A 70,708-nucleotide genomic window follows, 5' to 3' on the forward strand; every position below is an offset into this window, starting at 1 on the left:
CAGTCTTTGCCATGATGTCTGCTATTGTATTTGCATCTCTCAAGATCAACCGAAGATCAACACGCCATTTCCAAGACATGATATCTCGGATTTTTAATACCAAAGGATCAATAAACCCAGAGCAATCTTGTAAATTATTGACAATAGTAAAAGCCTCTACACAGTCTGTCTCACATATAATGTCTCTTTGTCCCGAGTCCCATGTTAAAAGAAAGCTTCTCCAAATAGCAAACAACTCTCCTTGCTTAATAATAAGGAATATGATATTATAATTAATATCATTAATAAATAGAGTTGATAAGAATATGGTAAGTGGAATGATAAGAGAGTGGGCTAAAAAATAAAACTGTTATTAAATAATGTAAATGAAGTATATTATAGAAAATTTTGGCTAATTATAGCTGAAACTTTTTGATTACCAAATTTTTTTCTATTTAAAAATATGAGATAAAATATATTGTTAGATTACTAAATTAAAAGAATTAAATTAAAAAAATTGAATTGATAACTAATTAATGACAAAAAATAATAAATTTCTAACATTTTCATAAAAATATTTACGAGTTTTGAAGATTAGTTACAATCTCATAATCCATCAATAAATGTGGATATAAATTGACAAGGACATGTTCCTAATTTAAGCCTCCAAAGTCCAAATAGTAGTGAACTTAATTATTGATAATGTTATGCGGCTCAGTAACTCTTAAGAGTGTTAAAGAGGGGTAAGAGAGAGCAGTAGAGAAAATATTTGTGTGTCTATTCAAATTATCTAGAGTAATACAATATAGAATAGTATTTATAGGTGTTAAAAGAATCGAAATAATAAAGACGTAATATCCTATAATAAATATTCAAATATACTAAATAATGATAATTGATCTAATTGATCCTAGTTATACTCTAACAAAGAACAACTCTAATATTAGAGTCTATTTTAATTTTATTTTAAATTTCATATATATCATATTAATATTTGTAAGATTATATGTAAAAAATAATAGCAATTTGAGATTAAATATAAGATTTATCATTTTAATACTTAGTCTTAATTCAATTTAAATTTTATATTATTTTTATTAATTTTATCAAGACAATTATACAAATAACAAAAAAATTTATTAGTATTTCATCAAAATAATACTGTCATTCTAAAATGAGATCAACTTTAATACAAATTTTGACTTTAAATTAGTTCACTTATCATAAATATCAAAATGATCACTTTAAAAACATTCAATTAAAATTTGTTCTTACAACCCTTTTTTTTTTCGAACCCGCAACCTCTTAATTGAGTATGGGGAGACTATGTCATTTGAACTATAATTTATTGGCAGTTCTTACAACCCTTAAGAATGTTCTCTTTTAAGTTTATATATTCTCGTTTAACTAAAGTTAGAATTTGTAGAGTAAAAACAAAACAATTCAATAGCAATTATACAAAATTTTGTCAAAAGAGCAACAAATTCAATTATCAATAAGTGATTTTATCATATATAAAAAAAAATTAACTCTTATATTTTAAAGATACATTTTAAGAATATACTAATAATTTTTTTTTTAATTTTTATATATTTAATATATTAAAAATATAAAAACAAATAAATAAATAATTTTTAGTAGGACAAATTATTAAAATTGTCTAAAAGTCTATATATACCACTAATAAAAATAACTTTAAAAAGAGAAAAGTATATAAGAAAATTAAATAATACTTTTTTAAAATATAAAAGAATAAATATATTTATTATGAAATTATAAAAAAAGCTTTGAATCTCAACTTTCTATTTAATACTTGAATTGCTAAGAATTATAGATGATAGTCTTGAAGTCACTTTGTCCTTTAAAAAATTCTCCTTAAATTTGAGTAATAAAATATCTTAAAGAATTTATAAGTGTTAACTTTGAGTAAATTGAGATGATAGATAAAATTGAATAAATTAAAATTTTAAAAATTAAATTAAAATATAAATATAATTTTAAGAATTTATTTGAATATTAATTTGAAGACAATCAAATGATATAGTCTCCAGTGGCGGAACTTGAAACAAAATTTTGGGGGGCTAAATAGAAAATAATTGTCAAAATATTTTTTTATATGGATCTCGTTTAAGATAAGTTCGTCTAATCTCATCTCTCTGGTTTGGGTGATACTGCCAAATTTAAAGCCCTTTTTTAAGATCTCGTTCCAAAAAGTTAAAGTTAAAGTCATCAGATATAACTTTTTGAACTTTTGAAGGTTATATCTCACTTTCTTCGTAATTCATTAAAGTAGAAGAACTATCTACATGTGTTGATATTGTAAAAGTTATATGTTCTCCTTCTTAAATATTAGCCTTCCTCTTAAAAAATGTATCAATTCTTTGATTTTTCATTATTATTTTATATAAAAATTTGAATATATATCCTGTAAAATATATAAAGAAAAAGTTAGAAGGACAAATATTAAAATTTATAATATTTATTGAATTTTTTTATCAATTTATACAAATACAATAATATTAATACTTATTGAATATTTTATTATTTTTTATTATATAAAAAATTAAATTAAATAAATAAAAGATATCTAATTTTTTATATTTAAACCTAAAGATAGAGAGAATGTTGTTTATTGAACTTATTAGATACTTTAAGTCATAAATTATTTAAGTCAATTGAACTATTTTTTATCTTTTGAAAAAGTACTACTAATTTTTTTATAAAAAATTTGGGGGGCCATGGCCACCCCTTGTCTGAACTAAGTTCCACGACTGATAGTCTCCCTATACTCATTTAAGAAATTGCGAGTTCGAATTTTCTATCTGATAAAAAAAATAGAAAAAAGTACACGGTGGATTTAAGAAAGCAATAGTATTTGTACCACACTAAATTGAAGGTATACAACGAGCGATGGAGGTTTTTCTTCCACTATTACCCCTAAAATGTTCAATAATGGCAACTTTACCCCTTTCTAAATTCTTTTTGTTATCTAATATCTATTATCTCTCTCTATCCCACCAGGCACCAGGCCACTACTTTCCTTTTCATCTTCCATTCCATGTGCCTCGTTTACAGAAGCAATAAATGTCATCCAACCTTATATACCTAATCACAATTTTCATTTTTTTTAGCGCAATTGATTTTTCTATAGATGTTATGTTTTAGATACACATAGAACTAGAAAAAAAATGACAATAACAAAGCAATAAAGGACACATATCCTAATGAGTGAAGTGTGTTAGTTGCATCGTTTTCCATTGATATGTGTTGCACCCCGTGCTTATTAGAAGCTACAACAAATGTTAAAAAATCTGAGAGAAACCGCAAATTCTAGCTAGCAACCACCAACAAGGAAAGAAGATGAAAAAATTGCAATCATTTGTTATGCTATTCTTCTATAAAAGTAAGAAAAACTTAATGCTACAAAAATATTCATAATCGTTAATTTTTCTTTTAGTTTGTAAATTCTACAAATTATTATAAATAAAAAGATAAGTGGTTATGCATATTTTTGCATTCATACAAACAAAATTATTCGTATTCACTATGGATCACCTTGGGGCTTCTATCATGCATGACCCAACAAGCATTTATGTATGAGAAAGACTGAAAAGAGTGTCCCCCTTTGCCAGAAATTGCTAATAGCAACTTCAGAATTGGAAATAATAAATGTGCTTTATTTCACCAGAGACGGCATTGGTCATGATTATTTGTAATTGTATACACAACCACATTTGATGATGCAATTCATAATTGAAAACCATTTTAAATAGATTTTTGTGAGTTCATTAGTTAAACCTACAAACTCTTGTATATTTAGAGTAGGAAATTGGCTACTTTTGACAACCTGCACCTACAAGGCTACAATCTGTTGTATATTTAGTCTGATATGGTCTGACTTATTATAAAAAACTTAATGTTAATAGGCTAGATCTAGAATTATTAATTAGTTTTATTGACTCATCAGATTTGTCTCAATCTATTAAAATATAAATAATTTTTTTATCGTTATTAAGGTTATTAAATACTTTAAATTTATTATATTTTATTATAAATACTTTTGTATATTTTAAATGCTTTAAAAATCTAAAATTTTTTGTAAACATTAAATTTGGCATATAAAAATAAGAGTAAAGTTTCGTTTTTGTCTCCAACGTTTGAGATAAATCCTATTTGTGTCCCTAACGTTTAAATCGTCCTATTTATATCCCTAATGTTTGTAAAAGTGATTCAATGTTATCTTGCCGTCAATTACACATTATGAGCGCTTTAGTTTGAATTTTAAAAATCTTTTCTTGAAGTTAGAATACAAATGTCTGGGATAGAATTGATGATCTACTCCGAAAAATAGCTCATCAAATGTTGAAACTAATTTCTACAATATTTACATAATTCACTTTTCTAGGGACATAATTGAATCTAAACACAAATAGTGGATATAATATTAAAATCGACCACATCCAAGTGAGACCTAATTGAGAATGAATACATCCAAGTGAGAATAATTGAAAAATATAATCTGATTTGTTAGTATAATTGATAGTAGGATAACATTGAATCACTTTTATAAACGTTAAGGATACAAATAAGACGATTTAAACGTTAGAGACACAAATAAGACTTACCCCAAACGTTGGGGATAAAAACGATATTTACTCTAAAAATAATATCAAAATTTTTAACAAATTTTAAGTGTGGTTTAATACTCATTCCTAATTATAATTTTTTTTAATATTGGAGTCTAATTATTGTAACCCACGAAAATGACCAAAAAATGGTGTTTAACATCGTTGTGGGAATATCTGACGGACGCCATAAAACATCACCGCTATTTTTTTTTTCTCAATTAAAAAAATAATAATTATGCAAAACATCACTGCCGTTTTATATATAAACATTAAAAAAATTCTTTTAATACCAAACATCGATTACATTTTGTTTTTATTTACATAAAAATTATTATTTATCCACAAAATGTCATTTACGTTTTGTGTCAGAACCATAGCAGAATAAAAACACAATAACCCTAAAGGGTCGCACTAGTATACAGAGCAAATTTCGTACAGATATACAGATTTGTTTTACTGTATTTCACGTAATGACACGTGTTGGTCTCATGTTGCAGTTTGCAGGTGGCTGAGAAAGGCTGGTGGGAGCTGATGGGAGGTGAGACGGAACCGGCTTGGTGGGGTGAACTTGAACGGGGTTACAAAAGTTACGCGTTCCGTTGGTTTGGGCTCTCGTCAACGTACCCTAAAAAATAATGTCGGGTATCCTTTCTTAAATTAATTTACTTGTCGCAATTTATTGGAAAAAAGGTTCTTATAAATACAATTCGGGAATGGAAAAAATTAAATTGGCCAACATAAACTGCCACATTGGTAAACTAATTGCTATAGGCTCCGGTTGAGCTCAACATTTTTTATTTCGAAAAATAATTAATTAGTTTATATTCATAAAATCGTTATATATTATATGTATTTATTCACAAATAATATTAATAAACATCATAATTATATTAATAAATATAATATAATTGACACAAATATTTCTTATGTTTTTATTTATACGTGTTTACTTATAGTGACATTTATAATTATAAATAACAAAAAATAAAACTAATTTAAATATAACCGAGTAGAAAATTCAAGTAATATTTAAAAAAAATTAATGCACGTTTTTATCAAGAGATTACTAATTAGCATTTAAATTTGAATTAGGGTGTAACAGAATTTATTTTCTTAAATTTGAATTAATATCAAAATTAGGAATAATTAAATAAATTAACTCGATCAAAAAATTAATAAACAGTGATAATCCAATTTTTCAAATTTAATTAACCACTTAATTTTGAAACTAAATCTCAATTTTTAATATATAAGTAAAATTATAAAAGAACTAATAATGAATATGAATCAGAAATCAATTAAAAAGATTAATTTCTTTTAACTAAATACAATCAACATTAGTCAATTTTTTTAAAAATATGTTATTTTTCTTAAATTTGAAACCGTCAGATCTGTAAAAAATTGAAAATTTTTATAATTACAATATAATTAATGTTGTATTCTTTAAAGTCAGACTTTTATAAATTTTTCAGTTAATATATAAATAAAATTTTTTACTCGCAACTAATATTTGAAGTGGAAAATAAATTGTTACGATGGGTAACCAGAGATTATTGGGTTGGATTAGTCTGGCTGGCCCAATCGTTGGGATAAGGGAGTATCCAAGCGGATTGATGATCCAAGACCCCGGGGTGGTACCTGCAAAGACACTCCGATGCTAAAGTCAGCAAATGGAGCAAAACAAGTCTAGAGAGTATTAGGCTTAGTGATACCTAAGAAGTGTCGGTATATTTATAGTGGTGAACCCATAACCACCGTTGGAGTAATTCCGTTATTCATGGGGAATAACCGTCCCTTTATCTTAGGGAGGTTGAGATATGGCTCCAGGAAGTGGGTAGAGAGATTTTAGGGGCAGTTACTCATTTGAATGAGTGTTTATCTGCTAGCTAATCTTCGTCCCGACTTCTTTAGAGCAAGTTGTGGTAGGAGCCGACTTCATGGGGTGAAGGTCGGTATAGAGCGAGGCTTAATCCTTTGTATTGGGCCTTTCACTTGGACCTGGGCCTTATCATTGGGTCAGGGTATGAACATAAATATTTATATTTTAGAAAACTTAAAACCGATTTACTAATTAATTAATTGATTATCGTAAAAAGAACATTATCATTATTAAAAAAGTTATAGATGGACATAATTTTTATTTTTTATTATCGCAATAAACATTAAAAAAATTTTAATGTAAAGTTTAGGGCAAAATTGACATACGAATAATATAATTATATATACTCTTATTTTTTAAGAGTTTTTTTTATAGTCGAAAAATATGATAGACTTTAAATTGTTTGATTTATATTTTATATTAAATAAATAAAAAATAATATATTGACTATTGTTCATGTTCGGCCACAAAACTCAAAACAAGGCTCAAGAACCAGACAAAGCCTATATATAAATATCAAATCCATTTTGTCGGTGTGTCCGACCTTGTGGAGGCCGACTTAGAGTGCATAATCTTAACTGCACATATAAATATATTTCTGTATTTAAATATAAGATCTCAATAATTTTTAGAAAAAAGAAGATAACTAACCACCAGATTAGGAGGAAAAGTTACAAGAGTTATCACTAGGTCACTCGTCCAATTATTTAACTCTCATTTTTATTTTAGGGATTTTTCAATTCTAATTTATATAAAAGTCTGCTTAAAATCCTTTTTTATTTAAGCATCTAAGTCCCTTGTAGATACCATCCCATGCACACCTCCTCACGAAAAATTCGAACGACTTCATAAAAGATTACCATGTGTTCATATCACGTAACAAAAAAAAAAGATAATCCTAAAGATCTATTTTTGTCTGAATCGAGTTTTTTTTTTGAAATTTATAGCTAATATTCATTCAATTTATTAATATGTTTCCAACAAAAGCCTATCCAAATAAATAGTCTTGCTAATTTTTAAATTTAAATTCGTTATTTATTACTTCTTCTATTTAAATTTTATTTTTGTATACTAATTGTTTATACTCTGCCCAAACGCTAAGACCCAGGTCTAAATGAGAGGCCAAATTCAAATATTGACCCTCACTCGACACCGACCTTCTCTCAAGAAGTCGGTTCTAACCACAACTTGCTCTAAGGAGCCATATCTCAACTTCCTTAAGATAAAGGGACGGTTATCCTCCTTAAAAGATGGAATGCTTCAACGGTGGTTATTGGTTCACCACTATAAATACACTGACATCCCTCAGGTATCTCTAGGTTCCAATACTCTTTAAAACTTGCTTAGACCCTTGTTGACATAGGTATCGAAGTGTCTTTGCAGGTACTACCCCCATTTTTTCACGCATACAACTCGGACGGAAGCTCCCAGACGTGAACCAGGTCAGAGGCTTCCTCCATCTGACGATTGAGGCAGCCCAACGAATCCAGTACATTAATCTCCGATTACCTATGATGACACTAATGATATTAGTAGACGCTCAAATTGTGTTTCAAATTTCAAAATTATTAGTCTTTGAGCTTCAAAATTTATTACTCTTTGATCTTCAAAATTTATTTTCTTCAGTGTTTTCATTATTTTTTTTATGCTCACATGTAATTGTGTTTCAAATTTCAAATAGTAATAATAACCAATCGAATTAAACAGTTAAAATATTAATTCATGATATTTTATTAAATAAATTAGTTTTAAATAATATAAAAAGACCAATTAATTTTTTCTTTTCTCAAATAGAGTTAAACAGTTAAAAGACATTTTATTATAGACTAATCACTAATATATCTAATATTCTAAAAGAACAAAAGCTAATTTATTATGTAATTCAAAGGTCACTCCATTTATATTTTTTAAGGTTTTAGAAAACTAAAAACTTTTGTTATTTTTATAGTGGATTAATTAGACAAATAATAATAATAACATTGCTTATCTGTGCCAATTATTGGTTCAATTTATCTCATTTAAAACTTTTTTATTTCTTTTTATTCCAATGAATTTTTTTGAAAATACAATTCCCAATATCTTAATGATTTTCTTTTTATAAAGAATAGAATTATGTGAACAATAAATATTTTTAATTAAATTTAAAAAATAGGGTAAAGTATATTTTTATCCTCCAAATTTCAACGTCAGCTCATCAACTCGTCCTACAATAGTTTTTTCGGTGGGATTTCGGTCACCATCGGAGTTCTAAAGAAGCTCGAGCATCTCTGGCTTGACTCCAACAACTTCCATAAGACCTTACCTTCAACACTTGCAAACTGAAAGATACAACGCCCCATGAGAAGAGAAGGTTGTTGATTCCCAACATGATTTCAACAAAGATGATAAAGGTAGAATCTTTTTGTTGAAATCTTTGAGAACATGCTTGAAGATAAGGATAAAATTGATACAAATCGAAAACATTAAAAATAAAATTGAAACAAATTAAAATTTAAGGGTATTTTTAAAATTTTTAGTAAACGTCAAAGACAAAAAATATACTTTACCCTAAAAAATATTTGCATTGCATTTTTTTTTAAAAACTGGATTTCTTTTTACATAAAAACATAATCTTTATTTTTCAAAAAATCATCACTTTTCACTATAATTTTTTTTTGTTTGGTTAAAACCTTCTTCAATATAGTATTACTCCTTAGAATTTTTCCCTCCTAACATCTTTTGCCCTAAACGGGCCCACTTTTATTTTATTCCTTTCTCAACAAACAACTATTATCACAAACAAAAAAAATGATGCCGAACTTCTTCAAACTCAAATCCAAAAGGCCCAAAATACGATAACAATGTATCCAATAGCATTCCCGTAACACTGGCCAAAAAAAATTAAAAATACCCAATCCCGTAACGGATTTTCGGAGCTCAGGTGCTACACGGCTCAGCAGCTATGAGCCATCTCCTTTGCCTCTTCTGTGAGACTTCTGCTATTCACCGACAGCAATTATGAATATGAATGACACATACACTACGTGTCAATCTACCGTTGTATTTAAGGGGATCTTTTTATCTGTATACCAATTAACATCTGTATCTTATAACTGGCCAACCCTAAAATATCAATGCATATTACCAAATTATTTATAATATAGAAAAAAATAGCCCCTAGTTGTATATTGAACACATTGGTACAATCCCATATTCCCATAGATAGAATAATGCCTTCTTTGTTTATAATATATATAATAATTATTACAACTCAACACCAAAAGGGTGGAGTAATAATAATAAGCAAACCAAGCTTAGAAAACATCACAGGCTCTTTTCAATTATTATTCATCTGAGCAAATCTAAACCTTTATTCTTTCAACCACTTGATGAACTTGTTTAAATTCTCACAAGACCTTCCTCCATCTTTTATGGCGTTCAGCAGCTTCTCTTTTAACACATGAGCATTTGATCTTATGTTCTCATCGCTAAGCACTTTATCCACTTTCACTTTTATCTCTTCACGTGAGATCAGTCCATTTTCATCTAAATCAAATCCTAATCCAACCTTCAACTCATCACAAATATATGTTTTGTTAAAGAATTGGTCACCAAAACATGGCCAACACAAGAAGGGGACTCCATTGGACAAACCTTCTATAGTCGAATTCCAACCGCAATGGCTAACAAAACAAGCTATGGCAGGGTGACTTAACACTTTTTGCTGAGGAGCCCATTCAACTATCTTACCTTGATTCCCTTTAAATTCATGGGGGTTGCAATTGGAATCTTGACGCACAACCCAAAGAAATGGTCTATTAGTGAGTTCAAGTCCAAGAACGAGTTCTGTGAATTGTTTTTTATCAAAATGAGTGAGACTTCCGAAAGCAAGATATATGACAGAAGCATGAGGTTGTTGATCAAGCCAATTTATACAAGACAGATCTTCTTCCCAGAATTGTCCCAAAGATCTTTCAGTTACACCTTGATCGTCATCATGGCTTCTCAATAATGGACCAATTGGCAATAACTTTGGTACATAGGACAATGCTTGTGGTTCAAGATCGGGTGTGGAGTTACAAAGCCACCACTCTGTCAATTCCAGAGTTTGCATGCCATGAACAATATTGTTGAACACCAAATTCCCAAACACAGAGTCAAACCCTTTTGCCCACCATATGGATCCTGTGTCCATGTGTGGAAAACTTGGTGATAATTGAAACGTTTCTTGTGTGACTGGTAACCCTGCAGTTTCAAAACATTAATTGTTGATTATGATCACGATGTGACGTGCATTGCCTCAATGAATGCAGCAGAATTTACAAAAACAATTGTAATAACAATATACACTCACGTTGTAATTACAAAGAATTTTACAAAATTATCCACTCCAATTTATGCTTTTAACTATCAACATGATCATGAAAGATACAACAACAAATAAGTCTTAGAAATATTTTAAGAATTTATGAGTGTATGCACAATTTTACACATACATCCAATCATATATAATATCATGTTAGAAGAAAAATAATTACTTTTTACATAAATCATGTTAATGATCATTAAAAAAAAAATCGATGTAACTAGAAAATTGTGTAAAGTATTTTATATTCATAGTACATCAAATTTAATAATTAAAAAAAAATATATTTGACTAAATATTTAAAGATGTACACAAAAATTAAAAAAATTAGATAATTAGACATTTTTTATTTCTTAAAAAGTTTTTGTCGCTCAAAAGAAGAAAATATCTCCTTGGTATAGCATATTCATTTTTAGAGATTGACTATCATTATATAATTGACAACCTCTTAAGGATGAAGTCAAATTTACAAGAACTTACTTATTAAACAATCTTATTTTCATCTTTTCTATTCTATCTTTTTGTAATTGAAAAAAATTGATTTATTCTTGAGCAAAGAATCATAGAAAGAACCAAAAGTGATACAAGAAAGATAATTTTGGAAAAATTCATAATATTCATTATCTTTATAAAATTTTCGGTTATTTGAATTAGGATTAGTTTCCTTTTTTTTAAATTGGGTTAGCATTTAGAAGTTGCTAAACTTAGTTTGAGTTTAGAAGTATTTTAGAGGTGTGAGCTCGGACAGAGTTCATACAGTCTCTCTTTTTTAAATTGGATAAGCATTTATTTCTTTTTCAATATTCATTTCCTATCTATTAATATGATTTAAAATTGTCTCAAACTCAAAAAATTAAAGGTGATTTTTATCCTTAGCCACTGCAATCTCATAAATCGATGGAATTAACATGTTAGAAGCAGTGGTAAAACTTCTAATAAGTTAACAAAAACATTCCTTATCTTAGAAGTTAAAAATAAAAACTAAACAAACCCCAAAAACGTGCAAACAAGTTTGGTTAGTGAAATTTGAAATGTGATATCCTTACCACTAGAGTCTATGATCCCATCCTCAATAAGCTTTGGTATGCTACACTGCAAGGCTAACATTGCTGCTGATGATGGATAGAACACAACTCCTTTGATTCCAATCTTGCTTGCAATTTTCAACGCCCCTGCCATAGCTGAATCAGCAACTATGCAACTTACTGTGATACCATCTTTCAATCTAAGATCTTCAATTAGCTTCTCAAGCATAGCAGGCATGTTCTTCATTAAAGAATCAGATACTTCCCTCAAATTATTTCTGTCTGCATCAGGTCCTAATCCATCCGGGATTGACACCAACTTTATCCGAGATTGTCGGTTAACGCCGCCTTCTTGATTCCCCAGGGAACTCAGCACTTTCTTATGGATGAATTCAGCGTTGACAAAGATGATATTACAACCATTTTCAGCCAATCTTCGAGACAAGATCATCATTGGATTGACATGTCCTTGAGCAGGGAATGGTAAAATTAGCATAGTTGGAACACTCATGTTGTCCTGTGATTATGTGTTACAGTTTCTGATGCTTTTCCAAGTACATATATCTGGTAACCGCGTTGGCGCATGTTTATCTACCTACTAAGTTAGTATAAGTATATATTGAAATAAAAATATTTACAAGTTTGAATGTTAGTTACAATCTCGGGATCAATGAATGCCGATATAAAATTATAAATTGACAAGGAGACTTTTCAGTAATAAAGTATTATATCTGTTCTGTTCGTTGGCTATACTTTGGCTCAGGTAAAATTATAAATTGGAATTTAGTTAAAACTAAATACACAATATATCAGGAGTATGTGGAGAGAGTACATGTTTTGCTCTCCAAACAGACTTATCCCATAAAATCAAGTAACTACGTGCCAACTCAAATGGGCATAGAAATCTCTCCACAAATTTCTCTAAAGAAGCTCACTAAAAAGCAGTTATCACATAATTAGGCCCACTAAGTAACCGCCTGTAGCAAAGTAATTCTATAAATATATCCACTCCTGACATGATGGAGGTACGTTATTCACTTTGAATATTATCTCTATTACTCACACTCTTACTAACTAGAGCGTTGGAGTCCCTTTGCAGGTGCCCAACGCCGCCGTCCTTACAAGGAGACGATGTTCCTTTCTCTCACTCCCAAGAAAAGCAAGTTCAAGCACTAACAGCTATACCTCGGAGACCCATTTTCACACAGGAACATTTGGCGCCCATCGTGGGGCCGAAATTAAATAACCCCACGACAACCTTTTATTGTCAAAGAAAACGACGTTCCGCCCTCGTCACTCTAAGGGAAGCCAGTCTACTTATCACCAGAACGTGCTATACCTCGGAGTCAACTTTTCATACAGGAACATTTGGCGCCCACCATGGGACCGAGTTTACTTAACCCCACTATTTCTTTGCTTTGTATATTTTTTATCTCCTCTTTTTTTTTGCAGGACACAAATAATGGCGGACGAACAAAGCCACGCTCCCTCCGACATCAACCAAACAATCGGAGATGTTAGCAATCAATGAGGCCCTCAGAGCCGAGAACCAAAGGATGGCCGAGTTCCTGCGACAGATGGAGCACGATTGCACAAAGGGGGAACACAAAAGCGCCGAACAAAAAGAGGACAATGATGAGCATACTTCAGAAACCAAGCAAACCATCCCCAAAACAACAAAGACAATCGTCAAAAGAACCAACCCCTTCACAAAACAAGTTATGAACTTCAAAATGCCCGAAAACCTCACCCTACCTTCAACTTTAAAGCCCTACCAAGGAATAGGAGACCCGAATGTCCATGTCACTAAATTCTACACCATGATGTTCATGAATAAAGAGTCCGACCCCATCTTATGCCGAACCTTTCCAACTTTCTTGGACGGAGCCGCACTCATCTGGTTCTCTAACTTACCCGAAGGTTCTATCTCAAATTTTGACGAGTTAGCCGACCAGTTCGTCAACCACTTCGTCGGCTCAAAAATCTATGTCCACAACTTAGATTATCTGAGTACCATTAAACAAGGACCAAATGAAAGCCTAAAGGACTACATGACCAGGTTTGCAGAAGCAACCAATGAGATACCTAACCTGAATCCTGAAGTTCATCTCCACGCCCTGAAAAGTGGCCTCCGACCAGAAAAATTCCAAGAATCCATTGTGATAGCAAAGCCCAAGATCCTGGCCAAATTCCGAGAAAAAGCAACAACTCAAATCGAAGTGGAGGAGTTCCGAGCACTGCGGAGAGCAGAAAAGTCCACCCCGAACAAGGAAGAGGACAGACGAAGCAGACACCCGACCAGTAAGGCAGACCAGAGACCGTTCAGACTAACCCTTAAGTTAGACACGTACACTCCCTTTAACACAAAAAGGGAGGACATCGTGAAAGATATACTGCATTCCAAGCTCATCAAACCACCGAACAGAGCCGGTACTTACCAAGACCAGAGGCACGTGGGCAGATCCAAATATTGCGCTTTCCACCAAAAGTACGGCCATACCACGGACGACTGTGTAATAGCAAAGGACGTCCTCGAAAAACTGGCGCGCCAGGGACTGCTAGACAAATATATAGACACCCGCGGACGAAGAAAAAACGTCGAAGACCTCGGCCACCAACAAAAAACAATTGACAACTCCCGAGACAAGGGAAGAAAGGTAGACAATGATAACAATCCACCCCGCAGAATAATAAAGTGCATTTCTGGTGGTTTTACAGGTGGAGGGTGCACAAACTCGGCCAGAAAAAGGACATACCGAGCTATGATGACTATGACGGAATCAAATACAACTCCGCAAGCCAACAAGGACAAACCAGGAATATCGTTTAGTCCCGAGGACTATAAGGCCACTGATCGAAACCTAGACGACCCCGTGGTCATCACGGCACAAGTCGGAGAACCTCTGATAAAAAAGATCCTTATGGACCCAGGGAGCAGCGCCAACGTATTGTTCTACTCAACGTTCCAAAAGATGAACCTGAGCGACAAAGTCCTACAACTATCACCCGGAGAATTGGTAGGTTTCTCAGGTGAGCGAGTCTCTATCCGAGGTTATATTTGGTTATAGACTACTTTTGGGGATTACCCCAACAGCAAAACACTAGAAATACAATACCTTGTAGTCGATTGCAAAAGCCCTTATAACATTATTCTGGGCAGACCATCGTTGAATGCATTCAACGCTGTTGTTTCCACTGTACATTTGTGCGTCAAGTTTCTCTCGTAGGATAACAAAGTGGTGACAATCCACGGAGACCAAAAAGAAGCCAGGCAGTGCTATAACGCCAGCCTAAAGAGCGAACAACCAAAGCATCATGACCAACAGTATGTCCAGACAATGTATAACTCGGAACAACTACCTCCTCTAGCAGACCTAGATCCGAGGACAAACCACAAGGAACGACCAATGCCAATCGATAACCTCACTAAGGTGCATTTGACGAACAATGAAGACAAATACACATACCTCGGAAACGCCCTAAAAGATGCAGAACGAGAGATAATAGTGGAACTCTTAAGGCAAAACGTCGATCTATTCGCCTGGACACCCGCATATATATCAGGAATAGACCCAAACATCATCTGCCACAAATTGGCAATCAACCCGTCAATCCGCCCTATAACTCAAAAGAAAAGACACCTCGGCACCGAAAAAAGGCTAGCCTCTTTGGAAGAAACCCAGAAATTGCTAACAGCTGGATTCATCAAGGAACTCCGATACACCACATGGTTGGCCAACGTGGTGATGGTAAAGAAGAACAACGGCAAATGGAGGATGTGTGTAGACTATACAGACCTTAACAATGCTTGCCTAAAGGACACGTATCCCCTCCCGTGCATCGACAAACTCGTTGATAACTCCTCTGGTTTCCAATGCCTAAGCTTCATGGACGCCTACTTTGGTTACAATCAAATCCTAATGAATGAGGCTGATCAAGACAAGACGGCCTTTATCACTGATAATGGTAATTTCTGTTATAAGGTTATGCCATTTTGACTAAAAAATGCAGGTGCCACCTACCAACTCCTCATGGACAAAATCTTCTCAAAACAAATCGGACGAAACATAGAAGTCTATGTTGACGATATGGTAGCAAAATCAACGCAAACAGCAAACCATGCCGAGGACCTAACAGAGATATTCCACCGAAGTTCACAAAGTTGGAATTATATTCGAGTTTTTAACCAAATTTAACAATCTTTTATAATATTTTTTAATAAATTTTTACAAACTTATCATTTATTCTATCCTTTTATTGATAGTGAATTTTTTTTATGTTCATTTTAAATTCACGTATTACTCGTGAATGAGTATTCACTTTATTCCTTATTTCACATTGCTTTGCTCTAATCAGAATATTTATTATTATGCCGAATTCCTCTTTCTTCTTCTTATGTTACTGACTATAAAAATTTTAAGAACTTACTATGGTAATGACACTTTCTTATTGATTTTTAGCAAATCAGCATAATACATAACTACTTATTCCTATTGACAAGTTAACAAGCTACATTTGTTCTTATTCTTTCTCAATTGTTTTCATGTATTATTGAAAACTTCTCTATTTGTTGTTTATATTATTATTATTAGCAATTATTGCTTGTTCTTCAACTAATTACTCAATGTTCATGCTGTCTTATTCATGTTTTTTCAATTATTCGGAATGACGGTGCTTAATTTTAACTTTAGCCAATAATTTCAGAATATGTATTTAACAAAATTTCTTCTTAATGTATTGATGATTGGAACAGGACATGTTTAATGTGTCTTCAATTTTTCACCTTCTCCACCAACTCAGATCGAGTTATAACTTATGAACCTTACTTATAAGTCGCCGTTGACATTTCTACTTCGGTGAAATTATCTATATGTATAATCTAATTTGCTCATATAAATTCTTTATGTCAACTTTCAATACATCATAGCTTCCTACGAGGTATCTACTACTCTATATATTCGAATTGCTTCACATTATACGTGTATCTTATCATTTCATATATCAAAATCAATCAATCAATCCATCGAAAAACAAAATTAGCTATTAATCAATCAGAAAAAAAATGACTTTTTACCAATCAAAAAACAAACTCAATTAGATCTCAATTTATTTTTCTATTTTACAATAATTTATGCATGTTTACTTTCAATCCATTTTATTTATGTTACAAATCTTTATTATTCACTCAATATTCAATAATTAATTGTTTGGGCAAGAAATTCGTCAATAAATTGGTGTGGGTTGGAAAAATTCTCAAGACAATTGATCATTGCATCCTCGGATCATACAATCGATTCGGTCAACGAATACATATTTTCGAACTTTTCAGTTCGCATCAATCAAATACTATATGCCATCCATGAAAAATTGTTCTCAAGCAGAAAAGTATCCCCACACAATTATATTGATCGAACAACTCTTACCATTCAATTGGTTTTGAATAAATATCGACTAACTGACTAAGTTTGAGGGCTACCACTCATTGAATAGCCGTAACTATCTCACATTCTAATTTTTTTATTCATCTTATTTATTTGTTTATCTATTTCATCTGTTCGATCGTTCACAATCTTTCAATATCACTTTTTTACTACCAATTTTTTTCATTTTTTTTCTCTTTTCAATCTAACAAGTTGAGCTTGGGGGCTGCCATAATTACAATTCCGATTTATAGGTCGAAAGCTGTTTAATTGAAAATTTTCACAGGTCAAGCTTGGGGGCTATGTTCCGTCCGTTGGCTATACTTCGGCTCAGGTAAAACTATAAATCGGAATTTAGTTAAAACTAAATACACACGTGCTATATCAGGAGTACGTGGAGAGTACGTATTTTGCTCTCCTAACGGACTTATCCCATAAAATCAAGTAACTACGTGCCAACCCAAATGAGCACAGTAATCTCTCCGCAAATCTCTCTAAAGAAGCTCACTAAAGAGCAGTTATCACATAATTAGGCCCGTAGCAAAGCAATTCTATAAATATATCCACTCCTGACATTATTGAGGTACGTTATTTATTCTGAATATCATCTCTATTACTCACACTCTTACTAACTTGAGCGTTGGAATCCCTTTTGCAGGTGGCCAACGCCGCCGTCCTTACAACGATATTCCTTCCTCTCACTTCCAAGGAAAGCAAGTTCAAACACTAACATAACAGGCTATACCTCGGAAACCCAGGAACAATATCAAATAAAAAATTTTATTTTCGATCTCTACTAATAGTTGAAAAGAAAATTTCTATAAAATAGGTTTTTCAAAAATTTTACAGAAGACTTGCAATCTTTTGAAGAAAATAAAAGTATTAGTCTATTCCTTTAAGTTTATAGATAAATTATAGTGTTAGATTTATAGGTAGTAAAATCTGATAGATCTACTTAATTGATTGAAAAGGAAAAAATTGTTCGGCCAAAACACAAAACCCCACCTACGGGCTTTGATGAGGTAAGACAAGATCGCCTATCTAATCATTGTCACAAAAGCATTTTTATTATTGCTTCTTGAGGATATTTGGTAGTGCTTACAATCCTTATTTGACACCATATAATACTTCAAAACTTGATTACAAATCCTATAAGTGTCTATCTTTAGGCTATGCTCATAACTTAAAGGAATATAGATGCGCATATGAGACTTTAGTTCAAGTGGCAAATCATGTGTCTGTTGATATACGCTGCATCTAGATTCGAAATTTGGTGAAAATTAAGTAGTGGATAGAAACTCTTTAAGTGTTGGGTGTGTGAGTGTGTAGTGTGAGTGAATTTGTGATGTAATGCTTAGGATTAAATAAAATAATTTGCAACTAATATTATTCAAATATAACTTTTGAACAAAGGTTACATTTCAGTACTAATTAAATTGTATGTAACCTGTAAAAAGGTTAATACAAATGATTCAAATGCACATAATCCATGAAAGGTTGAAACAAATTATTAGGATGCACAATTTGTTCTTACTTTTTCAAGCATGTAACAAATTTTCTTAAGTTCTCTCTAGATGCACCTCCTTCTTCATTGTTGCTCTTCAACTTCTCCTTTAACTCAAGAGACCTTGATTTTATATTCTCATCACCAAGAAGTTGCTCTACTTTGAGTTTTATCTCTCCATGTGAAATCAGTCCATTTTCATCACCCTCAAATCCCAACCCAACTTTCAAGTCATCACAAATGTATAATTTGTTATGAAACTGATCCAAAAAATATGGCCAACACAGGAATGGCACCCCATTAGACAAAGCTTCAATAGTAGAATTCCAACCGCAATGACTAACAAAACAAGCAATAGCAGGGTGGCTTAGTACTTTTTGTTGAGGCACCCATCTAACCATCTTACCTCGACTCCCAGCCTTGAACTCATATTTGAAATCTTGACGCATAACCAAAAGAAAGGGTTTGTTTGTGAGGTCAAGACCAAGAGCAAGTTCTACAAATTGTTTTTCATTGAAACGAGTGGTGCTTCCAAAGGCAACATAAACAACAGAGGCAGTTGAGTGTTTATCAAGCCAACTCATACAAGAAAGATCTTCTTCCAAGAATGATGTAGTGCTATCTTCATTGTTATTACTTTTCAATAATGGCCCAATGGGGAGTAGCTTTGGGAAACAAGACAATGCTGCATGTTCAAGTTCATTTGTGGTGTTGCAAAAGCACCAATCTGTGGAGTATTGAGTTTTTGTGATGCTCAACAAATATTGAAACGTCTTCCTCTGGGTTTCTAAGTCTGGGAAATTTGTCCACCAAATTAATCCTGTGTCCATTTCACGAATACTAGGTGATATCTGAAAACTCCTTTTTGCGGTTGGAAACCCTGATGAATTTCCAGATAAAATAAAACATGAAAGTTAATTATGCGTGGTTCGTTAATGAACGGAGTTTCATAAAGAATGTTGTACAAGTAAATAAATTAAGATAATGCTATGGTACCTATCACTTTATAAAACTTTATAGCTAAGTTACTAAAAAAAGTAAATAAATAATATTTAATAAATTTTACATGATTTATTTTTTATTTTAAACATTTTATTTTTTACTTTAAAAGAGAAGTTAGGCAATTTAGACACTATAACAAAGACTCTATAGAATTCACCATAAAATAATCAAGTTGGCCATGGTGAAACATGTTATAAAATATTGACTCTTTGTAAAATAATTAATCTCAAAAATAAATTTTAAAAACATTATTGATGTACTTGTTATATACTAGATACAAGATGTAATGAATACAACAAAAACTTTTAAACTTCATAAAAATACAGGGGTATTTTTTTTAGTTAAGAATAAAACTCAAACTCATTTAAATTATAAGTCACTGACAAAATAAAGAATTATTTATAAATTGTCTTTGACACGTTAAATTATGGTGGCTTCCCATAACTTATACACTCTTTGTTATAAGCTAAAGCATCGCAGCTTAGTATTATTTAGTTTAAGGGAGCCACTTAGATAAAGATATTTAAAACGTCTTTTTTTTAAAGATAATTTTTAGTAATTAAAATTTAATATATATAATTAATTAAATTATATTATTTTTGTTAAAATTAGATCAGACAAATTGATTTAGTCGAAAAATTGGTAAACCAAACTTTGAATTGACTAAATTAATATTCTTTTTTATAAAAAAATGATTACAATAACTTTATTATAAAAAATAATTAAAATATTCATATTATTTATATATATATATATATATATATATATATATATATTAATTTTAAAAATCTTAAATCATAACTCTATGATGACACAGAGATAAGAGAAGGTTAGGATTTTCAATTCTCAAAATTTATATAATAATAATAATAATAAAATTATTTTAGTTATTTTTATAATAAGAATATTATAGTCATTTTTTTATTAAAAAAATATTAATTTAGATTGGTTCAAAATGTACTTCATCGATTTTTTGGCTAAAATTAATTTATCTAATCTAATTTTAACAAAAATAACACAGTTTAATTAATTATATATATTAAATTTTAATTACTAAAAAATATCTTTAAAAAAAGACATTTTAATCGCTTTATCTGAGTGTTCCCTTAGTTGAAAACCATAACTCGTTGCAACAATTTACATAAATTAAAATTTTAATTAAATCTCATTTAAGATATTTTTTATATAATAATTTTTTTTTGTCTTTAATATATGTAATTTTTTACAAAAATACCTATAATATTTAATTTTATTTAATTTTGTTCTAATAATTTTTATTTATTTAATCTTATTTTTAACATTTTCAATTTGTATCAAAATTATTCTACATATTTCAGAGGATAATTTTGATATCAATAAAAAATTATTAAAAATAAAATTAAACGTTAAAAATATTGTTAAAAATTATAAATATTGAGGACAAAACATACTCTAATTCTTTTTTAATATATATACTTTCCCTAACATAAAGGAGAGCACTAGGGCTGGAAGTGAGTCGAGTTAGACCAAGCTCAAGCTCGGCTCACGAAAATTAAGTTTGGTTCATGACTCGACTCATTAACAATTGAGCCTATTTCGTAAATTCAAGCTCGGTTCAACGAAAGCTCACAAACTGGCTTAAATAATAGAAACATAATCTATAATTTTATATCAATAAATTATAATTTATATATATTAAAAAATATTAAAAAAAATAAATTTTATATATTATCTATTTATCAATTATAAATTTTTTATTTATGTCTTACACCAAAATTATATATAAAAAATGACTATAAATTTTAAATAATTAAGAACATTAATATATATAAAATTATATATTACTATTTATTTTATATATATATATATATTATTAATACGCATATCCTATATGTATTTAATCTATATTTTTAATATTATATATATAATGAACTAGCTCATGAGCTAATGAGCTAAGCTTATCCAAGCTCAAGTTCGACTCATTTAATTTATGAGCTCAATTCCAAACTTAAATTCGACTCAGCAGCTCACGAGTTCAACTTATCAAACTATTAATGAGTCGAGCTCAAGTTGGTTCATGAGTTGGCTTGACTCACTTCCAGCCCTAGGGAGGACATAGGAGTATATTATATATTACCTTGAGAATCTATGATTCCATCATGAATAAGCTTGGGAATGTTGTATTGCAACGCAAAGAGAGCCGCTGATGCAGGCCAAAAGAGAGCTCCATTGATTCCCATTTTCTTTGCAACTTCCGAAGCCCACCCCATAATCCCATCATAAACAATACAATTTATTGTAACTCCATCATTCAACCTAACATCTTCTATTAGCCTCTCTAACATAGAGGGCATGGTCCTTAACATAGACATACATAACTCTCCTAAATCGCTTCTATCATCCTCAGGTTCCAAGCCATCAGGGATTGCCACCAATTTTATTGATGATGATCCATTATTATTATTATTATTATTATTATTATTATTATTGATGGAACTCACCACTTTCTCATGTATGAATTCAGTGTTAACAAAGATGATGTTGCACCCATACTCAGCTAATTTTTGTGAAAATATCATCAAGGGATTAACATGTCCTTGAGCTGGATATGGTATAGCCAGAACAGTTGGAGTGTTCATTTTCATGTGTTCTTGGGTTCATAGTAACTTTGATGCATGGGGTGGGTTAATATATATACTGTATTCTAATTCATGCATTTTTGTATGATGATAATACATCATTTTTCATACTAATAATCTTTGGTCTCTCTCTTCATTTATGCATTTATGTATTTAATCATGTTTTTTTTTTCTCTCTCTTCATTTATACATTTATGCATTTAATCCTCTTTCTCTTTTATTCTTTTAATTTTTTTTCATAAAATAAAATCCTTTCATTTAAATTTCTGATTTTCATTTTCATTTTATATATAATTAATAGCAGTCAATCCAATTAAATAAAATATTTTTCAAATGCTTTTTTATTTTTTAATTAAAAGTACTTTTATGTTTATCAAATAAACTTACCAAATTAATAATTTTAGATTTAATACCTACATCTTTTTTTTTTCACCAAAGGTAGAGAGACTCGAACCCACGATCTCTTGAGTGAGTATGGAGAGATTATACCATTTGAACTATAACTCATAAACAATACCCACTTTTTTTACTATACATATAATTTTTTAAATATATATTATATAATATATTACTATATTAGAGAGCAGATAGGATAAGATATAGTATACTCTAAATTTGTACCTGACCTTATTAACAAATTTACACCGTACTCTACTTTATCCTTGGTGAATCGGATAGACAACCTGCCATAGGTAGAACAAGATCAAATAGAATAAAAATTTGTCCCTACCAACCTTATTACCACCTCTAATTTTAAATAGTAAATTTCTTCAAGAAAGTTTATTTTAAAAAATTATATCTTATTAGTAATTTGAAAATACATAAGTTGACAAATTTATTTTTATGACTTTATAATTTTCTCTCTCAAAATCCATACAACTTCGTATTTTTTTCATTTGTCCACTTATAATTCTTTTTGCAACATAAAATATTCTTTAAAATAGTAATATCCGGTCTCTCTTATATACGTTATATTATATTCTTTTTGCTGTGCATCATATACATTTTTGAATATTAGTTTATAAGATGTATCATTTTTAACTTATTTTTACTACATATTCACTATTTCATGTCTAATTATGCTTAACAATTTTATTATGAAGTTTATCAATTATATTTTATTTTAAATATAATATAAATAAAATAATTAACAATAATTAGATGAAACTCCTGTTGAAAATCAGGGGAATATATTAGTCACACTTTAATTAGAATTCTTGCTCATGTTTAAATTGGTGATTAATTATTTATGTCTTTTAATGTTTAAATTTTATCACAATAATTTTAGATAATCAATTTTTTTAGGATAAAATACTAAATTGGTCCCTTATATTTGGCATAATCTTGTTTTGATCTTTAAGGTTTAAAGTGTCTTATTTGAATTCAAAAAAGTTTCATTTAGTTTCAATATAGTCTCACCCTGAGGTCAAAGTTAAATAATTAACGAAATGTCCTACATGACAACAGTACAAGAACAAGGTCGATAATCTGAAAAACAAGTATAAGCTCCAGAGGCACAAAATCAATCGTGGGGGCATCAATACATTTATTTATGGTTAAATTACACAGTTGGTCCCTATACTTTCAATAAAATTGTAAATTAGTTCCTACACTTTAAAAGTTTATAATTGGGTCTCTAAAGATAATTAAAATTTATAATTTAGCCCCCGCCGTTCAAAAAATGTTTGATTTAACAGAATATTCTCAACATATTCTCAATAGAGACCAATTTATAATTTTAGTGAAAATATGGGACCAATTATATAATTTAACCATTTAAAAATGATAAAAAAAACTCCCTAGACGATCTGAACTTACCCCGCTTCTTCCCAACTCTCTCACTCTCACTTTCTCATTTTCTGAAACGACATTCCAACCCTAACGCTCTCTGTCTCCAACCTTAGCATGCAATTGCTCAATTTTAACTGGATACGATTTACCTAAAAATACAAGAAAATTTCAAAAACACCAAAATATAAGAAATGTGATAGAACACCACCCCTATGAAAGTAAAAATTAAACTATATTCATATTAGACAATAGTTTAAATCACTTACAACTGCCTTATTTTAAATATTGCGTGCCTGGTTTGCATACTTTAAAGTGTTCAATGTCTCTTTGACATTGGTGTCAACATTTCCGCCCAAGTTAATTATTCATACGTCTTAAGGAAAAGAATTTCAAACTGCAGTCATAAAGCAATAAGCATGAAGACTTTACCTATCATCACTATTTTGCTGTTCCCCCCAAGAGAATCCTACATATTTATCAACCAATTACTTATCATGATAATATATTATAAATTCATCGCATATGCACTTTAGAAGTATTGCTTAAAAGTTAAAATAATGTTATACAAACGTGAAGTAGCCGAGTTAATTTGCTATCACGATATGGTAAGTGACTTCATTTTGGCTTTCTTTCATCTCCTTATGCAATTATTACATTCCCAATAGCCAATAAACCCTTGTTGATATGAATACCTAAACCATGAAATACCATAATTAATTAGTAAATAACATAATTCACAACTTACATGTATAGAAGTTATCAAACAAAAATAGAAAGAATTAGCTCAAATTTTGAAATTTTGTTATAATTTGAGATAAGTTTAAGATATATTTTTGTAGAATTGCATGTACTATCAGTAGGAAATGAAAAAAAATACCGTCTTTCAAGCGCATCTGCACCAGTTCTTTTTGCACGTTCAGAGCAAGCAAGGTCCATACATCATCGCCACTCTTTTGCTCCATTGTGATTGTGAAAATGGCATGCAATCGACAAAGCACGTAAAATCGCATTGTCTTCGCCATCATACTATAATAATATGTTGGATTCAATTGTTATCAAATAAAAGAAAAGAGCCTATTCACAACTAGAAAATAGATTAATACAGACAGATTTACAGACGGATTTAGTCTTTATTACAGAAGGATTTTTGGTTACCGACGAAATTACCGACGGATTTTGTCCCTCTGTAAAAGCCCCGTCGGAAATTATTTACCGACGGATTTTTTTCCGTCGGAAAATTACAGACGAATTTTTACCAGTTACCGACGGATTTTCCCTCTGTAAATTTTCTATCCATTTTCCAAAGGCGACGAACTTTACGACGGATTTTTCGTCTATAATTACAGACGAATTTTACGACGGATTTTCCGTCTGTAATTACAGATGAATTTTCAGACAGATTTTCCGACAGATTTTTCGTCTGTAATTTGAACTTTGGAAAATCATCCAACGTTCTGATTTCAGACGAATACGGAAATCCGTCTGTAAGGTAAAATAGAATTTTTTTTATTTTTCTAATTGCAAAATAAACTTGTTTTCATACAAAATAAATATAAAAAAACTCAACTCAACTCATATAAATTATATATTATTTTTTTCTTCTTTGAGATATATGAAAAATAGATTATCTATATAATATTTCTTTGCATATAACTCTACTTATTCAATAATATACAGTTATACATCCATATGGAGTGAAAATTACATCCATGTCTCACAAACATTAGTAGAGTAGTATCCTTAGAATTTTCTAAAATTTCTTGAACAATGCAAGCTAAGCTAGAGACCACTCATATGGTAAGTGTAGAACTTTATGGCAGCTATGTACACTTTCTTATGGCTACTATGTACACTCTATTGAAGTTGCAATGGCTGCAACGGCAGCAGCTATGCCTGCCACGGATACTGCAGCATGCAACTGAGCATTATGAGTCCTAATTTCCTGCTTTTTCCTCTCCTCTTAATCCTTCAGCCATCTTCCCATTGTCCTTCCTCTCAGCAAACTCCTGTAAAGCTAGTATGCAAAAGTTTACAAGAAGAATAACAAAGAAAAAGAGTAATGAATGATTGAGCTTTTATTTTAGCACTGTTAAGAATATATTTGAGCACTGCAACAGATGTGGAGAAAAAGATCAACACAGTTTCTCAATGATTTATATGATTTGTATGACATCACAGTGCAGATTTGAAATTAGCTACCTATATACACTGATCAGAACTCAACAATTTCTGTGTCCCCGTGAGAGCAATATATATGAAAAGTTGAATCCTATTATAGCAACATGAGAGGAAATTGAAATAAATACTATGTTACTTGAAATGGAGACAAATTCAAATATAGAACTTGTCATTCACCTGGATTCTTGGAGAAATTCAGTTCAATAGTTTCACAAGATAAGATGCAAGCAAAAACCAGCTAAATTTTTTGCTGGGACTGTAGGAAGCTGAGGTAGCGATCGATCAAGAATAAGTAAAAGCTTGTAAGAAACACACAGAAAGAAGAAAATCCTACATGTAGTACATAAAATACTACAAAATCTATATCAGTGAATATTTAGCATGTCAACTGCATAAAGTTCCAGCAATTACCAATTTTGTACAAAATAACAAAATAATAAAAAACAAATACACAAAAGCATTCCAATAAATATGTAAGTTTTTTTTTATCGAACTGACGTAAATTTGGTGACAAATTTCTCTAGTTATACCAATAGAGGCAGGGAAAAAAGGGGAAAAAATAGTAAAGTAAAAGAAACTCTAAATTCTAATAAACTCTCCTTTATCAGCAACTCTGGTTAGTACATTATACTATAGATGCGCATACACATGGCATTACAATGTAATCCTAATATCTACCACTATGTCCTATAGAGATAAGTTAACACATGTAATTACATACTGTGATCTGCTTACCTTCCCCAATCCTTCATCTTTATCAACTATTCTAGAGGGTTTCCCTCTTCCACCAGAAACTTCAACCTGTAAGAGACCAAAGTGTTAAATCAGAATTACATAAATATTACTGCATAAGTTATCAACAGTTCAGTGCAGGCAAAAATCATAATCACACCGGAACTATTTCCCAAGAAAAATGACCAGCATTTTGAGCAGCTATTCCTCTCTCAAAGCTTTGAATGGCATATGAGTCCTAACAGATATACATAGAAAAAAAAGAATAGCCAGATGAATACTTGATTCAAAAGGTTTTCAATAAGTTGAAATAATATATTCCAAGGGATTAGAGTAATGTCATTTGGCAAGAAGGTAAACCTTCTCAAATCGATATAATAAAGAAATACATAAGCATAGCATGAAATATATTACACAACCTTCTCATCTCTTGTTATGACATGCTGATCTGCACATAGTTCTGCACAAACTCCCATGCCAAAGTCATTATAGACATCCCAAAGGCCATCTTTGATCATACCATCAATGATCGTATCATGTCCATATCGAGACCCCTTCCTGTTTTACAAGTGCAATATATACAAGAAAAACCCAGCATAAAATGCAAGCAACTTAGTAGGTGAAACTAGGTGGGATAAAGTATCTACTGAAATACCACAAGAAAAATCATTTGAACACAGCAGAAGTGTATAATTTTGGCAATTCATGAATGAAAAGAAAACCTTGCTTCTACAATGTACTGCAAGCATGGTAGCTGCAACAATTGAGCCTAGTTGATAACAATTGAGCCTAGTTGTGTTGCTGATAGAGATGATAGGTTGCCAAGTAGATCCCCCATTGGAGTCCTTGCAACACCAACAATACAAACATCTGTAACAAAAAAAGTACACACACATGCACCGAGGCTGAGTTAAAGCAGAGTTAAATTCACTGATTATCAACTATACTTCCCTTCAGGGGGATCCATCTTAAGTTTCTAAAAATTCAGCAAGCTAAGGAAGTAGAGAGAAGCGCCAACTCATGATCTCAAAACTGAAATTTGTAAATTAATGATTGGCGTTTCAAAATTTAACAAGAGAAACATACCTCAGGATTTTGGCGACATGGGGAGCTTCCAGAAATAGAAAAAATAACCTTTTGACAACAAAAATGATATGTTATTGTTATGGATCACAAGAACCATCACATAGTTAAAATTACTGTTACAGTTACGGTTGCAAAGGAAACTCACAGTCAGAACAAGAAGGAAACAGAATAGAAGAAGGTCGATGTTAGAACAGAAGCGCAAGACTTTGAGAAGCCAAGCAAAGTAGTTCTCTGCAACAAAGGCATAGATTAGCAATTTGGTCTTGGAAAAGATTGGACATAGAGATGTTGAAGTGAAAGAATACTGATGAGTTGGGCAATAATCAAAGCAGTTCTCTATCAAAATTGGGTTCTTTCCAAATCCTGGTTGAGTATAACTATCATTAACTATAACTTTGCAAAAGCAATATCAGGACAGCAAAGAGAGATCAAATTAAACATGACCTGAAGTATTATTGTAATAGCAGTTATCATGCAAATTGAAATGAGTTTAAAATGAAGATGTAAATTAAAGGATACAATGAGAAATATCCATCAGGCCTCAAAAAAGTAACTCTCTGACCACCATTGAGTATGACTTTGACATTCGACACATTTCCAGGAATTATATAGTCTTTTGTTCCTAAATCTGCAAACAAATTTATGCACACTATTAACAAGAAATGGACGCAAGGAATGGATGCACACAAAGGAATGGATGCACACCACAATGAACTCTAGTAAAACCTTGCTGAATTCCACTTAATAACATTATCAGATGCTAACATTGTGGGTGCAGAGTGAGAGTGAGGTGTGAGGTGTGAGGTCTGATGTATTGATAGAAAAGCAGTTCTAGGCATGAAGTTAGGCAAACCAATCAATTTAGCTTCCTGCAGCTCCCTAATCTCGTCCATGAGAAAATCTTATGTGGCCTTTTTTTCAGAGAAACATCGAAGATCATTAGAGTATGAATCCAGCAAATCGACTAACCTTGCTGTGCAGTGCATATTCTTTTCATCAGGGTACTCATCAAACTCCCTTCTCAGAAGAATCTTCCTCAATGACTCTTTTGATAAACCAATGATATGCATAAATGCAGTCATGGCATCAGCAACACAGGTTAGATTCACAGGCAACTTATCCAACTCAGATAAATTGTAAGTCAGCTTCTCATTGATTTTCTTCACAATTTCGGGCAGAGTTTTGGATATGATCATGCCTTGAACTTGAACTAGCCTCTGTGCCAGAACAGGAACACCAACAATGGATTTGTCAATCTTTGAAAGCATTGGATGAGACTCAAAAAGCCTCTCTTCTTCAATCCTCGCCTCCTCATAAGATTCATCGCCAATCCTGTTCCTGACACAGACATAACCAAGACCAATGTTAACATCATCAGCAGTTACCTTCTCCAACAAGCCTTCAGAAGACTTATCAGCCTTTGTTACAACAGCCAAGGTTCTCAAACCAGTTTTATCCAGAGATTGAGACATTCTTATGGATTCACAAGTAGTAAAATCAACGGTAACAGAAAGAACATTCAGAATAATGCTCTCTTCAGGCCTAATATACTCCATGATAATATCCTTGATCTGATCATAGATACTTTCAGGCTGGCCATGAACAGGAACCCTAGTTATACCAGGAAGATCCACCATTGTCAAGTTCCCTCCCAAACTAATACTGACAAAATATTGTAAACAATTATAATTCAGATTCAAACCAATCATAGTCCTCAATCAAAAGTTTGAATTAGAAACCTAAAAAGAAACTGAAAAAGCACATAGATCACAATAAGCAATGAGAAAGCACAGCGATTACGATAAGCAAAAAAAATCATATGAATTTTGAGTTGAAGTCTGGGAAAAATATAATGATGCCATTACGAAGATCACCTTGAATTTAGAATGCTTGAGAATAGGAGCATCGCCAGTGTCTCTCCGATGAACAACCACTAGTTCACGCACCCTATCGGTTCGAATAGGGGGAAAGAGAGAGGTGGAACCGCGGCTGACGGTGGAACCGATTTTGGTCGCCATGGAGCTAGGGCTTGCGTGAAGGTAAGCCAGCCAGAACTGAGGGGGATAAAAGGAGATTGAGGTGCGGCAGTGGTGGAGCTTGAGCTTGCTTTGTTTAAAAAAGAGGAGAAGAAGGAGAAGCTAGCTCCGGCGGTTAGAGTGGCCGGCGGTGGAGCAGTAGGTGAGGTATGGAGAAGAAGGAGCCCGTTGACGGAGAGAAGAAGGGAGTTCTTCGATCTGAAGTTAAATTGCTAGGTTTAGCTAGGTTTCTATGATTTGTGTGCTGTAAAAGTGTGAATGGAGTTCGAGCAAATCTTAAGTTTAACTAAAAATTATCGACGGAAAATTATAAATTACAGACGAATTTTTCGTCTGTAATAATTTAATAAAACGCAGCATTTTGTCTATTTAATTACAGACGGATTTTCCGTCTGTAATTATTTCTTACGAAAAAATATTAATTTTACCGACAGAATTATCGATGAATTTTATTTTCCGTCAGTAATTTATGCTAATTCATTTTTTTGTTTTCTGACAAAAAAATCCCTCTGAAATTTCGTCTGTATTTCCGTGGAATAAAATCCGTCGGAGATATCCGTCTGTAATAACTAGTTTTCTAGTAGTGATTCATAAAAAAAATCATTTTATGACCGATTATCACAAAAAAAACTGTAAAATTTAAACAAATTTAAATCCATATCTTATAATTCATCATAAGAACCGTAGAAAACAACATCTAAAAAAGAAAAGATAGAAATCATATAGTATCATACCTTTAGAAAATATTATAGTAATAAGACATATTAAACAACTACATAGAGTTCATATTATATATGTACTCTTAGTTTAAATGGCTTGTAAGATGATAACAATAATTATAGGAATGATATCAATTAAAAAAGTGATAGAAATATGCATGTACTCATTAAAAATCTTGTATGAATGATAAATTTGTAGGATAAAAATTAAAAAATGAGAGCACATAACATTGGATATATGGTAGAGAGATAAATAATAAGGATTAATAAGTATATATAGTAAAAAAAACACAATTCCATACGCTTTCTAACGTCTTCCATCTATCATCTCTGCAACACCTCTATCCCCTTTCTTTTTGTCCTGTTTTAGTTCTCTACTTTTAGGTTTTTGTCCATTTTTTTTTATTTTTATTAAGTTTGATTAATTTTGGTTAATTAGTTGATTTTGGTTAATTAGTTTAGTTAGATTAGTTGCTGTTAGTTGATTATAGGTGGTTAGGTTAGGATGATTTTCTTTAGATTGTTAGGTTTTGATTGTTGTTGAAAGTGTTTGAAGCTGGTTTGCTGTTTATGATGGAATTGTTGTTTTGATGAGAAACTGTGTTGATTTTCTATATGATTTTGTTGTTGTTATTCATTCATCTTATGTTTTCCATCCTATATTGTCTAATTAACATCATGCATTGAATTTTGTTGAGCTTGACCTCTCTGCTTCGAAATCCCTTCCAAGCTTGGCTGTTCATCACTCTCTTTTGTTTATTCTCCTGAGTAGAATTCTTCATATTATTCTGTTGTTGAGCATGGAAAGAAGAATCTCTAGCTTTGTCAACCCGCTGTAGACCACACTCACCTCGCCATTGTCGTAACTGAAGCTATCGTTACTCTAACAGACTATGGATGCGAGAACCAACAGAGTTGTTCAGAGGAATACAAAGACAGCCAAAACGAACATGAAGCAATTTTGGATTAGGATTTTTTTCACCAATTAGTCTAAGATTAGGGGTTTTTTCAATTTTAGATTTTAATTTTAATACGGATTTGGATTTGGATTTAGATTTAATCTGTTTAAATGGTTTGAATTAGAAAACCAAATTATAAAAGATATATAATTTAGTTTAGATTTTTTTATTTAAAACTGTTTTTAAATGGTTCGGATTGGATTTAGTTTAAAATCCAAAATCTAGACTTTTTTGCATACCTAGCATAGACAGCATATAGTATCATACCTTTAGAAAATATTATAGTAATGAGACGTATAAACAATCGTATAGAGTTCATATATTACACGTACTCATGGTTTGTAAGACGATAACAATAATTACAGAAATGATATCAATAAAAAGGTGACAAAAATATGTATGTACTTCCAATTAAAAAGCTTTGTATGAATGATAAATTTGTGTACTTGTACTCCTACTTAAAAAACTTTATATAAGGCAAATAAAATTTATGTGACTCAAAAAAAGTCAATCAAAAAAATATCTAAAAAATTTAAACAAATTTAAATTCATACCTTATAATTCACCATAAGAACTATAGAAAAGAACAGAAAAAATAGAAATCATTTTGTGTTTTGTTTTTATTTCAATTTTGTTCAATTGCATGAAATGAACATATCGATGTAAAATATATAGGAAAAATGCATATATTATCGTACTTTTAGAAAATATTATAATAACGAGACCTATTAAACAACCATATAGAGTTCATATAATACACGTACTCTTAGCTTAAATGACTTGTAAGACGATAACAATAAGGAAAAGTATAGGATACCAACATATTATCTGCCAATGCAACTTATTGTTAACAATAATTAATATATTTTAAATACATATATAAAGAGACACATCCAAAAAATATATCTATAAAGACATTTTTATTAAACATAGCCATAAAAAATATATTTTTATTAGACACATTCACGAAGACACTTCCATTAAACACAATTATAAATAAGAGTTGGCAGAAGTTGACAGAAATGCGGTAATATAGAAGAACCGTAACAATAATTATAGAAATAATATCAATTAAGAAAATTATAGAAATATGCATCTACTCTTCGTTAAAAAGCCTTATATAAATGATAAATTTGTAGGATAAAAGTTTGGGAAGTGAACCCATAAAATAGAAAGAATTAATGCCATAAAATAGATATTAAAAAAAGAGAAAACAAAACATTGGATACATGGTAGAGAGATAAATAACAAAAATTTGGCATAATAAGGATTTGACATAACAATAATAAGAAAAATATAATCTATGGCAAGCATATACAGTAAAAAAACATAATTCCATACACTTTCTAACGTCTCTTGATTGACTATGGAGCTGACTCTTAGTGTTTGTGTAACGACTCGATTTTTGGCAGGTCCGGAGCACTGCCAGTCGTCAGATGTTATTTTCTAGTAGTCCTATACTAATATTTACTACATATGAGCCTTTTGTATTAACGAAATCGTGTATGTTAGCTTATTTTTATCATATGTCTTTCTTAACAAACTTATTAGCAAAACTATAAATATCTTCAGAGATATACAATATAAAATAAACACCAAACTAACAGCAAAATTAAAATAGCAACAAGATTACAAAAAAGCTTTCATACATATATACGTCTTAAGTTAGTTCATACAAACTTGACACACTTAGCTATATATATACACATAGACTTATATTCAACTCATAACTTTTCAGAAGACGTGGTTCATATAGAAAACCCCTAAACTGGTACCCGAACTAATAAAGAAAAGAAAATATCAAGTTCTACCCCTCAAAAAATGCTACAAAAGTGAGGAAAAGCAAAGTCTAAGGAATAAAGATCATATATCCTACATTCTTTTCACCATCAGGGCACAAGTCAGCAGGCATCATCTCAGGACTAGTCTCAAGCATCTCCTGTAGGGTTCGAAAATACATGCTCCTCCGGTACCCTTCTGAATATAACTCTAGTGGCGGCAGTCAAGTCGAAATCCTCCATCTGGGGGGAAAAGGAAAAGGAAGGGGTGAGAACCTATATGGTTCCCAGTAAGGCGACACCGTGAAAATACGTCTCTCTCGTGAAACCTAGAGTTCTAGCTCTATCGTAATAACTCGCTTGTTGAGTCTCTCGGCTACTTCCGTATCGCGGCTTTGACATAACTCTATCTTAGCATCTTCCGTTGGGGTTAATGCCGCTCCTTATACTATTCACTAGGGCTATTGTTTCTAATTTATTATCTTAATCTAAGCTTTGGAGAAACTGTAATTATACAACTTTAAAACACAAACAAGAATAAGAGAATAGAAAATTAATAAGAAACAGATAGCACGTAGCAGAAAGAATGAACAGTAAACAATCACAATCAAATGCACAAAAATTTATGATGCATGCCTATACCTAGTGCAGGCCATGAGTTCATGCGTCAGTTGTCTACCCGCAATCCGACGTTAGTCGGGACGAATCCCGAATATGGTTTTTTTACCGTGTCAGTCAGGCACAATTATCATCATGGGTATATAAGTTAGGATATCTTGGCATCATGGTAGAAACAAGCTATCAGTTAGGCAAACATTCCTACATTAGCAATATTAAGCTATCAGTCAGGCTGACACTTTTGCATTAGCAATTTGGCATGAGGCCCATTCAACATACATTATGCTATCAGTTATGCGGACATTCCCGCATTAGCAACCTTAGGCTATCAGTCAGGCGGACACTTCTGCATTAGCACTTTTGGCACAAAGGTCCATTCAAACAAACAATACTCATGAATCATTATCGATTCATGGTTTCTTATTTGAGTAAAGTATTGTTTTTGTCCCCAACGTTTGGGGTAAGTCTCAAAGTTGTCCCTAATGTTTCAATCGTCCTATTTAAGTCCCTAACATTTCAAAATTGACTCAATGTTGTCCTGCCGTTAGGGATCCGTTAACAGAATTGACGGCGAGACAAAATTGAGACGATTTTGAAACGTTAGGGACTTAAATATGATGAAAACTTTGGGGACAAAAACGATACATAGAAATAAATTTTAGTTTTATCCTTCAATAATATCAATTTTTCACTTTACATAATATTCAATTATTTTGTAATCATATCTAAGTAAATTACACTTAATTACATTACTTTCATTCTAAATAAATTTATTTTTTTATAATTTTACACTTAAAGTTATAAGTTAATATAAAAATATAAAAAAATTTATTTAGAAGAAAAGCAATGTGATTAAGTGTAATTTATTTGATGAGTTTGGAAAATTCTAAATTAATATTTGTGATGACTAAACATTATTAAAATAATTAATCACAAAATTATTAATTTGATTTTCATCTAACATATGTTAATTAATAATTTTGTGTTGCAGGTTTTATAATTGGGCCAAAAATAAAATATAATTGCTACAAGCCCAAGTGTGATTTTATTTCTAATTCAGCTTTGATTCAAAAAAATATTCAAAGAAGTATGGCTGAATTATTGTGATATTATTTGGGCCAAATTGAAGTTATTATTGCTACAAGCCCAAATTAATATTGATGCTACAAGACCCAATGCATGATCCGAATCCACTAAGCATAGAAAGCAAAAGTTCCATTGCTTCCAACGGAACTTCTTTACTCATCATGAAGTGGAATTCAAAATTTTATTAAGTGGGAAATATGAGAGAGAAAGTTTCATTGACATGATTGATGGCATTAACATTACACGCCACCCAGGGAAGTAAAAGCAAGTTATTTTCAATTAATTTGTTTAATCACTTTGAATTGCTTTTCTTCAGATTCTCTCTTCTCTCTCATTCTTTCTTTCTTTTGGTCAATACCCAGGAAACCATGGAAGCAAAAATGAGCTACCAAAAGAAAGGAAAAACACGTCTCAAGACCATCATGATGATGGCACGAAAAAGAAAAAGAAAAGTATGCTGTGGCTAAGATCTTCAACCATGAATGGTAAGATATGGTGACAAGATATTGGCTTCTTCATACCAAAAAAGGGTTGAAGAAGATTTCGGCCAGCAAGGAAGAGATTCTTGGAGGCATGGCTTGTCTCTGATTCTGCTCAACCACCACAGAAGGTAGCTAGGGTGGCTACGTGATGGAAGAGGCAGAGATTGGAGCAGATGAAGCCATCATCATCATGAAGCATCAAGGGCCAGAAATCCATCTTAGAGAGCAAGCCAAGGATGGAGAGCTCGGATTGATGAAGGGTGATGACCAAGGAAGGACTAGAGGTAATTGCATGTTGGTTATTGCATGGTTATCTCTTCTCTCTCTGTGTGGCCGAACCGGTTTCTTGAAGGAAGAAGAAGTTGGCTTGGGTTTTGGCTTCAAGTGTGGAGGCTTCTCTCTTCTATAAAAAGGGAGAACAGCCACTGTTTGGAGCAAGGAGTTAGAAGTAAGTAGTGAGAGTGTAAGGCACAGGATTCTTAGAGCTACCTAAGCTTACAGATTTTCTTCTCCTTCAATGTATTCTGTTTAGTATTTTTCTGTTTAATTTTGTCATGTCTTGAGTCTCATGGAAAAAGGCAAACAGTGAGGTTTGTATGAAAAAGCCATAGAGCAGAAAAAGGCAGAGAGTGCAAAATTAAAAGAAAAAGCCATAGATGTCTTAGAGTTCCTTTGTTCATCTATGTTGTGTTTCATGATTCTGTGGGAATCCCCTTGTAAGTTGGGTTAGCACTTTACAGTTTGTAATCAGATTGATTATAGTGAAATTCCATCATTGTTGTGATGGAGACTGGATGTAGGCTGCATGGTACTTAGCAGCTGAACCAGGATATATCTGGGTGTAATCTTCTCTCTCTATTTTGCCATTTCTATTTTCTACTGCACAGGAGCTAAAACCAAAAATAGCTCGTGCCAAGTGACGAGACAAAAGTAAAAAGTCTCGTGGCTAGGGACGAGATAAAAACAGAAAAGTCTCCTCAAAGCTCAGCAAGTGTTACCAAGACGAAAAAAGGGGCTAAGATTCAACCCCCTTCTCTTAGCCACTGAAACCATCATTATTTATATGTAATTAAAAATAATTGAATATTATGTACAGTAAAAAAATGATATTATAATTAAAGGATAAAATTAAAATTTATTTCTTTGTATCGTTTTTGTCCCCAACGTTTTTGTTCTATTTAATTCCCTAACGTTTCAAAATCGTCCAAATTTTATCCCGCCGTCAATTCTGTTACCGGATCTCTAACGGCAGGACAACATTGAGTCAATTTTGAAATATTAGGTACTTAAATAGGACAATTGAGGACAAAAACGATACTTTACTCTTTCTTATTTTCTTTCTTTTCATCATGCCTCCGCATCACCTTATAAATACGCATACCTCCGCATCACCATATAACTAAACATACCTCCACATCACCATGTTACTAAACATACCTCGGCAGCACCTTTTAACTTTAAACCTTACTAGGAACAACTTACATTCTTATTTATTTTCTTGACTTGTCTAGCCTATTACCTTCTTGGGCGACCAGTCTTCTATTTAATAATTAATATACCAAACGGACTCAGATTCGCTCAAACTTTATGTCCACGCATTCGTATCGAACTCAAGTTTCTAAAAAACTAAGAATCATATTTTCTGGGCAGTTTAACGCTAGATATTAAAGAAAAATTGAGACTATTATTCTAGATTCTTGGAACAGCACCTTGCTGTCTTGTTATGTGGTGTCTATGTTACGAAAGTCTATGCACGAACTATCTCTCTTAGTAAGGTCATTCTAGAGATCCTAATCCTTAATTTGAATTAGATTTTACTACATTTGGATTATAACAAACTTTGAAAATCCGCTGCTGCACATCATAAAAATTCAGGAAACAACAGGCAGCTCTGTTTTTATAAAATCCATAGTAAATTCAATTCGAATATGTTACTTCTAGATTTTGGTGAAGATACACTCAACATCCCTAAGTTTCAGAAAAAATAAATTTTAGGTTCATATCACTTTATTTGGTTAATTAATTTTCAATTGGAAGTGATGCTCTATTTTCATAAATCAGTTCAGAATTTTCAGCAAGCAACCCAGCTTCCAAGTGACTTAATTAAGTCTACAAAATAGATATGGACATGAAATTTGTGCTCAATTAAAGTAGACTTATAGATCCTCAAAACCCTTTTAGTAGCAACTTAAAATGTCAAGTAAAACATAAGTTCTAGTGGTTTGAAATTGACACTACAAAACCAGAAAACCAGAAAAATTCTACAGCAGCTACTATTTTCAAAAATTCATATCTTTTAAACCACTTGGCCAAATTCCTTGAAATTTTTAGAGAACATTCAAGACATTCCAAGGTTTCACAAAAAAATAATTTCATCCAAAACGGTGGTCTGGAGTGCTCCCAGAATTTATTTTAACTCGCTGCCAAATATGCAGAAATTCTGCATCAAGTAATTTAACAACCTCACCTACCAAATTTTATATCTAAGATTATAACTCTTCTAAAACCATAATTTTATCTTTATTTTAACTAATCAAAGTTTCTAGAGTGGTTATCGCAGCCCCTAGACCTCAGAATCATCAATTCACATTTTTTACAAGTGCGCATACTCACACAAGTACATATATGTTCATCAAATTCTGCATAGTAGCACTACCATTATCATCACCATCAGTATGCTTAATTCAGCAACATAATCATCAAACAATCACACATTTCATTATCACACTTCATCATTCACACAAACACAAACATACTATTAAGCTAGCCTAACCCCTACCTCGATGAAGTTCACCCTTTCTCACGAAATCGGTCTTAGCTTTCTCTCCCTCTCTCGGTTAGCTTTACTTTAAACTTTGGCCAACCCCTTCAGCTTTGGTCACCCACATCTCACACCATCACTCTACTCCTCTTGTTGCTTTGATTGATGGAGAACAAGAAGAATTGGAAAGACTCCTCCTTAACCTTCTTTTGGCGTCACTCCTACTCCCTCTGTCGTTCTCTTGCTCTCTCGTTCCTAATTCCATTTTTTGCATTAGAAAAAGAAGACCCAAAAGAAGCAGTGAACATATAAATAGGAGACTAGGAGAGGAAGAAGTGGGATGAGGTGGTAAAGAGAGTGGTGTGGTTTGTTCTTCAGAGGACACCGAATCAGAAGCCAATCACTCCAAGCAGTGACCAAGAGGTGTGACCTTGATTAGGAGTTTTCTCTGGTTGGTTAATCAGAGGAAGAAGAAAAAGAATTAGGACTTTAATCATGGTTACAAAGGTTCCTGATGATGTGAATGGTTTTTGATCCTGGTTCAGTTGAATCAATGAAAAGAAAGTGGTTTAATATATGTTGGTTCACGATTAACTACACCTAATGATATATCTATACTTTTCACTTATCAAGTCTAAGTCCGCCTTATTATTTTATGATGAGGTGATTCTCAAATATTCATCGAATTTCTCATCATAGAATTTCTGAGAATAACTCTGTGGAGAATCGGGGTGTTATAATTTGCACACGGAATATTTTTTTTAGAAGAAGGAGGGAGAATATTAGTGTTGAAAGGCGTCATCTGTTATCTATCAGTCTATTCCTATTTATATACTTTTGGTAGCAAGTGTGATGGGGTATTTCAAATTTAAAAGAAGGAAGTTGGAGTGTTTGTTAGACTTCTATTCAAAAATTTAAAATTCTAAATCTATTTTCTAACTAGCTTTTGAATTTCAAATTGAAATTTTAAAGAGGGTGAAGAGGGAGGAGTAGTTGTTACATTACCACCCCCATAAAAAAAAGAATTTGTCCCAAATTCCATGCCCTAAACTAGTCGATAAAGATCACTAGGTAATCTAGGTACTATATTGGTAAATCTCTACTATTGGGAGAGAAAATATTTTTCATGATCGTTACCTGTAAACAAGTCTGCAAACCTTTGTTTCATGTTCGCCTCTAGTTTTCACGTGTAATCTCTTGAACCATCGCTGCCTATACTACTTTTACTAATCGTATCGTCTTGTTTTTCAATTGCTTTACACTTTTGTCTAAGATCTCTACCGCTGATAGGTCAAAAGTTAGGTCATCTTTGAGTGCTACATCCTCTTGTTGTAGCACATGACTTGGATCATGCTGGTATTTTTCAAAGTTAAGACACGTAAAACACATTGTGTAGTCTTGACAAATTCGGAGGAAAGGCGATCTGGTATGCCAACTTTTCTCTGCATTAGAGAACTTGAATGGACCTAAGTACCGAGGGTTTAATTTTCTCACCTTAAGAGCCCTCCCTACCCCTGTGGTGGGGGAAATTTTCAAGAACATGTGATTACCTTCCTGAAACTCGAGGGGTTTTCTTCGTTTCTCTGCATAGCTCTTTTGTCAACTTTGGGTTGTATGTATTCTTTCCCTTATCTTCTTGTTATCCTCTGGGGTCTGTCTTGCTAGTTCTGGCCCTAAATATCCTCTTTCTTCTAGTCCATACTAACACAAAGGAGATTGGTATTTTCGTCCGTAACGAGCCACATATGGTGTCATTCCAATATTAGCATGATAACTGTTGTTATAAGAAAACTCAATTAGTGGTAGGTGACTGATGAGCGGATATTTTATACGCTTTTTGTCATCATTTTCATATAGTTTTTAGTATGCTTTGTTTAAGTTTTATTAAGTTTTCATAGGTTTTAGTGCAAAATTCACATTTTTAGATTCTACTTTGAGTTTGTGTGTTTTTATGCAATTTCAAATATTTTCTGGCTAAAATTGAGGAGCTGGAGCAAAAGTTTGATTCAGAGACAGAGAAAGCACTGCAGATGTTGTCCGGATCTAACCCCCTTGCACTCGAAAGAGCTTTTCTGGAGCTACAGAAGTCCAAATGGAGCATTCTCAACGGCTATGGAAAGCTAACATCTAGAGCTTTCCAGAAGTATATAATAATCTATACTTTGCTTCAGAATTGAAGGCTCAAAACTGGCGTTCAACACCAGCCTCCTGCCCTATTCTGGCATCCAATGCCCAGAGGAGAAGAGACCAGCATCCAACGCCCAAAAAGGACCCCCTAGCCAGCATTCAATGCCCTAGAAGCCTCTTAGCACGTGGATCTCAATCAAGCTCATCCCAAACACTCACCAAGTGGGCCTCAAAAGTGGATTTTAGCACTAAAAAACTGTTTTACCCTTCTTAATGTAATCCTTAGTCATTAGTTTAGTATTTAAAGATTCTTACACCTCTCATCAAAGGAGGACGCACACTTTACACATTTTTATTATTGTATTTTCTATCAGTATGAGTTTCTAAACCTCTTAGGTTGAGGGGAGGAGCCCTGCTGAGAAGTATCTACTTGAGAAAAATCAACATCAGGAACAAGAAACTTGGCTTGTTGAGAAGCTCGCTCAAACCGTTCGACAAACGAATCTAAGATCTCTGATTCCTTTTGCTTCTCCATCTCTTTTAGGTTCGCCATAACCTCAATTACCTGAGCGCTTATAGTAGAAATGTCGGCCTCCTTTTCCTTCAGATCTTCGACTTCTTTGGCATAATTTTCCTTCATCACCTTCAACGCTTTCTCAATCTCTGCCAGCTTAGTCTCCAACTCGGCTACCCTAGCAGTTTTTAAATCAAATTCCTCTCTCAGTTTGGGATCAATTTTGTACCCGACCACCTTCCGATGTTTCTTTTCCTGGCTACGCCCTAAACTGGCAAGCCGAAGACCAACCACCTTGGAAAAACAAGACAATGACTACCATATTAGATTCTATACAAAGACTGCTATATCTATCTATAGATAACAACACAAACATTACAATACCTGCATGTATTGGTCTATGGTGACATCACCAACCTCGTCGGCCAAGGTCATATCCACCGAGCTCTGGCAAACCTCATCGGCAACAACCATGTAAGGGTAATCCTTTCCCCACAGCGAAGACCCATCACTTTGACCATCCACATCATGCAACCTCCTCTGATTTTCATAAAACCTCTGAACCTCCTCAATCGGAACCTCCTCTCTGTCTTCCTCATCATCCTCAGACAAATCCACCACGTTAGTCTTTCTCTTCTTCATAATAATTTTCTTTCTCCTCGGCTTCGGTTGAGACACCTCGCCAGTACCCACGACCTTCTCGGCCTTTGAGGTTGAGCCCTCTTTCTCCAGATTCTTACTCTTTACCCGAGCTTTGAGAGTGGCAGCGGACACCCCAGGATACTTTCCTCCTGCAGAAAACATAGCAAACACAAAGTCAGCTAAAACGTTAGCTGGAACACAATTATCTCAATACTTCGAAATCCTCACCTAGGTAATCTATCACTACTTGCCTATTCTCATCCCACTGGAGCAAGTCAAACACCGATATTAGTTCTTTCCAATCAACAACTTCAACTAAATACTCTATGATGCACTCATTCTTTGCATTAATGGTTTTTGGCCCTAAAATACTTTGAGGTTCCAAACACCACCAAATCGGAAACCTCTCCCCTAAATGCTTGTCCATATAAAACGGGAAGTCCCCCTCCACATTCCTAACCTTCACATACATCTCCTTAAAATTCTTAAAAGACGATTTGTAAAGTCTGAAAACAGCAAACCTTGGTGAATTATTCAAGTTCTCCCAACCCCCTTTCCAAACACCTTTTCCTTGAAACAGTGAGAAGAACAACTCCACTATTGGCCTCTCTTCCAAAAAATCCATCAGAATTTCAAAAGCACGAAGAAATGCCCAACCATTGGGATGCAGCTAGGATGGTGCACAATTTAACTGCCTTAACACTTGACATTGAAAGTCAGTGAAGGGAAGCTTCACCCTCAACTCCTCCAACACACTACTGTACATATAAAAATACTCAAAGCCCTCCCCCCTATGAAACACCCGGTCATGGGAAGAACAGGGAAGCAACTCCAACCGAACCCCAGAACCAACCCTCACAATCCTACTCTTGTCCATTTCCTTCACAGAATCTTCATCAACAAACAAAGATGCACGATTCCTCACATCATCGCTCACCCAATCATAAGACCAATCAATCTTATCCCTCTTTTCCTTCTCAAATCCCATTCGAAAATAACAGATGAAGAAGTAGACGAACAAAGAACAGAAAAATACGAAACAGAATAAAGCAATGGAGACAACAAGCTAGAGCGTACCTCTTTTACTCATTAGGCTTCAAAACGCTTCTGATAACTAGTAAGAACGATGCACCACAATGAAAACCTTCAGGATTCCAAAGTATTTCAATTAAGGCACTTAAAACATTTTTTCGATTCTATTACCATCAATCCAATCAGTTACATCAAAGCAAGTGAGGAGGCATTGGGAACACGCACGCTATTTAATGTGGATTCCACTATTTCTCTCTCCTAATCATACCACTATCTAGTATAGGTAACTATTTAATAAAGCAACTTGAACTGGGGGCTCCAAGGCCAAATCAGTCACCAAGCTATAAACTCACTCAGATGCTGACTTACAATTTATTAAAAGCTCAACCTACTTCATTAAACATATTCTCAGATTAAGCTTGAAGGATATGATCCGACTGTTACAAATCCGATGTCATAACTCGGCATCTGGCGCTATAACTTGGCAGTTACACATTACAACCAGACTCAACGAACTACATCTCGAAATCAAAACGCCCGATCAAGCGTTATCGCTTATTAAAACCCAATAACTACTCTTCAATTCGGACGATCAATGACAATGTAACCGACCTATGTTTTTTATATCTATAAAGGTATGATATCTTGTCCTAAATTGACACATGGTATTCACAATACTAACTTAAGCATCGGAGTACCTTTTGCAGGTACACTCCCCCATTCTTGCTCGCTCTCTCCACAAGCGTGTTACAAGTTCGGACTCCCAGAACTCACAAATTCGGTGCTGAAAGCTATAATTCGGCACACTCACCAGGGACCGAGCTCTCCTAAAGGTATCCGTACAGGAACAGAACAGAAAATACATCATGAGTAAAAGAGATCTTCAACGATGTTAGACAGGCAAACACATGTTCACTTAAGCCACCTAGTACACTATTATTAAGTGATATTATTAGAAACACAAACTCCACTCTCTGGTTGAAATCTTGCTCACAACATTAATTTGAACCGCCTTCGAGAACTTATTGAATCAAAATTCAGAAATAAGGCATATTGAAAAAATAAAAAGAAAAAAGAAGAGTAATCTAAAATTTAGAAATGGTGCACTTATGAAATGGACATAGAATCTGTGAGTCCTAGGCTTATAATGAAGTGATATTTGATATTGAACTCACCTGCACTTTGTTGTACCAAAAAAAATGTAGTAATATTTGGAAGATGAACATTAAATGAACAGCTTCTTAAATTCTAGAAATGGAAAGACTGAAAGAGGAAATTAAGTTATTATGTACCTCTCCCTTCCGAAATATAGAAAGAACGAAATTCATCTTTCACTTTTGATTCATAATCCATATTAATTAATCCCTGAAAGAAAAAGCATTTGAAGGCTAAGAAAAAAAAAAATCCACAGGAGAGTACGGACAATATATTTGAAGTACATCTCTCACTATCGTCAGCGTTGCCACTCTCTTCTCCTTCCGTTGTGTTTCTCATTGTGTTTTTTTTCTTTTTTTGTTTTATTTTTTGTCGTGTTAAATTTTTCTCTTCTTTTTTCGGATTTATTTTGAAACATGAGGTTAAGAGCGAGAGAACGAATAGTTTTAAAATAAAGTAAATGTTATAATGTCTTTAATATTGTATCTAAATTATAAAAAAATAAATAATATTCAATAAATTTTAAATAATTTATTTTTTATTTTAAATATTTTATTTTTTATTTTAAAAAATAAATTAAATAATTTAGATACCACAACAAAAACTCCATAAAATTTACCTTAAAATAATCTCAAAATGTACAGCAAGAACAATTTAAATTTGAATTTGATTAAAATTCCCACCCAATCCATTAGATTTTGCAGCAGCGTTTAACATTATTTTAACAGATTTGCTGTATAACTTTTCTAATTCTAGGTGGCATGTAATGGAAGTATACACTTGAAGAGCAAAAAAAACTCTACTCTGTCGAGCAACAAATCGTGTACTGCTCTCTTATTATATATATATATAGAAAGATAAACAAAGAAGGCATTTTTCTATCCATGGGATTGTACCAATTTGTTCAATATACAAGAGTAACTCACAAAAACCTATCTAAATGGCTTTAGATCGTGAACTGAATCATCTAGTATGGTTGCGTGTATACAAAAGATGATGACCACTGCCAATTTATAGATACATGACTATTCACTAGCTAACTGAGAGCATAACAGATTAACTAACATAACTACACTTACTTCCTATTCTAAAACAATGGACTCCGCAACAAAAGCTGTTAAAAACCATACTGTCATTCGTAGTTTGCCTTATCAGCTATTGTAGTTATAATTTAACTATAGGATTTGTCAAAGAAAAAATTTTAAAGTACCAGCAAAATTTATTATTTTTGTTAGTACTATTAATTATTAGTCTAATTTATTTAATTTAATAATTTAATAACATACTTTTAATATATACTTTTAAATATTGTTAGTTAAAAATAATAAATTATGGAGTAAATACTTATAGTCATTCCTGAGATTTGCATAAATACTCAATCTAATCCTTAAGATCCCGATTTTTTCATTGTAGTCCTCCAGATAGAGCTCTGAGCACTTAAAGTGGTCCATTGCCATATTTCTGGTGATGAGTCATCACCGGAACGCTAACATGGACTCGGTTTGCCACGTTGGAGGAGTCCAACGGCTAGCTGAGCTGGCTGATTTTCAATTTGTACTCATTTTGGTCCCTCCTATTATATGTAACCCTAAATCCCCAAATTTTCATACAGTTCATCTGCTCTTCGTCTTCATCTCTTCTTTTTTTCATATGGGTATTTACTCGTACTTCCACATACAATGGATCTCTTCAATTGCCGCGGTGATGCTGAACTCACATTCTGAAATTGGAAACAAATATCCCTACTTTGGGACAACAGGTGTTTGTCAATGATGCAGCTGGTGGTGGGTGTGACTAATGTTGAGGAACTGTCTGGTCTGTGAACAAAGAAAAAAAAATATTTTAGGAACAATGCAGATTAGATTGTTCTGCAAGGAAAAAGATAGAAACTTAATCTAGCTGATGATTATGACATTTCACAGTAAATGATAATAAAGTAGCATAGCATGTAAGTCCTTGAAAAAGTAGAACTTAAAACAAGATTGAATGAACTCCTACTAACTAAATTTGTGATTCTCTTCTACTTCTTTACAAATGTCAAACCAATCACTAGTCAGCAACTATCTCAATCATTAACTTAAGCTAGCCCTCACACTTTAAGCCCCCTCAGAGTGCTAGTCGGATTAATTTGAATAACCAGACTACAATGCCAAATACTAAAAAATGAATTAGAATTAACTACCTATAGTACCTGATTAGACGAAACTTCACGATCGCCACGGAATAGGATATAACCTTTGAGCACTCAGAATAGCCAAGATCATGAACATAAACCATGGAGTCAAAGGTAACTAATCCAACAAGGGTGTTCTCCGGCAATTATTCCTGAGATTCACGCACATTCCGATGGGCTCTGCAAGCATAAAGCAGAGTCCTCCATGCTACAACATCTGGCTCACAATTCATCTCCTGAATTAGCTTAACCATGTCATCAAGCTTCCCAACTCTTCCAAGAAGATCAAGCATGCAACTATAGTGCTCTGTTTCAGGATCTATCCCATAAAGATTCTTCATAGATCGAAAGTAGTTTCAGCCTTCATTTACCAGCCCTACATGACTACATGCAAATAGAACCCCAAGCATTGTTATATACTTTGGTTTTGGACCCATAACTTTCATGGAGTCAAACAAATCAAGAGCTTCTAAGCAGATATCAAAGTCATCCATGAAACAACAGTTCGTTCGGGCATTTCGTCGAATAAATTGTGTGCCTCTTCCATAAACGAATTTAACCTCCATAGCCTTTATTTTTAACATCTCTATAGGAGTCTGGCAGCACCCAAAAAACACCAAGCAACCCTACAAGAGGAACAATGACATAAGGCCACAAAGACACCTGCACGAATTGTAAAACATTACCCTTGAATTTCTCAGATGTTGCTTCGTCAACAGTGCATTGGAATCTTGTGTAGGTGGTGGTGCTAAAGGCATACATGTTCTTCTTTGCCTCTTCCATGCTGACAATACACAAAGCAAAAGCATCAGAAGCAAAACACCAGAAGAACAAAGTTCCTCCCATATCACACACATAATACACCACTACCAATGTACCATAATTCACAAGGCACAAGTAGTGATTATGCATAGGTGAGCATGATCGAGCTTGAGCCTGAAGATTTGAGCATTCTTCTATTCGAAATCGAGTTTGTCCTTATTTTTGGGACGCTTTCTGAGGTCAGGAGCAGGGCCTTTGGGAGTGCTAGGGTGGCGAATGGCAGCAAGAAAGCCGTTGGAGGTGGAGGGTTAGGCATCGAGGTGGATGTAGATTTGGAGAGCGTAAAAGAAGAGAATTGGGAGCCTGAAGAATGCAATGAAGAACGCGAGGAAGAGGGAGAGTGAAACATGTAGGAGCGGGCTTTGTATAATAACACCAACTACGAGGGACCAATGTGGGTACAAATTGAAAATGAGCTAGCTCAGCTCTAGTCTGGCAAAACGACGCCACGTAAGCGTTCCGGTGATGACTCATCACCAGAAATATGCTCAGGGACCACTATGAGTACTCGGAGCTCTATCTGAAGGACTACAATGGAGAAATCGAAATCTTGAGAATTATATTGAGTATTTGCGCGAATCTCAGAGACGACTATGGGTATTTACTCATAAATTATGTCGACTTCTTTAGCATTTTTTCTGTCAAATATATATTTTCTTTTATGAGCTGAATTCAAATTCAAATTGTTTTTAATATTAGAAGAGTCTAGACGCATTTTAACATAATTTAATTTTTGAGTAAAATATTGTTTTAATTCTAATATTTAGATTTTGTTTTTAACATTTTAAATGTTTTATTTTTATTCCAAATTTTTTATTTTATCTTTTTTAGTTCTTTTGTCCAAATTAAATTTTTTTCTCCAAAGATATTTTTTTTATTATGATTTTTTTTAGATAATAACAAAAATAGTAATTGTAATGATTATGGTAGTGGTCGTAATATAATTTAAAAGGAAAAATGACAAAATAATAAAAGAAAGAAGATGATAATAATAGAAAAAAAATTAATTTTGACCAAAGAATTAAAATAAGATAAAATAAAATATTTTAAATATTAAAGACAAAAATAAAATTCAACTTAAATATCAGAGATTAAAGCAGTACTTTAATCTTTTTTTTTTTTTATTTCATAGTTTGTTCATTTAGGAAGCTTACTATTAGAGTTCATATGCCCTTTCTAAAATGGGTTTGAATATTATATATTCTAAACGTGTACATCAATGAAGATACTCCTTGCAGCGCACGTTACAAGATACAAAGTAGAACGATGTTACTCCTTTGATTAGTATAGGAAGTCAAAACAAAGTACACGTCTCCAAATTTTGTTGTGACATGGTGGGGAAGAAGCTAACAAAAAACAAACAAAACTAAAAAGATCATCGCCCACGTAAGACATAACCCGCTTCGTGTCCAAGCTTTTAAAATAGTTTTATAGATATCTTAAAAAAAAGTAACCTCAAATCTTAAGAACCTGATTTTTTTTATTCTAAAACCTATAAGTTTATAATAAATTTTTTTAAAAATATATTTATCTATTTTTGTAATTGATGAACAAATATATACAGGTTTTCATCTAATATAAATTAAAGTCGAGATGTGTAAATATATCATTTATAAGAGTTAAGTAGGGTTGTTTATGGCCCGGTCCGGTTCGAAGATTCGGTCCGGTTTCGAATTTTTTAGGGGTTAATTTGCTATGATTTCATCGGGTTTAGGGTCGAGTAAGGATCTCAAAAATAGACCCGGTCATTATTTTAGGTCAGGTCCGGACCATAGCTCGAGTTATCCGAACTAGGTCCGGTGGCTCGGTCATCATACACAATTAACATTTTGTGTTATTAGTGATGAATTATGACTATTCTTATGTGGAATTTAAGTATTGTAAACCTTAATATTTTGTGTTATTAGTCATTATAAGACTATAAATTAATGTTTTATATTTAAAATGCCTAAGACTTTAGATTAATGCATAATATTGTGTTATTTGTATTGATTTAAATATTTGGTGTTATTAGACAATATTAGTATTGATTGTGGTTAGCTTTAATTTTAGGAAAGGGTTGGTTCTTGTTATATTTTTCTAAGTAAATTTTATCATGTCAAATAATGGTTGGAGTCTTGTAAATTTAGATATTTTTACATGCTAACTCACAAGAAGGTAATATTAATGGCCCGGTTTTTATCCGGTATAATCATGGTCTGAAAGTGTGTAGGTTTCATCGGGTTTAGAGCTAGATTTGGGTCTAACAAATAGACCCGGTATATATTTTGGGACGAGTTTGGATCACATTAAATCCAATTTCACCCGACCCATGAACACCCCTAGAATTAAGGAACATTTTAGTCCAGCATTTTTTACGCAAATTAATTTTATTATGGAGCCACAGTTTGTGTTGGACGGCGTTATGGAGAAGAAGAGAGCTTTACATGCGTATGGTGTCAGTGCACACAGAAATCGGACCGAGCGAGTGCACCTGGCCAAATCGGACCGTGCGAGTAGCAGGCACAACGCAGACCGTCCGAGTTGTGAAAGGCGAATCCACGTGTTGCACGCCCATGGCTCCCCAGGACAGTGCCCCCTTTAACCCCACAAGTTGCCTTCGTATCCTCATTTTCCCATTCCTTCCCCACCCAGCGAGTTACATGCCATCTTCTTCCTCCCTGAAACCCTGAAAGCTTGTTGCTTCATCCGTGGGCTGGGGGAAAAATTTTGAAAATGTCCAAGAAATCAAAATCCAGAAATGTTGATCGTCCGGAACTTCACATTATAAAATATCTCAACTATTCTGATTATGTAAGTTTATTTGTTAAATTTTTTTTATATTTCATAGTTCTGATTATTATTTTTGAAGTTTAGTTAACTTTATTGTTGTTAGAACTTGAACTGAGAATGACTGAGTTTATAATTTTATTGATAGAAATTTAGAAATAAATATTAAAAAAAGTGTAAATGTAGTTGATTCTTGTGTAAAATGGTTTATAATATAATAGGTTATAAATAAAACAGACGTTTTTAAAAATTTTTGGAGTAATATTAGAAATTATAATTAAGTAGTTATAGTTAATTGTAGAAATTTAGGAATATATGTTTAAAAAATAGTTAGAAATATATATGTTTAAATGCAGTTATTCTTGTGGCTGATTTTTTTGTAAATATAATAGATTAGAAATAAAAAAAATAGTTTTTTAGAATTTTTTGTAATAATAGTAGAAATTATAGTTAGTTAGTTAACTATTATAATTAATTTTAAAAATTTAGGAATACATATTTAAATGATACTTAGATAAGTGTGTTTAAGTATAATTAATTTTTGCTTACAATTTTGTTCCAATATAAGTATTAAAAATGACTTGTTCATAAATTTTTGTAATAATATTATAAATTAGAGTTAAGTAGTTACTTCTTATAATTAATTTTAACAATTTAGGGTTATATGTTTAAATAATAGTTAGGAATATGTGTACTTAAATGTAATTAAGTGTTGTGGAGAATTTTTTTTAATATAGTAGATTAGTAATAAAAATGACTTGTTTACAATTTTGTCTAATAATTTTAGTAATAATAATTAATTAGTTAACTGTTATAATTTCGTTCTATAATTTTTTTGGATTAATTTTTTTGGAATAATGTTGACAGAAATTAGTTATTTAGGGGAGGTTTTAGTATTATCAGTAAAATTATATGTTTTAATTAAATATTTTTACATTATGTATGATAGTTGTGTAATTTGAATCGTGATTTTGCTATGCATTTGCAGGGTTCATGGATGTTAATTTGTGATCACCCTGTCCTTCCGGATCGGTACAATGAGAGGGTGAAGGAGCATTTACGATCTACTGATTTTTACTATGTCGCCCAGATTGGAGTTGTTCAATGTCAGAAAGCACTAGTAAATGCTTTAGTGGAAAGGTGGCACCCGGACACACAATCCTTTCACCTTCCAGTTGGTGAATATGCTGTGACACTGGAAGACGTGGCTATGATCTTCAGTCTTTCGACCGATGGTCTTCCAGTGACAGGGATGACTTTGAGTAGTTTTAAATACTATAATAAATACTCATTAATAAATAAACCCTAATTAAGTAAGCAACTAAATAAATACAAATTAACTAAATAACTAAAAATAAAGACCAATCGCCTAAATAACTTCATAAATACTCTAATAAATACTTATTAATAAATCCTAATTAACTAAATAACTAAATAAATACTGGAGCCTAAATACTAATTAACTCAAATTATTTTTATCTTAAACTTAACTAAATAAACTCTTTTACAAATGCTAAACGAGTACTTGCACTCATATAGTCCAGAAACTTCGGAGCATGCATGGCTTCCAAATCTTAAACTCGCATGAAAGATGGCTCCTCTGTTAGGATTTGGTTGAATTAGTCCCACATTGCTTAGGATAGCAAATGGAGTGGGTGACCTAGGCTATAAATATGAGGCTAAGTTCTCCATTTATTTTTGCACCAGTCAGAAACACTTTAAGCTTGTATATGATTTTTCTTTTCCTCTGTACTCTTTGATTAGAGAGTGTTGTGAGATGTAGTTAGATATTTGCTTTGAGAGAGTGTGGGTGTACTGGGGTGCCGGTGTTAGAGAGAAAGAAGTCTATGTGTTGTAACAATTTTCACATAGTGATATTCTCTGGTTGTCATTTGACAACGGCCGTGGTTTTTTCTCCGGTAATTGGAGTTTCCACGTTAAATTCTTGTGTTGTGATTGTATCTATTTTATTTCTCTGTCAAAGGTGTTTTCTCAAGGGGGAATGGTGTCTTATTCCCAACATCCTCAAATGGCACTTCGTTCGCGAGTGCATTTGCAACGTCTGTCACATTTGGAGCTATACTGCCGTCACCTTGATCTTCATCTCCGTCTGAACCAACAACTTCGTAATTGCTTTCGAATTCTTCCTCACTGTCACTTTGTAGTCTTCCGTAAAATATTTCGGCCGGCCTCAGATTGTTCGAATTCAATGTACAACTCGATGAACGAGATTTGAGCATGACTTTCAATATACATTGAAAACATCTCCTGCATGCTCGCTTCGTCCGTAATATATTTCGTCTGAAATTGAAGGAATTCACCAAATACTGGTACAGGATATCTGTATAAAATACATGATATTTTTCTTGACATCTCCGAATCTATCTTCTCACAAATCACACATTTAAGCTCTTCAAATGAAATTGTGAAGGGAATAACAACATCCAACGGATCTTCACAAACAAATTTTACTCTTTCAGGCGTCTGCAATAAAATCTGACCAAAATAATACACTTTCAAAAGGACTCTATCATCTATTCTTCTCACTCAATTAAATAGACACAAATACTTCACTACCAATTTTTTCCTATCCAAGCCAACCAGCTCAACACCAGACCATGAAAAAGAAGAAGAGAATTCGAAGAAGATGAAAAATGTTAGATCTGGTCGGCGGATTAAGATTTACACATATTCGCAAGGGTATATATACACACACAAATCAGACCAAGCGAGTTGTGTAACCTAATTAAAAAAAAACTATATAATAATGAAAACCGACCATCCGATTTCATTTAGAGAAAATAAAAAAAAATTTACTCCTCCACAACTCGGACCAGCAAGTTGCTAAACCTAATTCCAAAAATTCGTTAACAATGAAAACGAATCATGCGATTTCCTTTAGAGAATATAAAAACAAAATTTGTTCATGGACAATTCGCAGGGTCCGATATCCTTTATGTTTTTTTCAGATCTTCTCTCCATGCAAAACGGACCCTCCGATTTGTTCAAAGCAATCTAAAAAAAAGAAATCGTATAGTCCGATTTCTTATCACCAACTCCGAGCAAAAAAGCTATCCCATATATTGGTCTAGCTCCTCCTGATCCCATAATCCAGCACAACACATCCAGGTCTTCCATAACAAAAAAAATCAGCCCATTTTTTACATAGCTAATAAAGTCTAGTCTTAAAGAATTCGAACATTATTTATTTATTTATTGTTCAAAAGAATTCAAACTTTATTTGTTACACATAAGGAGAATTTTTTTGGTAAACAAAAAAAAAAGATTGTAGCTATTTTTTAAGAAAAAACTCTGCTTTTTATATATTATCTTAATTTTATTTTTATGTTGAGAGTGCTTTTCAGCGTAGGACTTTTTCTCGTTTGTATTCTTACTTTTCTTTCAAAATGCATGTAGTTTGTTAATACAATAACAAGCTAAAGTAATAGTATTGTATTTTCCCTTTGAAGTTTCCACATTGTGTTAATTTATTTTATTCCAAGTTGCAATAGTGGTGTGACATAGCTAGATACGTCATACACACTTGCTGAACACTCAAGGACCAAGAACCAATTAGAACCGTGACACACAAGGAGTGACCGAGTATAAATAAATCCGAAGAAGATTAGAAAAACTTCAAATCATAGGACAAGATGGGTGTTGTTCCAACTGTGCTAGTTTTACCATGCCCTGCTCAAGGACATGTCAACCCACTGATGATCTTGTCTCAAAAATTGGTTGAAAAGGGTTGCAATATCATCTTTGTCACCCCTGAATTCATCCACAACAAAGTGGTTAGTTCCATGGGGAATCAAGCCGGCGGCGATAACGGACGATCGCCGATAAAGTTGGTGTCAATCCCGGATGGGTTAGGACCTGATGCAGACAGAAATAATATCATCTTACTATTTGATTCTATATTGAAGAACATGCCTGCTATGCTTGAGAGGCTAATTGAAGATCTTAGATTGAAAGATGGTGTGAGAGTAAGCTGCATAGTTGCTGATTTTCTTATGGCATGGGCGTTGGAAATTGCAAGAAAGATTGGAATCAGAGGAGTTCTGTTTTATCCATCAGCAGCAGCTATGTTAGCCTTGCAGTGCAGCATACCAAAGCTTATTGAGGATGGAATCATAGACTCTGATGGTAACAATATCACATTTCAAATTTCACTCACCAAAGTTGTTTCTAATATTTCTAATTTTCCATTTCAATTTCCAAAAATACCAATGCTTTTAGCCGTTGATATTAATTATATATAAATTTTATAATTGAAATTAACAAGTATTTTTAAAATATCTAAAATTCTTTTAATTACATTTATTATTTCTGTGTACATTTTTTTAGTGCATCTTTCTTTTTATATATTTTACTTTTAATATTAAAAAAAAAAGAAGTATTTTTCAAAAGTAAAATAACATAACCAACTTGTGTTGGTGGATTGGATAGTTTATATTTATCCACCTAAGCTAGAAAAATGATGCAAATATTTTTTTTTCTTTGCGAAAGAAATAGTAATAAAAAATGAGCAATGCTAGGGGGCCAGCAACATTTGTGATTAGTAGCCATCAACTAGCCATCAATGATGATTTGATGGTGTGAGATTTCATCCAATAGCTCACCTTTCTCTGCTGGTTACATGCTGGCTAAAATGCAATAAAATTACTGGCCCCTAGATTTTTCTATAAAAAATTTAAGAAAAAGTATAGGGTACCAACATATTATCTGCCAACTTCTGCCAACTCTTATTTATAATTGTGTTTAAGCGTGTTCGTGGATGTGTCTAATAATTAATATATTTTAAATACATATATAAAGAGACACATCCAGAAAGTATATCTATAAAGACACTTTTATTAAACATAGCTATAAAAAAGACATTTTTATTAAACGCATCCACGAACATACTTCCATGAAACACAATTATAAATAAGAGTTGGCAGAAGTTGGTAGATATGCTGTTGGTAACGTAGCGGAACCGAAAATTTAAACAATTTTTGTCGTCATTAGTTTTCAAGCTATTTCCAAACTATTATCCTGTTTTGAAACTGCAGGGTTGCCAACCACAAAAAAAAGGTTTCAGTTATCACCAAGCATTCCTCCCATGGACACAGAAATCATATGGTGGGCAAAAATATCTGACTCTATAACTGAGAAGATGGTATTCAACATTAGTCTTCAATCCATGAAAACTCTAGAATCCACAGAGTGGTGCCTTTGTAACTCCACACCCGATCTTGAACCTGGAGCATTATCATTCGTACCAAAGCTATTACCAATTGGTCCATTATTAAGAACCTATGACCATGATCAAGGTGTAACTGAAAGATCATTGGGACAATTCTGGGAAGAAGATTTTTCTTGTTTAAATTGGCTTGATCAACAACCTCATGGTTCTGTTATATATGTTGCATTCGGAAGTACCACTCTTTTTGATGAAAAACAATTCAAAGAACTCGCTCTCGGACTTGAACTTACCAATAGACCCTTTCTTTGGGTGGTGCGAAAAGATTCAGATTGTAGCAATAAAGTGTGTTTTCCTAACGAATTCAAGGGGAATCAAGGTAAGATAATTGAATGGGCTCCTCAAGAAAAGGTGCTATCCCACCCTGCCATTGCTTGCTTTATAAGTCACTGCGGTTGGAATTCGACTTTGGAGGGTTTGTCTAATGGAGTGCCTTTTTTGTGTTGGCCATATTATGCTGATCAATTCTTTGACAAAAAATATATTTGTGATGAGTGGAAGGTTGGATTGGGATTTGATTTGGATGAAAATGGGATGATCTCACGTGAAGAGATAAAAGTCAAAGTTGATAAATTGCTTAGTGATGAGAACATAAGAGTTAAGGCTCGTGAGATAAAGAAGAAGCTAATGAAGGACGTTGATCTTGGTGGAAGGTCTTCAGAGAACTTAAACAAGTTCATCAACTGGTTGAAGGAATAAGGATTTGCTTTTTCTGAACATGTTTTAATTCTAAACTTTAGTCGTTTGTTATTGCATGCTTTAGCTCTGATTATTGTTCCTAATGTCAAAATGAATAAAAAGAAATAAAAAAGGAAAGTGATTTATTGTTTATGAATTTCAAGACGATGATTAAGTAGTTTTAGATATGTTTCTCTTCTAATTGACTCAAATTAAATTAAAGGGCATGTTATCAAACAATGCTTTAATGTTTATTTCTATTAGATAACTAATTAGGAATTACAGTTAATTGTAAACGGTAGTCAACTAGTTTTTTTTTTTTAAATATAAATTCAAACTATTATGAAAAACATCAAAGCTTAATAAAAAAAATATTTAAAATCTAAAAAAAAATAAAACCATTTTAAAAATTTTAAAATTTATTTTAAAAATTCAAATTTATTTCTAAAATGATTTTAAAAATTTCAAAATCATTATAAAATTTCTTTATAAAAAATATATATCTAAAACTTACAAAAAAAAACTTTCAAAACTTAATAAAAAAATATCTAATATCATTTTAAAAATTTTAAAATCTAACAAAATAATTTATCCAAAAAAAATTTAAAAAAATAACATCTAAAAATTAAGCAAACAACATATAAAACTAATAAAAAATTATCCAAAATCCAATAAAAAACATTCAAAACATAAAAAGGGGAAAAGCGACGCGGCTAGAACATGGAGTTTGGATGTGGCTGGGCACGGCGTCCTTCTTTGTCACTGACAGTTCCGTTGCGAGTCGTGGTGACGGGTGGCATCAGCAACGAGCATGCAGCGACCCTCGGCAGCTGGACGCACGCGTGTGCGTGTGTTCGCAAAGGAAAGGCATTGTGTTCGCGGAGAAAAGACGTTGCACGTGTGCGGGTGGCGCTGCCTTCGTGATGGGAGGGGCGCTGCGTACGTGCGGCAGCAGGAGAACGCTGTTGTTTACTTGTTTATTAGACACCACCCAATATTTGTGAATATTATTTTTACAATTATTTGCTGGCAAAAGTATGTACTTTAATTTTTAATACGTTTGTAATTACAAAAATTCTAGAAGACCAATAAATTTTTTTTTTTTTATCAAAGTTAACCAACATATCAAATTAGTTACATTTTATGAGAAAAATTTCACATATGCCAGACCGCTTTATTGAAAGAGTGAAGTTTCAAACATTTTATCTATTTAGATAGTACCGTTTAAAAAACAAAATGGTATTGATGGAGGTCACAGATTATCAGATAAACAAGAGAATTGTGTGGTCCACAAAGGCAACATGGAAAGAAACTGTTACTAAACAAAATAATTTGATATTATATATAAAAATGTGTGTCCGTGTGAAAGAATTGGCTGATTTTTTTTTTTTTTTTTGGTCAGAATGAGAGATTAGGGTTTTTATAACATCATAGATAGATAGCACTTTCAGTATAAGAGTGTGGTTCAAGAACCCTAACTCTGAATCGGCTGAAATTGAAGCTGACTATAGTAATGAGGTGTGCCAATAAATGGATTAAACTTTTTTGGTGCAATGTTTGATAGACTTGGTTTTCTTTGTTTGATTCTAAAGTATAGGCCATTTGAAAGGGGATATTTGTGTGGGCTGATCCACAAGGTATGGTGGTTTAGTCGAACTAAAATTATATTACGGTTACCAAGGCAAGTTGGTACAGATGGATGAGGGTCTGTGTTCTTTAACTTTCTCTCTCAAGTTCGATATTCATTGGAGAATGGGAATGGAGCTTGCTTGTTTAGGAGGGTCGCCAACTTTGTCTCTGCAATACCCGAGAGATTAGTCATTGAACTTTCGACTCGATGGATACTCTAATGCAAACAAAAAAAAATTATATTATGGTTCTATACCCAAAAAAAGGAAGAAAAATTAGATTGAGTTTTAATGGAAAAAATTCAAATTAAAATGGAAAAATATATGGAACCAAAATGTGACCAGCAAAAAAGTAAACAAAACCGTTTAATTAAAATCACTTTTTGAATAATATGTTTGAAAATCGCTCCTGAGATCACGGAGCACAAATCAAAATCCGATTTTTCATGGAACTCAAACATATTTTGGTTGATTTTTGGCTGATATATTTTTGATTTCCTAGTGGTTCTCAATTAAAATAGGCACAAGTGTTTTCATGTGAGGTTGTGATAAATTTAAAAAAAAAAAAAGAAAAGATATGGGTTTGATTATATCCTTAAGAAAAATGTACGGATTATTATAAAAAAAACTCAATTTTGTTGTGAAACTAAATTAAGTAATTGTAAAGTAGCGAGACGTTAGATTGTACATATATGGGTTTCAGTCACAAAAATAAAAAAAAAAACATACATGGGTTTAAATTGAAAAAGTAAAGGTAGAGAATAGATAAAATTTTTAATAAATTTTAAGTTACATTGTGACATTAAATTAGATTAGGATTGGGTGGTGCAGCATAGGGCCGAAAGTTGTTGCAATATATGAGGTAACAGAAATGTTTGGTAACAAAAAAAAATCAGTTAAAATAGGGGTGTACAGATCCGGCCCGGCCCCAAATACTTTAGGGACTAATTTGGTGTGATTTCATCGGGTTTAGGGTCGAGTACGGGTCTCAAAAATAGACCGGCCATTATTTCGCGTCGGGCCCGGGCCATAGCTCGGGTCACCCGAAGTCGGCCCGGTGGCCCGGTCATCATATACAATTAATATTTTGTGTTATTAATGATGGATCATGACTATTCTTATGTGGAATTTAAGTATTGTAAACTTTAATATTTTGTGTTATTAGTCATTATAAGATTATAAGTTAATGTTTTATGTTTAGAATGCATAAGACTTTAGACTAATACATAAGATTGTGTTATTTGTATTGATTTAAATATTTGGTATTATTAGACAATATTAGTATTGATTGTGGTTATGCTTTAGTATTGAAGAAGGGTTAGTTCTTGTTATATTTTTCTAAGTGAATTTTACCATGGTAACTACTGGTTGGAGTCTTGAAAATTTGAATATTTTTACATGCTAGCTTACAAGAAGGTATCAACGTAATGTAATGTTAACGGCCCGGTTTTCACCCGGTTTTTACCCGGTATAATTGTGGCCCGAAAGTGTATTGGTTTCATCGGGTCTAGGGTCGGGTTCGGGTCTAATAAATAGACCCGGTGTATATTTCGGGTCGGGTCTGGGTCACATCAAACCCGGCTTCACCCGGCCCATGTGCACCCCTAAGTCAAAAATAGTCATAACTTATTTTATTTAGCATTTATTAATTGTTATGATAATTAATTAATGCTAAATAAGATAAGTTTTGGCTGTTTTTTTTTTATCTACCTAGCATTACCCATGAAATAATTTGTCAAGCAGTACGCTTAAAATAAGTACAATAATTTTAAATATATTAGATTTGCTATATTTTTATAAATTATTAGATTTTATAAAATATAAATAATAAATTACCATAAAAAAATATTGATAGACGATAATAAATATAAAATATATTAAAAGTTATTTGTAAATATAATTTTTTATTTGAAAAAATAAATATAAAATACATAAATATAAAATATGAATAATTTTTATTATTAAAATTAATTATCGTGAAATAAAATTTTTATAATATTAAAATTATATTAAAAATTATCACAGTAGAATTGGTGGACACTCATTAAGTTTTTCAAAATTTCAGGCACAAACAGATTTTTTCTAAACTTAAATAGTCTAGAGCTTAAATCAGATTTAAAACACGAATTACCTACTAAATTGATTTGCAAACCTGATCCATCTCCAATGACAACTTGTTCATCTCCCACGTATTCTTCTTTCTCAACCAAGTTTTGTTCATCATGTGTTATGTGATGCGTGGCGCCTGAGTCCGGATACCAATTTAGATCCTGGATGGTGGCAGGTGCAGCTAGTACTTTGCTGAAATTAGCTACAGGCTGGCTGATCTGGTTGATGTAATCCTCTTCATACTGATCCTCACTATGCCTGTATCAACATGTCTTTGATGTGTGTCCTATTTTATCACACACTTGACATTGTGGCTTTTTATACTGTGGTCTTGTATTCATAAAATTCCTTGCACCACCACCATTCGATCTACCTCTTTCGTGCTGTCCTCTTCCATATTCATTTTTTTCATTGTACTGTTCTTGCATACCTCTTCCACTACTGTATGATTCTTGCATCATTCTTCCACCAGTGTATGAATTTTTGCCTCTTCTGAACCTACTACCTCTGCCTCGGAAGCCACCCCTAAAGCCTCCTCTCATTTGCTGACTTTGTCCATATTGATAGTGTTGAGCTAAATTGGCTTGCACAAGCATTTCTGATCTTCCAAACCTTTCTAACATGCTTTCATGTGAAAGAAGTAATACTTATAATTCGCCTACAGTTATATTTTGAGATCTTGATGTTGTTAACACTGAGGTTATTAGTGATGAGTATTCTTCAGTCAGTCCATTTCGTATTGCATTTACATGGTCACTCTCCTTCACAGATTCACCTACAGAAGCTAGTGCATCTATTGTTTTTTTATTGTCAAGACATATTCAGTGACAGAGGCACCAATTTGAATAGTACTTAGCTTATTCTTTAACTACATTACCTTGGCTTTGATTTGAGAAGAGAAGTGATCTTCGAACCTCTTCCAAACCTGCCATGTGTACACACATCTAACCATCCTTGTTGTAAACGGTTTGCTCATTGAAGCTAATAGCCATGACTTGAGGAGTGCATCTTGCCTTTTTCACTTCTGAAACTCAGGATTTGCTGTGCCAGTTTCACCATTCTTAGAAACCAGAAACTGCTAAGGTATTCCTTCTCCTGTGATGTGATTCAGCATGTCATTACCTTCAAATGTTTACTCTGCCTGATCTTTCCACTGTAGGTAGTTGTCCTCATCCAATTTCATCGAGATCGGAGTTGTTGTGAACCCTTGCGCCATGGTGATTGAATCTTGCTGCTGAACAAGCTTGACTTTCTTGAATTTTACGGAAGCTGTGGTACCAAAAGCTCTGATACCATGAAAGGTATCAAAAACTTGTGGTGTGTGATAGAAGAATCAGATATGAGAGGGAGAGTGAGTAGTGAAGCAGAGTTTCACGAACAAAGAGAGAGGAAGAAGAACATGACCTGAATCCATTTTAAATGTGTAATTGGTAAAGTGAGTGTACAGTGAGTGAGTGAGTCATTTTATACTTACAAAGAAAAGGCCTTCTAGAAAGGTATGGAAGTGTTAACTTGTAACTAACTACTGAATTACTAGCTGCTAACTGAATTGCTAACTTCTAACTAACTTATCTTAAACAGAAAATTAGCTTCCTAATCTCTTTTAGCTGACTCAGCAGTAATGCAATAACAGCAACATAATTTATATGTTATTTATTGGAATTGGGATGGGAGTTGCTGATGCTGCTGCTGGCCTCTATTGAGGTATAGTTGCTCTAAGGTTAGGTTGTTGTTGTGCTGTTTGGACTGAGCTTCCAGTTACTGAATTTTGTTGGATTGCATTTCTAGGAGAGTTTGCTGCTGCTGCTTCTAGAATCTATTGAGCTGAATCTGAACTGCGTTGAGTTGAAGCTGTCCTGGTGACTTCACTGAGCTTTGGAATTGTTGGAAAAATTGGAATTGAGGTCTTTGAGTCTTGTCTGTTGCTGGATGCTTCTTTTGCTTCTTGAAAAGGGAATCTTTCTTCAAAAAACACGACATTTGGAGTTGTGATGATTATCCCTTGTTGAGTGAGGCATTTGTAGCCTTTTCGGACGGAATCATATCCAATGAAGATGCATGGAGAGGATCTGAAGTCAAGCTTGTACTTGTTGTAAGGCCTTTGATGGGAAAGCATAAGCACCCAAATACCCTGAGATTCTCATAGGGTGGTTTCTTTCCAAGCAACTTTTCTGTTGGTGACTGCCTTTCCAATACATGTGTAGGTAGTAAGTTGATTAGTTTTGTTGCTGTAGCAAAGGCTTCACCCCAGAATTTTGTAGGCATTGAGGCTGCTGCTAGTAAGGTCAGCCCCATTTCAACCACATGTCTGTGTTTCTTTTCAGCTGAGCCATTTTGTTGGTGCACATGAGGACATGAGAACCTGTGTATGATTCCCCTTTCCTGCAAGATCTTAGACAAACTCATATACTCAGCAACATTATTACTTTGTATTACCTTTAGTTTTGTGTTTAATTGCAATTCAACCATTTGTTAGAAGTGATTAAAAACTGATTTTAGTTGAGCTCTAGACTTAATGAGATAAAGCCAAGTGAACTTTGAGAATGCATCAATAAAATTCACAAAGTACCAATTTTTATTATTGTCAGACATAAAGGCTGGACCCCAGATATCTGTATATACAAGTTGTAAGGGTTAGGTATACACTGTTTGTGAGGTTGGAAAAGGCAATTGATGGGACTTTCCAATGCAACAAGCTGGACAATTTATTTTATTACTGGCTCGAAAAGAAAAATTATAACAATTTCTCAAAGCTTTTGACAAAACAATTCGGCTAGGGTGTTCTAATCTGGCATGCCATATTAGGAGACCGTTCTTGTTATTTAGAATGGTCACATGAGCTTCTGGTGGTGTGTGTGCAGCAAAATTGATAAATTTATAGAGGCCTTTATCGACCTTCCCTTGAAGCACAGTTTCTTTGGTTTCCTGTGATTTAACACAATATTTATCAACATGAAATTCAAAGAAGACTCTGTTATCACAGCAGAATTGATGGACACTCATTAAGTTTTTTGTAACATCAGGCACAAATAGAATTTTTCTCAACTTAAATAGCCTAGAGCTCAAATCAGATTTAAAACACGAATTACCAGCTAAATTGATTTGCAAACCTGATCCATCTCCAATGACAACTTGTTCATCTCTCACATATTCTTCTTTCTCAACCAAATTTTGTTCATCATGTGTCATGTGATGCGTGGCGCCTGAGTCCGGATGCCAATTTAGATCCTCGATGGTGGCAAGTGTAGCTAGTACTTTGCTGAAATTAGCTGCAGGTTGGCTGATCTGGTTGCTGTAATCCTCTTCATACTGATCCTCACTATACCTGTACCAACATGTCTTTACTGTGTGTCCTATTTTATCACACACTTGACATTGTGACTTTTCATACTATAGTCTTGTATTCACAAAATTCATTGCACCACTACCATTCGATCTACCTCTTTCGTGTTGTCCTCTTCCATATTCATTTCCTTCATTGTATTGTTCTTACATACCTCTTCCACCACTGTATGATTCTTGCATCATTCTTCCAGCAGTGTATGAATTTCTGCCTCCTCTGAACCTACTACCTCTGCCTTGGAAGCCACCCCTGAAGCCTCCTCTCATTTGCTGACTTTGTCCATATTGATAGTGTTGAGCTAAATTGGCTTGCACAAGCGTTTCTGACCTTCTAAACCTTGCTAACATGCTTTCATGTGAAAGAAGTAACACTTCTAATTTGCCTACAGTTATACTTTGAGATCTTGATGTTGTTAACACTGAGGTTATCAGTGATGAGTATTCTTCAGTCAGTCTATTTAGAATTGTATTTACATGGTCACTCTCCTTCACAGATTCACCTACAGAAGCTAGTGCATTTATTGTTCCTTTTATTGTCAAGATATATTCAGTGACAGAGGCACCAATTTGAATAGTACTCAGCTTATTCTTTAACTACATTACCTTGGCTTTGATTTGAGAAGAGAAGTGATCTTCGAGCCTCTTCCAAACCTGCAATGTGTACACACATCCAACCATCCTTGTTGTAAACGGTTTGCTCATTGAAGCTAACAGCCATGACTTGAGGAGTGCATCTTGCCTTTTTCACTTCTAAAACTCAGGATTTGCTGTGCCAGTTCCACCATTCTCAGAAACCAGAAACTGCTAAGGTATTCCTTCTCCTGTGATGTGATTCAGCATGTCATTACCTTCAATTATTTACTCTGCCTGATCTTTCCACTGTAGGTAGTTGTCCTCATCCAATTTCATCGAGATCGGAGTTGTTGTGAACCCTTGCGCCATGGTGATTGAATCTTGTTGCCGAACAGGCTTGACTTTCTTGAATTTTACGGAAGCTGTAGTACCAAAAGCTCTGATACCATGAAAGGTATCAAGAACTTGTGGTATGTGATAGAAGAATCAAATCTGAGAGGGAGAGTGAGTAGTGAAGCAGAGTTTCACGAACAAAGAGAGAGGAAGAAGAACGTGACCTAAATCCATTTCAAATGTGTAATTGGTAAAGTGAGTGTACAGTGGGTGAGTGAGTCATTTTATACTTACAAAGAAAATGCCTTCTAGAAGGGTATGGAAGTGTTAACTTGTAACTAACTATTGAACTAAATTACTAGCTGCTAACTAAATTGCTAATTTCTAACTAACTTCTCTTAAATAGAAAACTAGCTTCCTAATTTCTTTTAGCTGACTTAGCAGTAATGCAATAATAGCAATAGGCTAAAGACACTCCTATCATGAATATATATTGGCTAAAAAATTGTTGACCACTTTGTGCGCAATATATTTAAACATATTTTAACAATTAATAATTGTACATAATACTCTAATAACAGAATCATTTGTAGCCACCATAAAAAATGTTTGTTTTGCTTGTTTATTTTATAATATATAATAATAATAAGTTAATAACAACAACAATAATAAGTTTGTTATTTAAAAGTAGTTAACAATACTTCACTCAAGTCCTTTAACTTACTTCTAAAAGTATAAATTTAAAGTAAAATTACAAATTCTTTTTAAGTTTTTTATTTGTCACTTTTTTTAAATGCATAACTATTAAAAAAAACTAAGATTCTAAAATAACTCAAGGAAAATATTACTAAACAACTAACCCTCAATTAGTAAAGAGAAAATAATAAAATAATTTTAAATATTTTTATAGATTAATTATATACATAATAATTTAATAAGAAACCTTATACAAAAAGAAAATGGCAATGACACAAATTATAAAATAAAATAAACTTAACTGTTAACCGAGGCTCAATTTTATGGATATGGAAGGCTTGTGTGTGATCTGCCCAGATATGAATTTATGGCGTACAAGATAAATATGTGGAACAGTTTTTTCTGAGTCTTAGGTAGAACAACTCAGACCATGCGAGTTCTTTGATTTTAAAATTTTGCTTCACAAATCGCATGGTCTGATTTGGAGCTGGAGAAATGTGAAATTTGAAACGTAGAATTCGGACCCTCCGTTTTGCTTGTTGTTGGTAATTTTTTTACGTTATGGGGGATCAAATCGGACGGTACGATTTGATTATTTTATATTTTTTTAATCCAGTTAACCTAATCGAAGGGTCTGATTTTGTTGTAGGGACATATATAAAAGTGTGTAACTGAGAGAAGAGATCTAGTCGCGTATTCTTCTCCTTCTTCAACGTCTTCTTCTCATTCTTCAACGGCTTCTTTTCTTGGTTTCTTCTTGCTGTGTTTTTTCCTTGTTTAGTATGAAACCAACAAATCTATTAGTCAAGTTTATGTTTTTGTTTAAGTGATTGAGAGAAATGAGTGACAGAGTTCTATTAAAAGTGTATTATTTTGGTCAGATTTTGTTACAAACATCTGAAAGAGTGAAATTTTTTTGTGAAAATCCGTTAGATGTTGTTATTCCTTTCACAATCTCATTTGAAGAGCTCAAAGGCATGATCTGTGAAAAGATTGACTCTGAGAGGGCAAGAAAAATATCCTGTATTCTGTACAAATATTCCATAACGGTGTTTGGTGGATTCGTCCAATTTCAAACCAAATATGTGACAGACGAAGCGAGCATGCAAGAGATGTTTTCGATGTATATTGAAAATCGGGCTCAGATCTCGTTCATCGAGTTGTATGTTGAGTTTGAACAATCTGAGGCCAATCGGAATATTTTACGGAAAGATTACAATAGTGACAGTGAAGAAGAGTTCGAAAGCAACTACGAAATTGCTGGTCCAGACGGAGATGAAGATCAAGGTGACGGAACTATGGCTCCAGATGTGATAGAGGTGGCAAATGCACTCGCAAACAAAGTGCCGTTTGAGGAGCCATCATTCATGTGAGTTTTGGATTTGGAAGCCATGCATGTAGCGGAATTTCTGGAATATATGAGTGCAGGTACGTAATTCATCGTATTTATAAAAAGGATTAGAATTTTTGTTAATTTATGTTGATAGATGGACCAAATAGTTAAGTGAAGTACGAAAATATGCTCAATTGGTATTTGTTTTTGTGTATCTGTTTATTTATTTAAGTTTAAGATAGTAATTTTTTAGTTAGTTATTGATTTAGTTAAGAATAAATTAGTATTTATTAACCATTATTTAATCATGCGTTGATGTCATAGTTGTCATAACCAAATCGGTGATCGAACCGTTCAGGTCACTGGGTCACTGGGTTATTGGTTCAACCGCTGAGTTACTGGTTGAACCAGTTGACCCGGTCCTATGTAAATAAAAAATAAAAAATAGTCAGAATTTTAAAATTAAAATTTAAAATACATATGTTTACTACTAATATTTTAAAAATATCAAGTTATTTTAAACCAATATGAAATATGAACAATAAATATTTTATTATTTTTACTCTATCATGAATATTTTTTTTATATTAAAATAACTGTTATTTTTAAATTTTAATAATTTATTAATTAATTTATATCTTTTATACTGTTATATACTACAATTATTTATTAGAAAATAATATTAATAGATATGATATGATTATTAAAAAATAAGTGAGTTTGTAATTACTGTTCGCACTGGTTCGATGCCTTGTACGGTTTAGATACCAGACCGGACCGGTTAGAGTCCGGTTCACTGGGTTTGACGGTCAATCCGGCCGGTCCAGTTTTTACAACCGTGGCTGATGTTCTTATTTTGTTTAGAATGATATAATAACATGATGTAAGGTTTGGATTTATATCATAATTGATGCAATAAATAGTGATTCACCTTTATTTTCAGTGTTTAAATATCTGTGTATTATTTTTTTTGTATGGTGGCTGTCCCGGCAGAAATTCCTATTGTCGCAGATGGTGAATTTGCCGTTGGTATGGAATTCAGTTCCAGGGAAGCTGTTATTAAGGCGATAAAAGAGTATACCATATGAAGAAGCGTAGACTACCGGGTGTATGAGTCTGAGCCGTTGACATTTTATGCCAAGTGTACACAATATGGGTCAGGGTGTGATTGGCTTGTCAGGGTTAGCAAGATCAGCAAGAAGTACTGTTGGGTTATAAGGAGGTATAATGGTAGTCACACATGTACCAGAGCCACCATTTCACAGGATCATTCAAAGCTGGATTCTATCACAATTGCAGAAGCAATAAAGCCGTTGGTTAAGGCTGACCCCTCCTTAAAGGTAAAATCGGTTATAACAGAAGTGCAATCGAAGTTCAACTACACCGTTAGTTATCGGAAAGCATGGTTGGCTAAGCAAAGGACAGTAGAAAAAATATTTGGAGGTTGGGAAGCATCGTACGAAGCGTTGCCTATATGGTTTGAGGCCATGTGTCATAAGGAGCCATCAGCTGTTGTCCATTTATGCAGCTTCCTCTACAGTCTGACTTACACAGTGCAACTCTAAATTGATGCAAACACTCCGCCTCCAAGGCTTCGAAACTACTCATTGTCATCCCTGTGACTGGAAGACCGTCCGTCAGAAGACCAAGAATTATAGCCACATCTTCAAGAGTCACAGCACATTCACCAATGGGAAGGTGAAACGTATGTGTGTCTGGGTGCCACCGTTCGATTAGAGCATTCACCAGTGCTTTCTGACATTGGACTACCCCAATCTGAGATACATGATAAAAACCAGTAAGTCGTAAATGCTCCTCCACTCTATCGTTGTACCGATCCGGAAGAACTAGGTGGTCACATGTCAATATTCTTAATTTCTACAAAAACATAACAAATTATTAGTCAACTCATTAACAATTACTAACTTACTACTAAAAGATAATAATTTTTTAACCACAGCAACTAAAACAATAAACTCCTACCAAAATTAAATAACTGTCATGGTTACAAAATTTGCACAACTAACTCAACAAGAAACAAATTACTTGAAACCACACAACTATCATAAATTATTTTACTAAATCCAACTAAAACAAATAATTCTAACTTCTAAAATTAATTATTAATCCTTAAAATTATTCATAACTAACTAACTAACTAACTAATAATAATAATAATAATAATAATAATAATAATAATAACTAATACATAAATTCCTAATCAAAATTCTCAACAATATTACAACATCTAGAATAATATCTAATATTAATTAGTTATTTACTATTATTTAAACATATATTCCTCAATTATAAAAAATAATAATAATTAGTTTCATTATATGTCTAAATTCATTTTCTAACAACAATAATAACAATTAACTTGCTAACAATGATAATTATAATTTAAAAAAATTAAAATATTCTCAAAATAAACTAACGTGCTTTTTAAAAATAATACTACTAATCATTTAGTACTAACAATTTCTCACAACAATAATAACATTTAATTTCATTCATAACAATTATAATTAATAATTTTAAAAGGATTTAAAAAAAATTAACGTTGTTTTCAATAATAATTATAACAAAAAATATTAAAAATTTTCAAAAAAAAATGTATGTTCGTTATACAAAATTCCTATTATTCTGTTTACATTTTAAAATTTAACAACTAACAAGAATAATAATAATTAATTTCTTAACAATAATAATTATAATTAAAAAATAGTAAAAATTTTTCAGAAAAAACTTACAAATGTTGAAAAATACTAATAATCATTCTATTTATATTCCTAAATTTCATTTCTAACAACAATCATAATAATTAAATTTTTAACAATAATAATTATAAATATAAAATATTTAAAAAATAAAAAAAATTTACATAATCAGGATGACTGAGATAATGTATAATATGAAACTCAAGTCGATCAACATCTTTAATTTTGTGTTTCTTTAACATTTTTATTCTGCTTCCACCATGCAAAACTTGAAAGAATGGAGAAATGAAGAAGAATGGTAATATGAAGTTTCAGAGTGAATGTTGAAAGTGATAATTCGGATGGTGAGTGTAGGTCTATGTTAGATGCAACACCACCGTTTGGAGAGAAAGTTCTGTGCGACACGTGTCTTCCCCTTCACAACACAAACTGTTTGACAAACGCAACTCGAACCGTTCGTTTAGTGAGACACAATTCGTAGGGTTTAAGTTCTGATTTTTTGACATCACAATGAGGCGAAGCACTTCTACTTTCTATATGCGAGTCTAATACCACTATTGGTTCCATATTTAAATTAAAAAGCAGTTAACTGACAGAGAACGGATCGAATAATTCAAGATTCCACATTCTTCTTTAATAGTAATGATTTTGGTTTGGCTTATCTTTGGCAAATTGCACCTCCTTCTCTCTCTCTCTCTTTTTTCACAGGCGAATGAATATCGACTTCATATTGCTATATCAGGGCGTAACATGCATAATCCATTATTGCCAGTTTGCCACTTAATATCTATCAATACCATCATATTATTAATTACTGTTAAATTACTTTATTTTATATTTTTAATTACTGTTAAAATAATTGAATAATATTAAATATAATAAGTATATAATTAAAATATTAATACATAAAATTATAAATATTAAATGAAATAAAATAATTTTAAATTATTTTCATTTTAGTATTATGGTAATTTTAGTTTGATAGACGACAAAGAAAGAAAAGAAGAATAAGAACAGCATTAGTCTAACCTCAAAAATATCAAATAAATTAAAGCACGTTTCGTAGAGTAGTGGATGGCTGAAATACATCATCCAATTCAGTCCTTCCCAGCCACCATTGCTTGACAAGTCAGTTTTTGTCAATTTCTAACTGGAAGATATCTTTTTTCACATCGTTGAAATGTTTAATTTAACTGTTTAATTAGAAATTTTTATTATATTGTTATAGTTAAGAGATATTTTATTATTGAGTAGTGTTCATAGAGTCCAAAATTACTTTGAATCTTAACTAACTAATAACTATGATGATGACAACAAGAAGAACCATCATAAGAAGACAATGTCAAAGAGAAGAATAAGTAAAAATAGAGACAGCAATTATATTTACATATAATCAACTACTATAGTCATCCTTACAGTAATACAAATATTTTCATATTCATAATAATCATAATCAAATTTTATAAGCAATATAATAAAAATAAATTCACATTTAAAATCAAACATAATCAAATTTTATAAATAATATAATCAAATTAAATTTATAACTAGAATATAAATAAAAAGGCAAAAATACAACAATTATATTTTTTATATTCATAAAGTGTTGGTTATTCTAATATAAAAAAATAATTGATTACACTGCTGCAAACAATTTGATTATTTTTGTCATGAAATAACTTTTCTTAAAAATTTAAGCTAATAAAAAAACATATAAATAATTATAGTTTTAATAATAATTTTAATATAATTGAATTATTCTGTTGAAAAACTATGTTATATAATAGAAATAATAAAAGTGAGGTACGTCGCTATCATATACCAGCCATTACACCCAATTTTGTGGCCCTAAAGCCATCATATGGTCCCAAACGAAAATAATTGAAGAGATCGAGCAATGTACAAAACTAGAAACGATATCCATCTAAAATAATATTTTTTTTTTTGGTGAACCATCTAAAATAATATACGAATATTTGTTTGATACTCAAATTTAACCTCAAACAAAGTTTATAGTTTTTATTTTTCAAATTTTAATTTCTTAATCTGAAGTCTCTAATGTTTTTTTATACGAAAAATAACAAAAGAAATATTTATCATCTATATTATTATATACAAATAGTACCTTTTTTTATATAATATAATATCTATATAAAAATAAAACTATCACTTTCAAGATCGTGGACCCCTG

The 70,708-nt window shown here is 32.6% G+C and overlaps 5 protein-coding genes and 1 pseudogene across 11 annotated transcripts; 2 read left to right on the forward strand and 4 right to left on the reverse strand.

The window, feature by feature from the left end:
- Positions 1-9,676: 9,676 nt before the first annotated feature.
- LOC107621789 (UDP-glycosyltransferase 83A1-like) lies at positions 9,677-12,446 on the reverse strand. Its single transcript, XM_016323785.3, has 2 exons — positions 11,878-12,446; positions 9,677-10,710 (listed from the first exon to the last, which is right to left on the reverse strand). Exons 1-2 carry the CDS (start codon positions 12,365-12,367, stop codon positions 9,836-9,838), a joined length of 1,365 nt encoding a protein of 454 aa, XP_016179271.1. The 5' UTR covers positions 12,368-12,446; the 3' UTR covers positions 9,677-9,835.
- Positions 12,447-13,370: 924 nt separating this feature from the next.
- LOC148581965 (uncharacterized) lies at positions 13,371-16,052 on the forward strand. The gene is made up of 3 exons (XM_088494730.1): positions 13,371-14,873; positions 15,084-15,822; positions 15,868-16,052. The coding sequence occupies exons 1-3, from the start codon at positions 13,371-13,373 to the stop codon at positions 16,050-16,052; spliced, it is 2,427 nt and encodes an 808-aa protein (XP_088350856.1).
- A 2,754-nt stretch (positions 16,053-18,806) lies between these two features.
- Positions 18,807-22,400, reverse strand: LOC107622106 (UDP-glycosyltransferase 83A1-like). Its single transcript, XM_016324022.3, has 2 exons — positions 21,899-22,400; positions 18,807-19,660 (listed from the first exon to the last, which is right to left on the reverse strand). Exons 1-2 carry the CDS (start codon positions 22,398-22,400, stop codon positions 18,807-18,809), a joined length of 1,356 nt encoding a protein of 451 aa, XP_016179508.2.
- Positions 22,401-25,815: 3,415 nt separating this feature from the next.
- On the reverse strand, positions 25,816-30,470 carry LOC107623288 (dynamin-related protein 4C). 7 transcript variants are annotated; one of them, XM_088484617.1, is made up of 11 exons: positions 30,062-30,470; positions 29,157-29,849; positions 28,333-28,815; positions 28,188-28,235; positions 27,824-27,971; positions 27,521-27,659; positions 27,262-27,339; positions 27,105-27,170; positions 26,547-26,635; positions 26,391-26,460; positions 25,816-26,197 (listed from the first exon to the last, which is right to left on the reverse strand). In XM_088484617.1, the coding sequence occupies exons 1-3, from the start codon at positions 30,091-30,093 to the stop codon at positions 28,722-28,724; spliced, it is 819 nt and encodes a 272-aa protein (XP_088340743.1). In that variant the 5' UTR covers positions 30,094-30,470; the 3' UTR covers positions 25,816-26,197; positions 26,391-26,460; positions 26,547-26,635; positions 27,105-27,170; positions 27,262-27,339; positions 27,521-27,659; positions 27,824-27,971; positions 28,188-28,235; positions 28,333-28,721. The 7 variants fall into 7 exon arrangements, with proteins under 7 accessions (XP_088340743.1, XP_088340747.1, XP_088340758.1 ...); XM_088484621.1 differs by lacking the exon at positions 26,391-26,460 and having other exon boundaries at positions 25,816-26,205; XM_088484604.1 differs by lacking the exons at positions 26,391-26,460; positions 26,547-26,635 and having other exon boundaries at positions 26,123-26,197.
- A 21,357-nt stretch (positions 30,471-51,827) lies between these two features.
- Positions 51,828-52,550, reverse strand: LOC148581966 (uncharacterized; annotated as a pseudogene).
- A 697-nt stretch (positions 52,551-53,247) lies between these two features.
- LOC107624417 (UDP-glycosyltransferase 83A1) lies at positions 53,248-55,940 on the forward strand. The gene is made up of 2 exons (XM_016326911.3): positions 53,248-54,006; positions 54,915-55,940. Exons 1-2 carry the CDS (start codon positions 53,514-53,516, stop codon positions 55,802-55,804), a joined length of 1,383 nt encoding a protein of 460 aa, XP_016182397.1. The 5' UTR covers positions 53,248-53,513; the 3' UTR covers positions 55,805-55,940.
- The last annotated feature ends 14,768 nt before the right edge of the window (positions 55,941-70,708 follow it).

Source organism: Arachis ipaensis, chromosome B10 (assembly GCF_059453495.1).
Source record: "Arachis ipaensis isolate K30076 ecotype BB chromosome B10, ASM5945349v1, whole genome shotgun sequence".
Lineage (NCBI taxonomy): Eukaryota > Viridiplantae > Streptophyta > Magnoliopsida > Fabales > Fabaceae > Arachis > Arachis ipaensis.

Excerpts from the sequence above, each read along its gene's own strand:
- LOC107621789 (XM_016323785.3), bottom strand. The coding sequence starts at position 12,367 with ATGAGTGTTCCAACTATGCTAATTTTACCATTCCCTGCTCAAGGACAT. Across the intron at positions 10,711-11,877 it reads TGGGATCATAGACTCTAGTG|GGTTACCAGTCACACAAGAA; the intron begins GTAAGGATATCA and ends TTGAAACTGCAG.
- LOC148581965 (XM_088494730.1), top strand. The coding sequence starts at position 13,371 with ATGTTAGCAATCAATGAGGCCCTCAGAGCCGAGAACCAAAGGATGGCC. Across the intron at positions 14,874-15,083 it reads AACTATCACCCGGAGAATTG|GATAACAAAGTGGTGACAAT; the intron begins GTAGGTTTCTCA and ends TTTCTCTCGTAG. Across the intron at positions 15,823-15,867 it reads GGCCTTTATCACTGATAATG|GTGCCACCTACCAACTCCTC; the intron begins GTAATTTCTGTT and ends TAAAAAATGCAG.
- LOC107622106 (XM_016324022.3), bottom strand. The coding sequence starts at position 22,400 with ATGAACACTCCAACTGTTCTGGCTATACCATATCCAGCTCAAGGACAT. Across the intron at positions 19,661-21,898 it reads TGGAATCATAGATTCTCAAG|GGTTTCCAACCGCAAAAAGG; the intron begins GTAATATATAAT and ends GAAATTCATCAG.
- LOC107623288 (XM_088484623.1), bottom strand. The coding sequence starts at position 30,093 with ATGCTCCTATTCTCAAGCATTCTAAATTCAAG. Across the intron at positions 29,850-30,061 it reads TCAAGCATTCTAAATTCAAG|TATTAGTTTGGGAGGGAACT; the intron begins GTGATCTTCGTA and ends ATATTTTGTCAG. Across the intron at positions 28,816-29,156 it reads AATATGCACTGCACAGCAAG|ATTTAGGAACAAAAGACTAT; the intron begins GTTAGTCGATTT and ends ATTTGTTTGCAG.
- LOC107624417 (XM_016326911.3), top strand. The coding sequence starts at position 53,514 with ATGGGTGTTGTTCCAACTGTGCTAGTTTTACCATGCCCTGCTCAAGGA. Across the intron at positions 54,007-54,914 it reads TGGAATCATAGACTCTGATG|GGTTGCCAACCACAAAAAAA; the intron begins GTAACAATATCA and ends TTGAAACTGCAG.